The sequence below is a fragment of the Nyctereutes procyonoides genome, unplaced genomic scaffold, assembly GCF_905146905.1.
Source record: "Nyctereutes procyonoides isolate TBG_1078 unplaced genomic scaffold, NYPRO_anot_genome, whole genome shotgun sequence".
Taxonomy (NCBI): domain Eukaryota; kingdom Metazoa; phylum Chordata; class Mammalia; order Carnivora; family Canidae; genus Nyctereutes; species Nyctereutes procyonoides.
Window position 1 is genome coordinate 50,329,586 of NW_026575046.1, and position 72,089 is coordinate 50,401,674.

The following is a 72,089-nucleotide window of genomic DNA, read 5'->3' on the forward strand; positions in this document are numbered from 1 at the left end:
AAGGTTGAGCTGCAGAGAAAGGCCTAAGGACCCAGAGAAGCTTCCTTTGGCAGGCTTATTGGATCTGGATGGGATAGAAGCTGTTTCTCTGGGTTGTTAGCTCCTATATAGCTGACTTCCCCACTGATTAAATAAACAATTTCCTAAATAGCATTTCAACTAGAATTACAATGTGCTTCAAGCCTTTCATTTGCATTTCACTGAATGCAAATGAAAGAAGCAGGATCAAGACACCTTATTGACCAGAGGGAAGGTTAGGGGAAAGTTCTATTTATTGCTCATCCCTTTCTCCATTAGCCGGTCCCTCCTCCAGGCCTGGACCTTTACTGGACTGAGGCAATCTTCCTCATCACAGTGATTGGCCCAGACACAGCAAGAACCAGCCCAAGTCAGTCAGGGCAAAGCTTTCCCCTAGCAACAGTAGCTGTCCCAGGCTGGGCAAGTGATCCAAGTTGGTCCAATCAGCGTGAAGCCTGGTATTTTTATTTAATAACTGGAAGAAAGAGTCTCTCTCCTTTTGTGGACAGTTTGGGATGTGCATGTGAAATCTGGAATACTAGCTATTTTACACTGTATTCTCTCTCTTTCTTTTAAAAAGAATATCAGTTAATAGAAGGACACAAATAAAAATGATGTCATTTTTCAAAGTTGCTCTAAAGCTCCTTTTCTGCTGTGTATCTTTGCAAGAGAATTTGGGCAGATGACATAATTTCTCTGTAACTTACTTTTATTAAAATGCAGTCCAGTCCATTTTAAAACTCCAACATAATGTCTGATTCAAAATTACCTCCCGCCCCAGCCCATGACAGCTCTGTGATGTGAGAACCATCAGATGAGGATAGGGGCAAAGTCTGTTCTTTGACTTGTCCCCACTCTCTGCATGAAGCCATGGGTGAGCAGGTGTTCTGCCTCTGGGACACCTCATTCTTTGGACCTAACCTTTCTGGGACTGGGATGGGGACAGGGGTGATAGAAGAGGAAAGGTAAATTCATATTCCACCAGTTCCCACCTGACTAGGATTAAGGAGGCCACCTTGATCTCATTAACCGGTCTGTTTTTCTGTGTCAGCTAATGGAGTCTTCTGCTAACATGCTGGGGTCTATATGTATGGTGAGTATTATTCTCTCTTTTTTTTAATAAATTTATTTTTTATTGGTGTTCAATTTACCAACATACAGAATAACACCCAGTGCTCATCCCGTCAAGTGCCCCCCTCAGTGCCCGTCACCCATTCATCTGTACCCCCCACCCTCCTCCCCTTCCACCACCCCTAGTTCGTTTCCCAGAGTTAGGAGCCTTTATGTTCTGTCTCCCTTTCTGACTTTCTTTTTTTTTTTTTTTAGTTTTTTTTTTAATTTTTATTTATTTACGATAGTCACAGAGAGACAGAGAGAGAGAGAGAGGCAGAGACACAGGCAGATGGAGAAGCAGGCTCCATGCACCGGGAGCCCGACGTGGGATTCGATCCTGGGTCTCCAGGATCACGCCCTGGGCCAAAGGCAGGCGCTAAACCGCTGCGCCACCCAGGGATCCCTCTGTCTTCCTTTCTGATATTTCCCACACATTTCTTCTACCTTCCCTTATATTCCCTTTCATGATTGTTTATATTCCCCAAATGAATGAGAACATATAATGTTTGTCCTTCTCCGATTGACTTACTTCACTCAGCATAATACCCTCCAGGTCCATCCACATTGAAGCAAATGGTGGGTATTTGTCGTTTCTAATGGCTGAGGAATATTCCATTGTATACATAGACCACATCTTCTTTATCCATTCATCCTTTGATGGACACCGAGGCTCCTTCCACAGTTTGGCTATTGTGGACATTGCTGCTATAAACATCGGGGTGCAGGTGTCCCGGCGTTTCATTGCATCTGAATCTTCGGGGTAAATCCCTAACAGTGCAATTGCTGGGTCATAGGGCAGGTCTAGTTTTAACTCTTTGAGGAACCTCCACACAGTTTTCCAGAGTGGCTGCACCAGTTCACATTCCCACCAACAGTGTAAGAGGGTTCCCTTTTCTCCACATCCTCTCCAACATCTGTGGTTTCCTGCCTTGTTAATTTTCCCCATTCTCACTGGTGTAAGGTGGTATCTCATTGTGGTTTTGATTTGTATTTCCCTGATGGCAAGTGATGCGGAACATTTTCTCATGTCATGTTGGCCATGTCTATGTCTTCCTCTGTGAGATTTCTCTTCATGTCTTTTGCCCATTTCATGATTGGATTGTTTGCTTCTTTGGTGTTGAGTTTAAGAAGTTCTTTATAGATCTTGGAAACTAGCCCTTTATCTGATACGTCATTTGCAAATATCTTCTCCCATTCTGTAGGTTGTCTTGTAGTTTTGTTGACTGTATCCTTTGCTGTGCAAAAGCTTCTTATCTTGATGAAGTCCCAATAGTTCATTTTTGCTTTTGTTTCTTTTGCCTTCGTGGATGTATCTTGCAAGAAGTTACTGTGGCCAAGTTCAAAAAGGGTGTTGCCTGTGTTGTCCTCTAGGATTTTGATGGAATCTTGTCTCACATTTAGATCTTTCATCCATTTTGAGTTTATCTTTGTGTATGGTGCAAGAGAGTGGTCTAGTTTCATTCTTCTGCATGTGGATGTCCAGTTTTCCCAGCACCATTTATTGAAGAGACTGTCTTTCTTCCAGTGGATAGTCTTTCCTCCTTTATCGAATATTAGTTGACCATAAAGTTGAGGGTCCACTTCTGGGTTCTCTATTCTGTTCCATTGATCTATGTGTCTGTTTTTGTGCCAGTACCACACTGTCTTGATGACCACAGCTTTGTAGTACAACCTGAAATCTGGCATTGTGATGCCCCCAGGTATGGTTTTCTTTTTTAAAATTCCCCTGGCTATTCGGGGTCTTTTCTGATTTCATACAAATCTTAAAATAATTTGTTCCAACTCTCTGAAGAAAGTCCATGGTATTTTGATAGGGATTGCATTAAACGTGTAAATTGCCCTGCGTAACACTGACATTTTCACAATATTAATTCTGCCAATCCATGAGCATGGAATATTTTTCCATCTCTTTGTGTCTTCCTCAATTTCTTCCAGAAGTGTTCTATAGTTTTTAGGGTATAGATCCTTTACCTCTTTGGTTAGGTTTATCCTAGGTATCTTATGCTTTTGGGTGCAATTGTAAATGGGATTGGCTCCTTAATTTCTCTTTCTTCAGTCTCATTGTTAGTGTATAGAAATGCCACTGATTTCTGGGCATTGATTTTGTATCCTGCCATGCTACCAAATTGCTGTATGAGTTCTAGCAATCTTGGAGTGGAGGCTTTTGGGTTTTCTAAGTAGAGTATCATGTCATCGGCGAAGAGGGAGAGTTTGACTTCTTCTTTGCCAATTTGAATGCCTTTAATGTCTTTTTGTTGTCTGATTGCTGAGGCTAGGACTTCCAGTACTATGTTGAATAACAGTGGTGAGAGTGGACATCCCTGTCTTGTTCCTGATCTTAGGGGAAAGGCTCCCAGTGCTTCCCCACTGAGAATGATATTTGCTGTGGGCTTTTCATAGATGGCTTTTAAGATGTTGAGGAATGTTCCCTCTATCCCTACACTCTGAAGAGTTTTGATCAGGAATGGATGCTGTATTTTGTCAAATGCTTTCTCTGCATCTAATGAGAGGATCATATGATTCTTGTTCTTTCTCTTGCTGATATGATGAATCACATTGATTGTTTTACAAGTGTTGAACCAGCCTTGTGTCCCGGGGATAAATCCTACTTGGTAATGGTGAATAATTTTCTTGATGTATTGTTGGATCCTATTGGCTAGTATCTTGTTGAGAATTTTTGCATCCATGTTCATCAGGGATATTGGTCTGTAATTCTCCTTTTTGGTGGGGTCTTTGTCTGGTTTTGGAATTAAGGTGATGCTGGCCTCAAAGAACGAATTTGGAAGTACTCCATCTCTTTCTATCTTTCCAAACAGCTTTAGTAGAATAGGTATGGTTTCTTCTTTAAACATTTGATGGAATTCCCCTGGGAAGCCATCTGGCCCTGGACTTTTGTGTCTTGTATATTCAGTTGAGTTTGGATGTAAAGTTCTGTAGATATCTGTGAAATCCATCTGGTCCAGTGTATCATTTAAAGCTCTCATTTCTTTGGAGATGTTGTGCTTAGAAGACCTATCGAGGGTAGAAAGAGCTAGATTTAAGTCACCAAGTATAAGTGTACTATTATCTAAGCATTTCTTCACTTTGGTTATTAATTGATTTAAATATTTGGCAGCTCCCACATTCAGGGCATATATATTGAGGATTGTTAAGTCCACTTGTTGGATAGATCCTTTAAGTATGATATAGTGTCCTTCTACATCTCTCACTACAGTCTTCAGGGTAAATTTTAGTTTATCTGATATAAGGATGGCTACCACTGCTTTCTTTTGAGGACCATTTGAATGGTAAATGGTTCTCCAACCTTTTATTTTCAGGTTGTGGGTGTCCTTCTGTCTAAAATGAGTCTCTTGTAGACAGCAAATAGATGGGTCCTGCTTTTTTATCCAGTCTGAAACCCTGCGCCTTTTGATGGGGTCATTAAGCCCATTCATGTTCAGAGTTACAATTGAAAGATATGAGTTTAGTGTCATCATGATATCTATTCAGTCCTTGTTTTTGTGGATTGTTCCACTGAACTTCTTCTTAAAGGGGAATTTTAAGAGTCCCCCTTAAAATTTCTTGCAGAGCTGGTTTGGAGGTCACATATTCTTTCAGTTCCTGCCTGTCTTGGAAGCTCTTTATCTCTCCTTCCGTTTTGAATGAGAGCCTTGCTGGATCAAGTATTCTTGGTTGCATGTTCTTCTCATTTAGGACCCTGAATATATCCTGCCAGCCCTTTCTGGCCTGCCAGGTCTCTGTGGAGAGGTCTGCTCTTACCCTAATACTCCTCCCCATAAAAGTCAGGTATTTCTTGTCTCTTGCTGCTTTAAGGATCTTCTCTTTATCTTTGGAATTTGCAAGCTTAACTAATAAATGTTGAGGTGTTGGACGGTATTTATTGATTTTGGGGGGGGGATCTCTCTATTTCCTGGATCTGAATGCCTGTTTCCCTTCCCAGATTAGGAAAGTTTTCAGCTAGGATTTGTTCAAATACATATTCTGGCCCTCTGTCCCTTTCGGCGCCCTCGGGAACCCCAATTAAACATAGGTTTTTCTTCCTCAGGCTGTCGTTTATTTCCCTTAATCTGTCTTCATGGTCTTTTAATTGTTTGTCTCTTTTTTCCTCAGTTTCCCTCTTTGCCATCAACTTGTCTTCTATGTCACTCACTCGTTCTTCCACCTCGTTAACCCTCGTTGTTAGGACTTCTAGTTTGGATTGCATCTCATTCAATTGATTTTTAATTTCTGCCTGATTGGATTTAAATTCTGCAGTCATGAAGTCTCTTGAGTCCTTTATGCTTTTTTCTAGAGCCACCAGTAGCTTTATAATAGTGCTTCTGAATTGGCTTTCTGACATTGAATTGTAATCCAGATTTTGTAACTCTGTGGGAGAGAGGACTGTTTCTGATTCTTTCTTTTGAGGTGAGGTTTTCCTTCTAGTCATTTTGCTCAGTGCAGAGTGGCCAAAAACAAGTTGTATTGGGAAAAGGAGAAAAAGAGAGGAGAGAAAGAAGGAAAGAAAAGAGAAAAAGAAAAAAGAGAAGAAAAATAGAAAGAAAAAGAAAGAAAGGAAAAAAAGGATGGGGAAGCAAACAGAAATCAAAAAGAAAAAAAAACCACGGGGGAGTATCTTCTGATTCTGTATACTTTAAGTCCCTTGACTTCCCTTGGAACTGGTCCGTCTAGCTGGTCTTCTGGGGGAGGGGCCTGCTGTGCTGATTTTCAGGTGTTAGCACTTGGGGGAGCTGCTCTGCCCCCTGCCTGGTGCAGGGCTCAGTGGGGGTTGTTTACCCCGTGAGGCCCCAGGAGGAACAACCCCAGTGGCAGCGGCCAGCCCTGGAGCCCTGGAGTCAGCTCCCGCAGTACCCCAGAGCTCTCCGTCTGCAGGGCCTGGAGGCTCCGGGGCGGGCCGCTGATCTGCTCAGCTCCGGGCAGGAGCGTCCTCGCTGTCCTGGGCCCTCCCGGCCTCTGCCTGTCCCGGGGGGAGGCCGGATCCTGGGCTGTGTCCCGGCGCCCTGTGCTCCGGAGCCTGCGCTGTTGGATTTGCGCTCTCGTCCCGCAGCTCCCTCCGCGGAGCCGCCGCCCGAGCCCCTCCGAGCTGCTCCGGGTCCCGCCGTGCGCGCTGCAGCCCTTAGGGAGCTCGGCGCACTCCCCCGGGGCGCAGGTGTCTGTTAGTGTCCCAGGGAGCCCGAGGGCATCCCCGCCCTCCTGGGTCCTGCTCTAACTCCCTGCAAGGCATTTCCGCCCGGGAAGGTTGGTGCAGCTCCTGCTTCTCCGGGACGGAGCTCTCCTGTCCTGGGGACACTCGCCCCGGCCTCAGCCCGGCTCCTCGCGGGGCCCCTCCCCCTTGGAGGCCTTTTGTTTCTTTATTTCTTTTTCCTCGTCTTCCTACCTGATAGAAGCGCGAACTCTTCTCACTGTAGCATTCCAGCTGGTCTCTCTTTAAATCTCAGGCCGAATTCGTAGATTTTCAGGATGATTTGAAGGTTATCTAGGTAATTTGGTGGGGACAGGTGCCTTGGGGACCCTACTCTTCCGCCATCTTGCCCCTCCCTTCGAGTATATTTTCTTGGCACGGTTTTGTGTACCCCAGCCTCCATCTTTGATGAATTAAAGACTCAAAATCAAGTATTATGGTGCAGGCTCTGTGGAAAACAGTATAGAGGGTCCTCAAAAAAATTAAAAATAGAACTATCCTATGATCCAGCAATCCCACTTTGAGTAATATCCAAAGGAAATGCAATCAGGATCTTGAAGAGATATTTGCACCCCCACATTCATTGCAGCTTTATTTACAGTAGCTAAGATGCGGAAATAACCTAGTGTCCACCAAAAGATGAACGGATAAGGAAAGAAACAGATGAAAGAATAAAGAATGGATAAACAGATAAATGGATGCACACAAACACACAGCACTTAACCATGCAAAAGGAGGAAATCTTGCCATTTGTGACAACATGATTGGACCTTGAAGGCATCATGCTAAATAAAATAAATCAGAGTGACGCAAATTCTTTACGATCTCACTTATATGTGGAATTAAAAAAAAATCAAACTCATAGAAACAGAGAGCAGATTGGTAGTTTCCAGGAGCAGGAAGTGGGAGGTGGGATAACTGGGTTAAAGAGGTCAAACAGGAAAAATTTCCAATTATAAATAAGTCTTGGGGATATAATGTATAGTGTGGAGACTATAGTTAAAAATACTACATTATAGGAACAGAATAGAGAACCCAGAAGTGGACCCTCAACTTTATGGTCAACTAATATTCGATAAAGGAGGAAAGACTATCCACTGGAAGAAAGACAGTCTCTTCAATAAATGGTGCTGGGAAAACTGGACATCCACATGCAGAAGAATGAAACTAGACCACTGTCTTACACCATACACAAAGATAAACTCAAAATGGATGAAAGATCTAAATGTGAGACAAGATTCCATCAAAATCCTAGAGGACAACACAGGCAACACCCTTTTTGAACTTGGCCACAGTAACTTCTTGCAAGATACATCCACGAAGGCAAAAGAAACAAAAGCAAAAATGAACTATTGGGACTTCATCAAGATAAGAAGCTTTTGCACAGCAAAGGATACAGTCAACAAAACTACAAGACAACCTACAGAATGGGAGAAGATATTTGCAAATGACGTATCAGATAAAGGGCTAGTTTCCAAGATCTATAAAGAACTTCTTAAACTCAACACCAAAGAAGCAAACAATCCAATCATGAAATGGGCAAAAGACATGAAGAGAAATCTCACAGAGGAAGACATAGACATGGCCAACATGACATGAGAAAATGTTCCGCATCACTTGCCATCAGGGAAATACAAATCAAAACCACAATGAGATACCACCTTACACCAGTGAGAATGGGGAAAATTAACAAGGCAGGAAACCACAGATGTTGGAGAGGATGTGGAGAAAAGGGAACCCTCTTACACTGTTGGTGGGAATGTGAACTGGTGCAGCCACTCTGGAAAACTGTGTGGAGGTTCCTCAAAGAGTTAAAACTAGACCTGCCCTATGACCCAGCAATTGCACTGTTAGGGATTTACCCCGAAGATTCAGATGCAATGAAACGCCGGGACACCTGCACCCCGATGTTTATAGCAGCAATGTCCACAATAGCCAAACTGTGGAAGGAGCCTCGGTGTCCATCAAAGGATGAATGGATAAAGAAGATGTGGTCTATGTATACAATGGAATATTCCTCAGCCATTAGAAACGACAAATACCCACCATTTGCTTCAATGTGGATGGACCTGGAGGGTATTATGCTGAGTGAAGTAAGTCAATCGGAGAAGGACAAACATTATATGTTCTCATTCATTTGGGGAATATAAACAATCATGAAAGGGAATATAAGGGAAGGTAGAAGAAATGTGTGGGAAATATCAGAAAGGGAGACAGAACATGAAGACTCCTAACTCTGGGAAACGAACTAGGGGTGGTGGAAGGGGAGGAGGGCGGGGGGTGGGGGTGAATGGGTGACAGGCACTGAGGGGGGCACTTGACGGGATGAGCACTGGGTGTTATTCTGTAAGTTGGCAAATTGAAGACCAATAAAAAATTAATTTATTAAAAAAATACTACATTATAAAAAAATACTACATTATATTTGAAAGTTGCTAAGAGGTAGATCTTGAAAGTTCTCATCACAAGAGAAAAGCTGTAATTATGTGAGGTGATAGGTGCTAACTAAACTTATTGTGGTGATCATTTTGAAATATATACATACTTCAAATCATATATATACATATATCAAATCATTACAGTGTATACCTTAGACTTATACAATGTTATATGTCAATTACATCTCAGTAAAATGGAGTAAAACCATCTCACGGAGCAAGTAATTAAAGTACAAGATGAGAATTTAGAAAAATTCATAACGGTGAATTGAGGAAGGACTCTCCAAACATTATATCAAAATCAGAAGCCATGAAGGAAAAGATTAATGGATGTGGTTAGATTGAAAATCGTAGTTTATGATACAATATTAGGAGCCAGGTTAAAATGAAATGCATAAATGGGGATAGAGCAGAGGTTGACACCATACACAACAGATAATGAATTAATGTTCTTAGTATTTCAAATGTTCTTACCAATCACAAGAAATCAATAAACAGTCTGATCAAGTTTGATCAGAAAAGCAGGCAAGTCACGAAAATGAAAACCCAACAAAGAATAAATAAATACATTCAACTTCATTCACAAAGAAAAACAAAACCGTCCACAATTAGATACTATTTCACATCCTTCGAGGTGTGGATAGAAACTTCACATCGATGTTTCTTTTTGTTTTTTTTCCCCTCAAATGGCTAGCCAGCAGCCCTAACCCTACTTATTGAATAATTGCACCCTAGTGAATTGGCTCCTTTGTCATACGGCGTTTTATTTTACCTCTTTTCACAGAAGGGCTGCCCCTTCCCAGGTATAGAAGAGAGAAAAATGGGTTCTAAGTGAAGAGATCCACATTTGCAAATGTGCAAAAAGAGCCCCATCTGTTCTGGAAAGAGCTGGAGCTTCATGAGGCAGCAGTGGAGGGAGCATGTGACAGGAGCTGGGCCAGAGTTAAGCCCAGGAGTGTGATATGGGGCCACCTGCTGGATTCTTGAAGGCCAGGCATTGGCTTCTAAGGCTTTCTCCCTCAGGAAGGTCATGAAAAGTCTTTGGACGCTGGGGACAGACCTTTTCCCAACAGCAGGGGTGGGGGAGCTGCTGACAAGTTGCCACACAAGATGAAGAGTCAGTTTGAAACAGCAGCCAACACATGACTTTTCTAGTGAAGTAAAACCTTTCTTACTCTTTCCTCCTCTCCTAGGTCCCATTCTAGAGGCGTGAGGTCTTGCTTGGCAGAAGCAGACAAGATGAAAGAAACCCATCTTTTTATTCCCATTGCCCATGGCTAGCCTGCCAGAGGCGAAGGGGGCAAGTGCAATTGCTACATCAGACCAGGCATTTAAACTACTATAATAATATTGTTTGGGCAAGCAGATTGATTTAAGAAATTTTATGATCTTTGAATGACCAGATCGAGTCTTGGAGCCTGTCCTAAATTTCCTCCAGGAGCAGGTAAAGAACTTGCCTCCAAGGATAAATGTAAATGGACACCGCAAACTCAGTTTGCCTTCTGCTGTTATCCTCTAAATCAAGCTTGCTTAACAAATCCGTGGCTGTTAGTAATAAGTGACCATGTGTCTACTATGGTGAGACACCAAGTGATCTGCATTTGTGATCTCATTTAATCCTCACAGTACCCTGCGATATGTGCAATTGGATCCTCATTTTGCAGATCAGCGTCCAGAGGTTCAGAGCAGTTAAGTACCATGCCCAGCTCGCATTTGCCAGATTGGGGATTTAAATTCAGATCATATTGACTGCGCTTTTGACATTGTCCTTTTATCGAATCAGCCCTGCTCCACCGGAATGGGACAGAAAGGATTAACCCACAAGTGCTCTCGGGGCCCTATCTGCCCCCTACTCCTGCCACAAAAGAGAGCAGTGGCTTCCTCCCCTCTTCCGACTTTGCCTCATGACTTCAACTTCTATTTTTTTAAAAAAAGATTTTATTTATTCTTGACAGACACACACACAGAGAAGCTGAGACACAGGCAGAGGGAGAAGCAGGCTCCCTAAGGGGAGCTCCATGTGGGACTCAATCCCAGGACCCCGGGATCGCACCCTGAGCCAAAGGCAGATGCTCAATCACTGAGCCACCCAGGTGCTCCTAACTTCTATCAAATAGAAAAGAAAACAGAACAGGGATGAGGAGGAAAGGGGGCAAGAGAGACAAACAATAGAGTGGGAAGGGGCAGAAGGAGGTGCTTTCTGCAGCCACTGGGGCCTGGAAGCCAGGGAGCAGGCTGTGGAATGTGGGAGGGGACAGGGGACTCTGGAAGGTGCCACTACCCTGGGCAAACACAAGAAAGGACTTGGGTTACAAGGACAGGAATTTTGGTTGCTTGACGATGCCTGTGGGACTGAGAACCCATTTGGAAACAGGGCACTTGGGTCCCAGTTTCATTAACATTCCCTCAGCAAGAAGTAGGCTCCGGTGAGCAAATGATCACATCCCTTCACAGCCGAACCCAACTTGACACCTCGCTAAGAGTTTAGCAGAAATGCTTTCTTTTATTCCTTACGTGATCACACAAACCTGGAAGACAAATTACGTTCTACTTATTTTGTTGGTTAATTAATACTGCACTATCAAAGAGACTCCAGGGACGCCTGGGTGGCTCAGTGGTTGAGCATCTGCCTTCGGCTCAAGTTGTGACCCCAGGACACAATCCCAGGATCCCAGGATTGAGTCTCACATTGGGCTTCCCCCAGGGACCCTGCTTCTCCCTCTGCCTGTGTCTCTGCCTCTCTTTCTGTGTCTCTCGTGAATAAATACTTTTTTTTTTAAAAGAAGAGATTCCCTAGAAAATGAGTAACCTCATTTTCTGCCGTTATCCTCCAAATCAAGCTTGCTTAACTAATCCGTGGCTGTTAGGAATAAGTGACCATGTGTCTACTATGGTGAGACACCAAGTGATCTGCATTTGTGATCTCATTTAATCCTCGCATTTAGCAGGATTTAGCAGAAAATGAGTAACCTCATTTTCTAAGGAATCTCTTCTTTTTTCTTTCTTTTTTTTTTAAGATTTATTTATTCATGACAGAGAGAGAGAGAGAGAGAGAGAGAGAGAGAGAGAGAGAGAGAGAGGCAGAGAGAGAAGCAGGTTCCATGCAGGGAGCCTGATGTGGGACTCGATCCCAGGCCTTCAGGATCACACCCCGGGCCGAAGGTGGCACCAAACCACTGAGTCACCCGGGCTGCCCTCTCTTCTTTTTTCTACCCAAGAATAAGAAAGTATTCTTCCTAAGGAAAGGGGGTGGGTGGCTCGGCAAAACCATTGGTAGCTTTTCCACAGTGTCCTGGGGGCGTTTTTCCTACAGAATGATGGTAATACTAACCGACTTATTTACTGAGCCCCCCTTGGTGTGGTAAGTGCATTATCTCATTCAATTGGCCCTGGAACTTTCTGAGGGAGCTACTGCTCACTTTCTCTCCCGACAGACCAGACGAGAAATTGGAGACTTTGAGACGGTGCGTGTATTTGTTTCCTGGGGTTGCCATAACAAAATACCACAAGTTGGGTGGCTTTAGGAACAGAAATGTATTGTCTTGTGGTTCTGGAGTCTGAAAGTCTGAAAGAGAGACGTTGACAGGGCTGTGAGAGAGAAGCCGGTGCGTTCCTCTCTCCCAGCCTCTGGTAGCCCAGACAGTGCTCACCCTGTCTTCACCCAATCTTCCCTCTCTGAATGTCTATGTCCAAATACCCCCTTTTTATGCCAATCATATTGAATTAGGGCCCATCCTAAAACCTTAACTTGATCTCAACTTACCACCTGCAAAGACCTGATTTTGAAATATGCTTACATTCGGAGACCCCGGAGGTTAGGACGCTAGCATCCTTTTCAGGGGCACAATTCAAACACACAATAGTAAGTAACCAGCTCCAGGCACCAGGACAATAGGTCACAGTGGTAATGAACAACGTTGAATTCAAACTGTGGCTCCCACAGCCCATCACGTATTTGATCTCTTGGATATGACTTCATTTAGTCTATTTCTACCTCAGTTTCTCCATCTGTTAAGCAGAAATAACGCTACTGATTCATACGATTGTTGCCAGACTCAGGTAAGATGGAGAGCATGCAGTGCGAGGCGCAGAGTCAGTATCTAATGTTTTCTTCCCTCTTCTTCCACTTGGAAATCTCTGGGCTTTCACTGCCTCAGCCTCCCCTCTTCAAGGAGGAGGCAAGGCAGAGGCTCTGGAAGAAACCGCTCACTTCGTGTAGACTGGGCCGCAGTGACCAGTTCTCCCGCAATGCTGATTCTCTTGCAAGGCTGCTTCATTTTCCAAAGGGCTGAAATTATAAAGCTAATTTCCATACTGATTTATAAAATGAATCCAGAATTTAGGAGAGGTGAAGGAGGTGAACTTAATAATAACTATCAGGTGGGTGAGAGGTAATTTTATGGAGGCAAGAGGCCAAACCTTTTCCATTTATTGGGAATAGGATTAAGAGAAGTGGGCTTGTACATCCCCAAGAGAAATTTAAATAATACAGGCCCTGCTCATAGAGCGGAGAGCAGGGCTGGCCTTGGGCGCCCGTGGGAATGGCATCAAATTGGCTATTCTGTTATCTCACCTCTCCTCTTAGCTGTCGCCAGGGACTGTTTTCAGGCTTCCCCACTAGCATTGCCAACTTTGAGCAGAGTGAAATAGACTGTCTCTTCCAATTAAGAGCCATTCAGCTGTTTGCTCACAAATACTTATTGAGCACCCACAGTGTTAGGGCGGGCTAGCCACTGTGATGAACAGTTCCAAAAGCTCAGCAGCCTAACCCAATGAAAGTCGACTTCTTGATTAACAGATGTCCAACATGAGTGTTCTTGGGGAAGTGGTTTTCCAAGGCAGCTCTTCTCCATGTAGCAAACTCAGCACCCAGGATTCTCCCACCTTTTGGCTGAGCCTCCCTTTAGGCCCTCGGGGCTCTCTCCATCCAGGCACAGGTGAGAAGGCCTGGAGGACCAGGCTTGGGGGCTGGAGTGGACCGGGCCTGGAGGTGGTGACCCCCCTCTGAGATCCCACTGGCGGGAAACCAGTGCCACAGCCTGGCCTACCTACAAAGAAGGCTGGGAATGCAATCTGCTTGGGAAGGAAAGGAAAAGGCAAAACATGAACCAGTTGCTGCAGCAAAAGTGTTACGGGAAATAGTCGCCCTCTCCTCTGTATTTTCTGTAGCACTTTGGACATTTATTAAACAAGTGTTCATTTACATATTTGCCGAACCAAGGCACGTGTGGGCAACGAGGCAAAGGAAGTGACCTCAACATAGTCCATATGAGCTGAGCTCTGTTACTGACTTACATATGACATGGCATTTGCCCTTCCCTGTGTTCGTTCTAGTCACCTTAGGTGTCACACCTACTCCACCATAGCTGCTACACCCTTGTCCCCCTATCCTCTCAACGTGCATCTTCCACCTGCCTAAGTGCTTGCTCACAGCTCAGCAAACCAAGGCCTTGAGAGTTAGCACTCAGCCCAAGCCCGATGGGAGTTGGAGTTGCCTAGTGCCTAGCCCACCCTGGGGCGGGATGATGCTGAGTTAGATCTATCTGGCATCCTGGAGTCTCTCTGGCTCCATCAAGCACCAGAAACCTGCAGTGCTGGACAGTAACACCCTCTTCGATGGGTGTTATGTGCTTCTGGGATTCATGGGATTCTCATCTCACTTGCTTTTCAGGAGAAGTCTCTCTCACCTCCTCAGCATAATTCATATACATGGGAATGAAAACTGAACCAAGAGCAGTGATAAGGTCCCCTCCAAAGGAGAGAGGGTAGAGGAAAGAGAGCAGTGTCAAGAATGGATGTTAGGAAGTGTGTTTGGTGGGGCAGGCTGCAGAGGGGAGAGGAACCAGTCAAGCAGCAAATGGTCAGAGAGGAGAGAATGGCCTAGACTGGAGGCAGAAGCTGCAAGTGAAGAATAACCAGGTGCTCAAGATCTTCATCAGTTCTTAGGTTTTTCATTTCCCTCTTCCAGCTGAATAACCGTGGCTCATGTCATTCCTTTTAAGTTGGATACTCTGTCAACTTTGTTTAGCTTGGCTCAGCTTTTAGCTTTGTTCTTTTTCATGACAACATCTCTGGAAATATTTATTTGATACGCAATTTGATTTAAAAATTAGATTAAACTCTATAAAAAATGATCTCCCATCTGGAAGCATAATCAAACTAATATTTGAGCCAGAATTCATTCCTCTTTTCTATAGCAGAAATGAGCATCCAACATGTGTGCTGCCTGCCTGCCTGCTTGTGAATTTCCACTTAACCATTATGCAATCTTTTTTATTTTTTCTTTTCTAAAAATGAATCCGTGCTTCTGAAAAAAAAGTATAATAGTCATCTTCAGCAATTATAAAATTTTCCCCAGATTAAGACATTCGTTTCCACATCTGGCAAGGAGAAAACAGCAAGAAGTCACACATGCCTTGATGGTGGGGACATTGCAGTCTTGTAGCCATAGATTTGTGAGTTTTGTTTTCATATCAATGGCATGTGATCTGTATGGGCAACCTTAGGTATCTGGCTGACTAGATGGGGTACTGAGGCATGGACCTTTCAGAACAGTAGCTGCTAAACAATGGCATTGTTCTTTGACTTTAGAATACATTACATAATACTTCAGAATATTTTTTTCAGGTAATTTTAGAATTTAAGAACTGGGAAAAATTCTTAATGTTCTCCTGCCTCTTCATTTGGATTCATTGGTTTATTTTTAGACCTAGGTTAGCATAATAGTTAAAAGCAATCACTGTAGGTTAAGACAGACCTGGGTGCTAATTCTTACTCTGCCACTAACTAATTGTGTTAGTGGACAAACCATTCAAGCTCTGAGTTTTCTGAGCTATAAAATGGGAATACTGAAAATGTTTATGTCAAGGTTATTATGAGAATTAAGCATGAAGCAGAATGCCCAGGACAAGGGTGTATTTGGAAAAGCTAGCCATTATTGTTATTGTTAGAAAAATAATGTTTCTGGGGGACTTAGCTCTTGATATTAAATGTAGTAACAGTCATCTTGTTCTAGTGACAAGGACATTTACATAACGTTTCCATTTCTGACAACCATGGAAGGATCAATCTACTGGCTCAGAAGTGGAGTCTTTTGAATGAAGATTATTCACAGGGCCAACAGTCTAAATCGAGGCTCCTCCCCTCAACCATGTTGGGTTTATATAAAAAAGATAGCGACTGTGGGCTTTCCCTACATAAACAAAGGATCTAGAATGAATCATAAAGAAAACCCACTTCAGTCTTTCCCTAGGATTGATTCTAAGGAATACAAACTTTTGATCCATTCACAACAGTTAGCAGAGATATGTTTCCTATCTATCCAGAACCAATTTTTGATTTATTTCCGGGAGCCCAGGAAAACTACAGTATTCCATATAAGTGACTCTTAACCATAGAGAACAAACTGAGGGTTGATGGAGGGGGGTGGGTGGGGAATGGGCTAGATGGGTGATGAGGATTAAGGAGGGCACTTGTGATGAGCACTGGGTGTTGATGTGAGTGATAAGTCACTGAATTCTACTCCTGAAAGCAACATTGCGCTGGATGTGAACAAAATTTAAATAAAAAATATTCCATAAAATCTTCCTCAATAGTTATTCGTGTGTGTGTGTGTGTGTGTGTGTGTGTGTGTGTGTGTGTGTTGAAGGGTGATGGGAGGTGGAAGGCCTTCTACTTTTTACCTGACAGCTTTGTTCAACATTGCAATGCAAATATTCCGGGGAAATGAATACTTTGCACCATCCTTTAAAACTAAATAGTTCAAGTCTGGTTTTGATATCAAGGTCCCATCTATTAGAGAGTGTAATCTTTAGAAGTATGGTCTCCATTTTTTTTTCTTGAAAACACCAATCTATTAAAACATTTTATATCATTTTATGTTTATATCATATTTATATATTTATATCATATATAAACATTTTATATTAAAACATTTTACATATCTTTAATAATTATTTCTAATTATTATTCACAAATTATATTCTTATACTTCTACACTAATATGTTATAAAAACATATATATGAAATATAAAATTTTAAAGCGTACTAATCAAAATAAGTTGAATCAAAATTTTCATATTTTCTTCTTTTTCTTCTATACAAAATGTATCTTGAATATGGCCAAGAGAGGTGTTTACCCCAATGCTGTAAGAGGAGACAGCACCGGAAGAAAATAATAGCATACACTGCGATAGGTACCATATAGAGAAGCAGAGAAGAGGAACCGATAGTTCTTCCCTGGAAGACAGGCATAAATAACAGACAGTTGGTGACCATTGAGTTGGACCTTGAACGATGAACAGTTTTCCAGATGGACAATAAGGGGAAGAGAAATTATAGGCAGAAAAGCAGAGAAAATAAAACTGTACAAGGGCTCAGAAGTATGCCAAAGAAAAGGTAGCTGGGAGAAGACAGAGGGTCTGTTATATTTGGATCACAGTGCTCCTGGGGCAAAAAGCATGGAATGTAGGCCTGGAGAGGAACTATGGCACCATCTTAAGGTTGGCCTTGAATGCCAAGCCAAGGAGGGAAAGTCTTATCTTGTGGAAAAGACAAGATTAAAGGCTTCTCTGGGTGCAATGTTGAAGGTGGGTGGGACACTTATGATAGTTCAGAAGATGCTGACAGGCATAGAAACTCAGGAGAATGGTAGTAATAATGGAGAGGGGCTGGTTTTGAAAGCTTGAAGTGAAAGAGTTAGGATTCTATAAGTTTGGAGTGGAGAGGGAGCTAAGGATAATAGATAAGTGTCTGGATAGCTTGCAAAGCCATTTTCAGGCCCTCTTAGGAGTAGCTTTTGGTTCTGTTGAGAACTCCCTGGGACAACAATGTTAACCACCTGCTTAATAACTGTTATTAGCTTCCCATTTATAGTACATCACATTAATGATTCCAGTTCTTCACTTATGTCTGTATTTACACCCTTTAACCAGTGACTGCTCAGTTCTTTCTAGGAAAGAAGCAGTCTGTTTTCTTACCCTTGATCTGAGTTTGACCACATGACTTGATTTGGTCAATAAAATAAAATGGAGGTGATAGTACAGCCTAGGATACTTTGCCTACTTGTGCTTGTGTCATCATCCTAACATGGACTTTCCTGGGCTAGCACATGGGTCCTAGGATGATGAGATTCATGGATCAGAGCCTCCCCAGCCAAGATGCTCCAGCCAAGTTCATCCTAGAGCACAAGCCCCCACTGATGTGTGAGTACCTGAGAGCACAGCCAAGATCAACCAAGCTCAGCCAAGATTGACTGAAAACAGATCAGATGAATGAGCACAGCCGTGAACACCTGAATGCAACTTATATCAGTCATTCCCAGCTGCTCCATCATCATGTGACTAATAATTGACCCTTTTAAGCCACTGCGATGTGGGTTGATTTGTTAGGCAGCAATAGCTAACCATTAATCCATTGTTCCTCAGATCAAGCTTCTAACTGTTCAACATGACCTACAATGCTCCATTGGATGCCTCCTTTTGAGCTTTATTTCTTACCTCTTCTCCTTAGTTTCCTAAGCTCTAGCCACATGGTCTTTCAATTCTCCAACATGTCATGCTCTCCCTGTTCCAGGATTTTGTGTGTCCCTTTGTTTGGAATGGTCTACATCCCCTGCCCTCTTAACCTGGTATGTCCAGTTAATTTCTATTCATTGTTCTAAATTCAGTTCAAAATTTATTTCCCAGGGAAGACGTCTCTAATCTTCATGCAAGAGTTAGCTTCTCCCTTCTCAGCACTCAGGACTTTATCACAGCCTTTATCCTAATCATACCTTAATGATTGTCTATGTAAACCATGGTAAGCTCTGTGAGGCTGAGAGCTATGCTCATGTTTGCTGTCTAACAAGTGCTAGGAGCTTTAAAAAAGAAAGGGTTGGGGGAGATATGGATGAATGAGTAAATGAATGAATGGTATAGTGGATAGAGTTCTCATCTCTGTCTATGAACTAGAGAGTCTATCTGTGAAGTCCCTCAAATAATAAACTCAGAAACACATTCAGTTGTTTCTCACATCTGCTAAGGAGGAAAGGAGACAGGAAATCCGCCTGAGTGGATACACTCGCCAAAAAAACTTCACAGCTGTCACATGTTTCTGCCATCCAAGCAGGGACCAAAGGAACCACGAGGAAAGGGAACCAGTGCCAACTTCTGGGGGAACTTTAAGAACCGAATTTGGCTGAAGATTCTCACAAGCCTCTCTGCCTGCACCTGCGGTTGCTTGTAGGCACAAAATGTTTTGCTCAAATAATTCCACCCACAATTAACCAAATAAGCGCTCTGGGTGCTGTGCTGTATTTAACTCAAAGTCTTTCAAATCCTATGTTTTGCTATGACTTCTCTTTCTCTCAGAATTATTGCTGTCAGGATATCATTTTGAATTGAGAAACTTTTGCAATTTCAGTGAACCTGAAGAAGGCTCCAGGAATTGGGTGATTATTTTATCAGCTTCTTCCATGCTCACCATGGGCTGTCAGAGGAAGTGCTCTGAACTTGAGTCTCAGTATATTCCTTCTTCCATCCATGTATTCCTTCATTCTTTCTCTAACAAATAGGACCAAGAGCCTGATCTATGCCAGGAACTGCATAATGTAGGGCTATAAATACTAAATAATCAGGATTTTGTGGGAAAAAAACCCACGACATTAGAAACTCAAAAGCTCCTGGTTATTCATTAGGTATCCAAAATTCCTTTCCATGGCCTCAAAACCTACATTTTCCAGCCCCTTCCTACCTTTCAGATCTGTTTTCTAGCATTTTATCCCCTCTACCGTTTCTACTTTTAAGACACCCCGATCTCCTTTCTGGTGCTCAAATGTGCCAACTTTGTGCAATTTATGTCCATTCTGTATGAGACACATACCCCTCTCACCAGACACATCAGACACTCCCACCACATTAGACACCTCACCAAAGCTCAGATGTCCTCAGAAAGGCCCTACGCAAGTGCCGCACATCCACCTGTAACTATTCTCTATTGCCACATCAAATATCTACCCCTACAATTACATCCTTTGTTTCTTCACTCCATTTATTATTGAAGTCATTTTATATTGCTTATTTGCTGTCTTTTTATTGTCTGTCTCCCTTGCTGGAATGTAAGTATCCAGTAAACAAAGATCTTGATTGTCTATTCACTGCTGGGGTCCTGGTGCCTCAAGTGGGGCCTTGAACACAGTGAATCTCGATGAATGTGCACTGAATCAATTTCCTCCCAAAGAACCAATGGTCCATTCTGTCGATACTTCTGTATTGTATAAAGAGATGCGTATAAGACCTACACAGGTGAGCCCAGCTTGGATGGAGGTCGGGTTGGGTGGTGGTGACTGAGTTTTTTCTAAGTGCACAGACTGAGCTGAAATCATAATAGTCAAAAGTACAGAATGATTGTGTGCTCCTAAAATGTATTTTAATAAGTTCAATCTCTAGTGATAAGAGACACAAATTTTCATGATAATAGTGGCCTGCTCTGTAGGCAATTATATATGTACATATTTTTAATGATACAAAACCACTCATATCTACTGGTGAGAGTGAATTAATTTAGAATTTCTGACTATGTATTTTGGATAAGTATCAGAAGTCTTAATAGTGTCCACCCCTTATGCTAAGGAAGTCAAGATGAATGTGTACAAAGATTAAGTTATAAGGTATCTTCAACAGAAAATGGAAATAACCCAAAGGTCCAAACCTCTTCAGTTCAGGATTTAGCGAAGTGAATGGTGGTACATCTATGTAATAAAATGCAGGATATACACTAAGTCCATAGATCAAGAGAAGTATATATACTACATTGAAAAATGTTCATTTTAACTGTACTAATTTTTAAAAGCAAGCTACAGTGTGTGCCATAGATATTAACTTTTTGTAAAAGCAAAAAGGTTAATAGACTTGAATAGAAAACATGCTGGAAAAATACACATTAAAATTTAATAACAGGTTCATTGTGTGGTGGCATATGGGTGATTTCATTTTGCTGTTATTTCCCTGTGTTTGGCAAATTTTTACTTTATGCATGCATTCTATTTGAGATTTAAAAAATGACACTGAATGTTACAAAATAGTTGGGATATCTAAAATGACTCCAAGGTTCTGTTCACTCGGTAAAACAATTAGTCAAACTGCCGTAGACCTTGGTGATATGAAGACCAAAGGATTGTTTGGGTAAAGTAGTTCATAGTCTGTCTTTACGATGGTGAACGCAGCTGACAGAAAACTGATGATGTCCAATCTCTTCATCACTATGGATTCCCTTACAACTTAATTTATATGCTAAGTGTTTACTCAGTCCCATCTGTTTCAGGGCCTGTATTTCAGGGATGCTGGCGTGGGAAGTCAGAGTGCATACCTCATGAAGCTCATGGCCTGTGGAAGATTCTGACTGGTTAAGAGTCTGTTACAATCCCCTGTACCAATTTCTGAGATAGGGTAAGTAGAGAGAGTTGTCAGGATACAGAAAAGGGGCCCTTAATTTTGCCTGGGAATGCAGGGAGTGTTTCCTGGAGGAGAGGACCTATAGGCCAGAGTCAGAAAGACAAATAGGAATGAGTGGAGATAGAGGATACTGAAGAAGTATTCCAGGTAGAAGAATAACACTGGGGAAGATCCCTAGAGGCAAGACACTCTAGGCTTGTTCAAGGATCTAAAAGCAGTGCTATATGGTCAGAATCTAGAACATGACCTAAGAGTGACATGAGCCAGGCTGGAGAAGGTCTCCTGGGACCAGACAATGCAGGCTTCAGGAACCATCATGGGGATTTGACCTTTCTCCTAAGAACAACAAGGAACCATGAAAGGGATGTACACAGGGGACCGACCTGGCCAGATTTATGTTTTAGAAAATCCCTCAGGCCATAGCAAGAGTTGGAGTGGGAGTAGGAATCTATGAGAAGGATATTAATGAAATAAGGCAGCGAGATTGGAGACAAATGGATGAATTTACAAAATATGTAGTGCATAGACTAGACTAATGGAAGATGAAAGAAACGAGGGCAAAATGGAAAAGAGTTACCCCAAGGAAATAGGTGATCTGAGTGTGCAGGGCAGGTGGTATAGAAATAACTGGAGAGTGACAGGTTCAGGGTGAATTGATGCACCTGTCGACATCCAGATAAGTTGTCAGAGACTCAGGAGAGAGCCAGCCTGGAGATATCAACTGTGGAGGCATCAGCATTGAGAGTCATTGAAGCCAGAGGAATGCACAACGTGAGGCACAAAGAAACAGAGTCCACGCTGAAGAGTAACTAGAACAATACTGAGGAATCTCAACACTTAAGGGAGAGATGGAATGAGCCCTCGTGAAGAAGAATGAGATGGAGTGGCCTGAGAGTTTGGAAGGATACTCAGAGTGTGTATTGCCATGAGAGTTGAACCAGTGGAAGACTTCAAAGTCATCACTGTCGACAGTGGAAAGGTCAGGTATGGGAGAACAGAGGAGCACCCATGGGGTTTAACTGTTGCTAAGGATGTTGTTAATCCTCTTGATGAGATTGGCCAGTGCAGGGTAGTGGGTACAGTGCTGGGTTGCAGTGAACCCAAGAAGGAGACAGAGGTGAGGGAAGGAGGGCACAAGGGTAAGCATCTTGTGCATAGAGTGGGTGGATGGAGGGGAGGAAAGGCAAACATCATGAACAAAGAGGACATCAGAGGTAAAATCAAGCCATTGGGTTGGTAGTGCCCATGAGAATGTTGGAATCATTTTGATACCAGGGTTTGGGGACCAGAGGGTAGGGGAGAAGGAGAATGGAACCAGGACCCTGAGTCTTTAGTGAGGGATGAGAATGATGTGCTAATAGACAGAAGACCAGCGGTGAGGAAAAGTAAAGGACCACAGAGCAAAGCGGTGTGAGGTCAGAGCAATAAAAGTTTCATGTGAGGTTGAGGAGTGGCAATCTAGAAGTAGGGGTAGTATGAGGAAATGCTCAGCCCAGGTCCTACTTGTGGAATGGCTGTCTGGGGAAATGATGGCTTTAGGAGAGAGCCTAGTCTCCACTAAAGAAAAAGATGGAGCAGAGATTCACGTAAGAGGTTGAGGGTGTGTGTGGGAGGTTATTCTCTGAAAAAAAAAAAGAGTCTTGGAAACATCTGAGAATAATTTGGGAAGGAGGAGAGCAGTGGGGGTTGGTTTCTGGACAGAAGTGTGGTATAGAATGGGACAATGACAGTAACAACAATGACATTAATAAAACAACATCTAATATCCATTCAATACACAGAATTCATTCAACAAGTATTTATGGAGCATCTGTGTTCTAAACACTGCTCTTACAGTGGTGCAGAAGGCAGATGGTGTGCTCTTCCCCCTGGAACTTAACTTCTAGAAAGGGAGAAAGACAGTACACAGACCCCACACGTGTCTGTGTGTGTGTGTTTGTGTGTGTATGTATTACTTTCAGCAGAGATAAGTGCTATGAAGAAATGCAACAATGAAACAAGGTAAAGATGTTAGAGATTAAAGGACACTGATGCTTTCGATCTGAGAGGCTTCTTAGAGAAGGACTCTGAGGAGGTGGCATTTGAGCACAAATCTGAATGCAGGGAAAGATGCAAAAGGCAAATCTGAAGGGCAGTGGATCCCAGGGAGTGGACATGCAAGCACAAAATCCTTGAGACAATACATGTTCACCATGTTCAGGGAAGAGCATGGAGGCTGATATGGCTGGAGCATAATGAACAAGGAGTGGGCTGGGTAACAGGAAATGGAAATGACCAGTGCTGGCTTCTGGAAAAGAATCACTGAAAACCACATGCTGATTCAACAGAGCTGAATTTATTCTTACCCAAAGAAGGAAGAAGACAACCTCCACAGGGTCTTAGTGGTGTCTCAGACACGGAAAGAGAAAGTTAGGATATATAAGAGAAGTTTGAAGTCTGCTTTAGGGCAAGTCTTTCAGGGAAGGAACATGGTTAGGAGCAGCTAAGGATCATGATATAACAGTTTAACATTGGTGGATGATGCTGCAAGGATACTCAAGGATTTTGAGGCAGGGGATTGAGAGTCTAAAGTTGTAAACTACTGTTTGATGCTCTTTATTGGAGAGTTGATGGATCTTTCAGGAAGTTTGCAGAATGAACAATACAGTTACTTGCCAACCTTTATCTTCCAAGGCAAGAGTTTTCTGGACTAGTAAAATCATGTTGATGAAGAAACAGCAAGTACAGTCATACTAATGTAGACGGTAAGTGTGGGTGTGTAGGCTGTTTTAGTTCCAAGAGCTCATGTAGGGTTCTGCAGGCCATGGTAAAGACCCCGGATTTGGTTCTGGGCATGATAGTGTGCATCATCCCAAAACCTAGTGACTAAACCTACAACCATTGATTGAACTGACTCTGCAAGTTGGTGATTTAGGTTGGGCTTCGCTGTTTGCTTCACCTTTGGTTGGGCTAGGCTAATTGATGCATCTGCGCTCCACAAGGCAACTTTGCTTCTGGAGGTTTGCTGGATATCAGCTAGGCAACAGGGGCAACTGGACCTCATGTCCTCTTATCACCTAGCATGCTTGGGCTTGTTCATGCGGAGGCTCAGATTTCTAAGAATAGCAAGCTAGGGCAAGTCCCCAAATACAGCTCTTTCCATGTCTGTCTCACATCATATTTGTGTGGTCCCGTTGGCCAAAGCTAATGAATTGGCAAGGCTGAGAGTCAATCTACTCAAGGACAGGTCCCTAACCAAGGAAAGGGTCTATCCAGCAGCATAGATACAGGGAAATGTGGACATACTTGAAGCCATTTTTATAACAAATTATGATAGGAGACTTGAAGCAGGAGAATGACACAAAATGCTTTATGGGGGTCTCTGCCTCTTGTTTGAAGAGACAGTAAGGGAACAAGACATGAGGCAGAGATATTGTCCACAGTGAAGGATTTCTTTTTTAAAGGTTTTATTTATTTATTCATGAGAAACACAGAGAGGAGAGAGAGAGAGGCAGAGACACAGGCAGAGGGAGAAGCAGGCTCCATGCAGGGAGCCCGACGCGGGGCTCGATCCCGGGTCTCCAGGATCACGCCCTGGGCCAAAGGCAGGAGCCAAACCACTGAGCCATTCGGGCTGCCCCACAGTGAAGGATTTAACAGTTTGGGGATCAGTGGAGATCATGAAAGATTTCCCCAACAAGAAGACTTTGATTTAGACCTTGAAGAATAGGTAATATTAGGTAGGCAAAGGGTTTTGTGGACTATGGGTTATTTCTGGAGACATGAGCATTATGAAGCAAAACCTTGGGCTAATCACTTCCCTTCTTTGGGCCTCAATTTTCCATCTATATAATGGGGCACCCTCTGATCTTTATAGTTCTGCGATTATGTGATACTTGGGGCCCAAAGGCAGGAACAACACTATTTTTTCAACAATAGACATTGAGCATTGAGAAGCCAAGAGTAGCTTAGCTGGGTGGTTGCAGTGAAACTACGGGTGGGAGATGTAGTCTTCTGAAGGCTTGGCTGGGGCCAGGGGATCTGCTCCCTCACATGACAGGTGGCAGGAGGATTTATTTCCTTGCCCTGTGGGCCACCCACAACATGGTGGCTTGCTTTCCCAGGCAAGTGATATGCTGGCACCTGGACAGGAATGACCAGAGGTCTGGGCTCAGCTGGGCCTCGGTCTCTAGAAGCATAGCTATGTGGTAGCACAGGACTACAGATTGCCAAGAAATTTCTAGCACCTTTCCTCCACAGAACTTGCCTCTGAGTAACTTCAGGCTCCTTTCACTGGTCTGAACTGGTTTTGGAGTGGCACTGTCTTTTTCCCACAAAGTTAACAGTGTTTGAACCCATTTCTAATTTCTCTGTCTTGATCTGCCTGGCCTTACCATACCTCACCCAAGGTAATATAGTTACAACACACACACTATCCTCTAAATTGTGTGTTTGTTACTGTGACAGCGGCTGCTATTACCAACCAACCCCTAATCTCTGTGGCTTGATACAATAGTTTATTTCTTGCTCAGTGTACCTGATTAGCAAAGACTTCACCACATGATGCTTCAGAGACCCAAGCTTTTTCCATCCTGTGGCTTGACCATGTCTAAGGATTTTGGATTTCTCTGCTGACTTTTCCAGGCCAGGCTGGAAAGTAGCATGCTTCACTTTTACTCACATCCTCTTAGCCCAAACTCAGTTACATGGCCTCACCTAATTGCCAGGGGGTTAAGAAGTATAGTGTAATGAGTGCCTATGAGAAAAAGGGAAGAAGTTTTATGAATAGTTATTCAAAAAATCATTAATTCATTACATCATTTAATCTTTGTAACCACTCCAGGAGTATTATTATATTATATATTATATATTATACTATTATTTGTCTATGTTTTATAACTAGGAAAACAGGATCAGAGAGTTTAAGTAATTTTCCCAAAGACACACAGCTTAAGGAAGCTTGGATTTGACTTCAAGTAGTCTGGCCATAGGTATTCATTTTAATCATTAAATGATATTGCTGAAAACCACTGAGTGAATTGAAATTTGTTTTTTCCTTTTTAGAGAATCAAGCTTAAGTGCCAAGCTCACAGATACAAATTCTACTGAACCTTCTAAGCAAGATCACAGTATCTTACAATATCCAGGAAAGCTATTTGCGTCTTCATCAATATGAAATGTTACTCCCTGGACTTGTACAGTACACAACCCATAAGGCCTCACACAGCAGTCCTGCCTCTAAAAGTGCCAGATAAGCTCAATGAACATTTCCTGTATGTCTGCTTTTTGCTCAGCACCAGGCTGTATGCTTACATGCAAGGTATTTCATAACAGAGACTCCCTAAATATGTGTTTGACTAATTGGCTATGCATTATACTGAGCTTATTGTCATGGGATTTTCTGGGCAGCCACATTCTACCCCAGTGGAAAAGGATTTGCTCTTTTGAGACCTTGCCATCTCTCAGAAACCCACCAAACTCCCTTCGGTACTCACATCTGCACTCTTGCCTCCACTGCGGGCTGGAACAAAGACAAATCCCCTCCACCTCTCAGTCTAACGGAGCGTGCTGTGCACAAAAGAGTTTGACAATGCCATATTGCCACTTTTCCTTCTTCTGTTTGGATAATTGCATTGTCAAGAATTACTTATCATACATTTAGCACTTAATACCTATTTATTATGAGTTCATGTAACTGCTATTTAAAGAATAATCCGTGCTAACTCCCTTCTACCCCCATTGGATGCCACTCTGATTCTGTAATTGCTGGTTTCTACGATATTATGCCACAAAACCTGAAAGTATAATTGGTTGTTTCATTCCAGACAATACGTTTTCAAGATGCTTAAAGCTTAACTGGCAGATCTGAAGTGGGAGCAAAGGCAGTCAGGCGAGCATGCTAACAGCAGGCCAGACTTGCAGAGTAATTTATGCAGGAGCCATGCGGGACTACAGAGGGTAAAATTGTTTTAAATAAATGAAAAGGAGGAGGAACAAGATTCTTTTGTACAGACCCTTTGTTTTAAGTTTTCAGCTGTTGGCAGAGCTTTTCGCTGCAGTTAATCAGCCTCAAATATAGGAAGAATGTAAAGCAGTAATGTGAAAAATGAGAGTGTCTCTCAGCAAAGAGTGGATTCCAGGGCTGAGGACTACTTGTGGCATTGAGGGTAGTCCCTTGGAGAGACGGTAGGATCCCCCCAAAAAGCTGGTTTTTGCAGGCTTGCCTTCACCCGCCCTGTTATTAGCTCTCTGGGGTCTCCTTTCCTGGAGGTTCCTTCCCCATTCCTACCAAGAGATGACTGTGTTCTTTAAAACCAAAGTGTTGAAGCTACCTCATAACTCAGGTAAGCAACTACTTACTTACCTATCCTCCCTCCTTCCTCCTTCCCTCCCTCTCTCCCTTCTTTCCTTCTTTTCATTGACATCTACTCTATGCCAGTTCACTAAGGCACTCATGGAGAGAAAGAAAAAAAAAAAAAAGCTACAGCAGAATGGGCTGAGATCAAAGCTAGAGGGAAGCTGGGCCCCAGCAAGACCCTGCCCTGAGACCCCCACAGGGTTGTGCAGCCGGGCTCAGGGACAGGGCTGTACCCCAGCTGATTTCTGCCCACACACTTCTCTGACAGTGTCACATAAGAACATCAGTCCTGCTGGCCGGGATAGCCCTAGGCAGAATCCAACTCAGCTGACTTTTAGAATTCTGTGACCTACTTCATTGCCCTGGGGAGGTGTTACAGTTGCTCTGGGGAATGCGTGATTCATTCTGTTGATCAATAAATTGATAAATCAGCAATTACATATTGAACTTCTGTGCCAGACAGTGACAAATGCTAAGAAGGGCACAAAAGACATCAGTGTTCTACTCCCCTGCAGTTTAGGTCCTGATGCAGATTAAAAAAATATCTGTGCCTTAGTTTTGTCATATTTTTTAAATATTTTATTTATTTATTCATGAGAAACAAAGAGAGAGAGAGGTAGAGACCCAGGCAGAGGGAGAAGCAAGCTCCCTGTGGAGCCCTGATGCAGGACTCAATCCCGGGACCCTGGGATTACAACCTGAGCCAAAGGCAGGTGCTCAACTACTGAGCCATCCAGGTGCCCAGTATTGTCATCTTTAAATTGGAGAATAAGATGGCTTCTCCCTCACTGAGGAGTTAAAAAAGAGAACAAGTATGAAGTGCAAAGCATAATACCCTCCAAACACAAGGGGAACAACAAATTTTAGCTCTTCTAATTATTATTATTCAGCTGAAAATATAGCTAACCAAAATAAGGAAAACCACAGGAATTGCCACAGGGCCACAGACGATGAGGGATCCCTGTCCTTATATCTATCAAGACCTCATGCATGAGATCACATCACACCCAGACAGGGGCTGCTCCCAAGGGTGACACTCAGGTAGGAATCTGAGGCAGGAAGTCATTAGGAAGCAGTGAGCAGAGGAAAAGATCAATGACCAAGGTCTGGAGTCAGACTTGGTGGTCAGGGCGCACTTGGAAGTTGAGAGGCTGAAAGGGCTGGAACTGGCCCACCAAGCTGCAAAGCATTTCTGTAAATGATGCTCAAATGGGGCAGGGACTGTGAGGCAGTTTGGAGGCAGAATCTGTAGATTTTAAGCCTAGGCTGGGATTTCTCTTTCCCTTTTCCCTGGAGAAGCTATACAGGATAAGAGTAGAATTCTAAGCAGCTCAGTGAAACTGGAAGGGGTTTTTTGTTTGTCTGTTTTACCTTTTTTTTTTTTTTTAATCTGCCATCTTAAAACAGATGAAGCAAATATACAAAAACAAAAATTCTAGGTTAAAAGCTAAAAGACCCAAGGAAGAAAGCAGAGTGAAAAGATTGCATCTAAAAGCCTAATTTTTATATTGCATATAAAGCATAGCTCTGAGTTCCCTGGCAGCCATGGAGAAGAGGGAAACACAGTGGGTTACACAGTTCTCATCATCTAGTAGCAGAACTGGTCTAGCTGCATACTTTGAAGCAAGGAAGCTCTACAGGGCTTTTCATGGGAGCAGATCTTAGGTGTTGTAAAATGAGAAATGAGTACGATCATAAAATAGAGAGGTAAGACTAAGGAACCATGTTTCAGAGAGGCAGAGTGAGTGGTAAACCAGCCAACAAACCAAGCAAAGGGCAGAGAGCTAAAAAGGATGTGTGGGATGCCCCACTGTGGCACCAGACCCCACTAGAGCTTTCGTTGATGGGCAGCTGTGGGGCCCATGTAGCATCAGCAGAGACAGGAGTGAGGGTGAGCATGAGAGCTGGTCTAGTGAATGCTCTTTTCTGCATGGTGATGATGGGCTGGTACTCAAAGGAGTAGAATGCCAATGAAAAGGAAACTTTTAGTACAGCAGAGAAATCAACTTTTTCTGGCCCTGAGCTCTGAGATGAATTTTTCAGGAGGCCTTTTATAAAAGGAATATCAAGTGACAAAATGGGTGATACGTTTACTCATTAATTTGTTCAAATCCAATTTGTTATGTGACTTCTCATTGAGTTCAGTCTAGCCATGACAGCTTTTCCAGAAAATTTCGGTTAGATCCTCAGATAGCTGCTGTGTCACCATTTTCCCATAGAGGCTATGCTTCGGGGTGGTGACCACCACATTAGAGCACCCCATCTTCTTTCCCCCCAGTCCCACCCTTCCCTGTGCTGCATAGAAAACTAGCTACCAGGAGATCTGATGAGGTCACAGTCCCCCACTTTCTGGACAAGCAATTTCATTCAGTCATCATCTGCTGAGTATTTACAGTTTGTCAGGCCCTAAATTGAGACACTAAGATGAGTCCCTACCTTTAGAGAGGCCACAGAATCATGCACGGAACAAGAGAAATGAATGCCCAATATCACTGTCAGTGAAGCCAATGCTAAAAAGTGCAATGGAAATGCAGGAAAGGCTCTGCCGTGTGTGAGTGGTTGCGTGTGCACGCATGGGTGTGATTCACCTGGGCGCAGGCCAGGGTGCTGCAGCTGGACAGGGCATGTGTCTGGTGACGATAATGCCAGCCACCATTTACCCACCACCCTTTATCCACCACTATCAGGAGCTTTGCTGACAGCTCACAAGTGCAGGTTAATTTTTATATCAACTCCATGTGGTAGCAACTGTCATTGTCATTGCCACCATTTGATGGATCTGGGACTTAGAGAGATTAAGAAACTTGCCCCAGGGTACACATCTGGTGAGTCAGTGGTGGAGCCGGAATTCTAACCCACTCATGGCTGGTTCCAGAGTCAGCGTGCCATCCACCATGGAATGCCGCTTTCCGCTCTAGTGTGTTATCCTGATGGGACCATCGTGCTGCTGGTGAGGATGGATGAATAAATAAATAAATAAATAAATAAATAAATAAATAAATAAATAAATAAACAAACAAACAAACAAATAAATAAATAAATAAATAGGAAAGCTGAGATACCTGTATAAAATCTTATCAACTGGCACAAGTGATCATGTTAGAGAAAGTCTGGCCGTTAGAAAAATGCTCTGGCAAATGCCAAGGCTCAGATGTGAGCTGCTCCTGAGAGTTGAGGAGAGATGGTTCTACTTACTGTTTTGCAGAGAAAGGATGGAAAGGATGGAAAAAGTGGAGGAGACAGTAAAAAAAGGGACCAGCAAGGTGGGAAGTAGCTGGGAGCAGGCCAGGTAAGGTGGCAGCAAAATCTCCAGACTGGGGAGGGGCAGGGGTGGCTGGAGGGCACTTTGGGAATGGTGTTCCATCAGGTTTCTTAGACTCCCTCCGCCGCCCCAGATTTGAGATTTACTGTGCTCCAGAATGTGAGGACAGCTTTTTGGTGACATTTAAAGGAAGGCAGTGTGTTTTATGTCTGCGTCATACGGCCTGGGTACAGCAGTTACATGTGAGAGTTTGAAGCCCACGTGGAAGGGATATAGCCGGGATAGAAGACCAGAGATCCCAGAGACCCTGGACTTCCCCCAAGTGTGGAATGGGAGAGGGGCTGGGGTTCAAAGCAATTGTTCTTTGATCAAAGGAGAGAGCAGCTTTTGCTGATACTCTGTGTGTGTGTGTGTGTGTGTGTGTGTGTGTGTAGGGAGAGAGCAAAAAAAATTGAACTTACAGTTGGTTCTCACACTGATTAAGCTACTTAGAGTTCCGGGAGCACATTTGGCCTTTAGACCAGAGGGAAGCAAGATTCATGGTGTCCTGGAAACCCTAGGAAAGAAGTTTCTCAGTCTACCTCTCATATGCCTACTGGACCCACTGGTTTTCCCAGTGGCAGAGACAGCTGGAGCTGGATCCACACATCAGTCTCCTGGTGGCCAGGGCAGCCAGAGCAGGGTGAGATGTGGAGGGCTTCTTTCACAGGAAAACACAACCTGTGTACTGCATCAAGGTTAGAAACCAAAAGCATTTCAAAATTCAGACAATTTACATAATGGGCCGGGTGGGAACAGGAGATGCTCTGGGCTACCTGAATTGAGACAAAAAACATCAGAGTGAAGTTAACCATCTCTCCCACGTATATAAGGAGTCAGTGTTGAAGCACATCAAGGAGGAAGGAATTATGAGCCCAGCCTCAGTTTCAGCCTCCCCTGGAAAGTGCTTTCTGCAGCTCTCAGCTTCTGGGCAAGTGGATTTATTAGAACCAGAACTGTCATTTGCCAAACAAATTTTGACTCAGAGAAATGAGCATAAAATAAAGTTTTTAGCAGTTCTCAAATCTCCAAGAGGTTCTTTTCTCGGTAGCTTTCATTTGTGTGCACACCATGGGGAGATGTGTGGGCTCACTGATGTTTTTATCACCTGCAGACAGACGTCCTGAGCTTCTGAAGACAAGCCTTGTTCTCTGCACCCTCCTCCCCAGCTGTGTACTTTCAGGAGGCTCCAAGAACCAGGGAATGCCACACTCCAAAGATCTCCTGCCCTTGAAAACCTACACAATTCGGCAATCCACAAAGAGTTAGTTGGTAAAGGACACTCCGTTGAAAGCAACTGTTTGTCATGTGTTTACTATGCCAGACACTAAGTACTAAGGTACTAAGTCCAAGAAGTGCATTGATTTTACTTACTCCTCAAACGCCACCTTGAATGAAATATAACCTCAGGAGGACGGAGAAGTAAATTTACTTGGTCCAGTTATAAGGACAGGATTCCAACCTCAGCTGCCTATCCAGAACCTGGACTGCCCTCCTGTGTTCCTCTGAAAATGTATTTTATTTTTTCAATGACTTTTTTTTTATTGGAGTTCAATTTGCCAACATATAGCATAACACCCAGTGCTCATCCCATCAAGTGCCCCCCTCAGTGCCCACCACCCAGTCACCCCCACCCCCCGCCCACCTCCCTTTCCACCACCCCTTGTTCGTTTCCCAGAGTTAAGAGTCTCTCATGTTCTGTCTCCCTTTCTGATATTTCCCACTCATTTTCTCTCCTTTCCCCTTTATTCCCTTTCACTATTTTTTATATTCCCCAAATAAATGAGACTATATAATGTTTGTCCTTCTCCAATTGACTTACTTCACTCACCATAATACCTTCCTTCCCTCCACGTCAAAGCAAATGGTGGGTATTTGTCGTTTCTAATGGCTGAGTAATATTCCATTGTATACATAAACCACATCTTCTTTATCCATTCATCTTTCGATGGACACCGAGGATCCTTCCACAGTTTGGCTATTGTGGCCATTGCTGCTATAAACATCGGGGTGCAGGTGTCCCGGCGTTTCACTGCATCTGTATCTTTGGGGTAAATCCCCAGCAGTGCAATTGCTGGGTCGTAGGGCAGGTCTAGTTTTAACTCTTTGAGGAACCTCCACACAGTTTTCCAGAGTGGCTGCACCAGTTCACATTCCCACCAACAGTGTAAGAGGGTTCCCTTTCTCCGCATCCTCTCCAACATTTGTGGTTTCCTGCCTTGTTAATTTTCCCCATTCTCACTGGTGTGAGGTGGCATCTCATTGTGGTTTTGATTTGTATTTCCCTGATGGCAAGTGATGCAGAGCATTTTCTCATGTGCATGTTGGCCATGTCTATGTCTTCCTCTGTGAGAGATTTCTCTTCATGTCTTTTGCCCATTTCATGATTGGATTGTTTGCTTCTTTGGTGTTGAGTTTAAGAAGTTCTTTATAGATCTTGGAAACTAGCCCTTTATCTGATACGTCATTTGCAAATATCTTCTCCCATTCTGTAGGTTGTCTTTTAGTTTTGTTCACTGTTTCTTTTGCTGTGCAAAAGCTTCTTCTCTTAATGAGGTCCCAATAATTCATTTTTGCTTTTGTTTCTCTTGCCTTCATGGATGTATTTTGCAAGAAGTTACTGTGGCCAGTTCTCCTCTAGGATTTTGATGGAATCTTGTCTCACATTTAGATCTGAAAATGTATTTTATTTGTATAGGTCAGAAAAATTATCTTGTTGCTGAAGGGCCACTGACAAGTATTAAAATCTATTATTGGTTATAAAATAATCTTGGGTACTGCTGTTTTGTTCTTTGGAATTTAAATCTTGATAAACTGCTACCTTGCCTCCCTCGCCCCATCCCTCCCTTTCTCCTTTTCACTGATAAAATGAAGGGGTCTAAACATTGAAGAGTCACTCTTTACTTCATTGAGTGGAGATGGCTTGATGTCACTCAGGAAGGATGGCAAGTCCAGGCATGGCTCACTCCCCAACAACACCCCTCTGGTCAGGGTGCTGCTCTGTTTACCATATGCCAATGAGCATCAGCAGCTTGGGCTCCCTGAACCCAGGGACTGGTCCTTACATCATGAGTGCCTTCACTTACGCATGTGAAAAGGTTCCCTGTATTCACCTGGAAGCAGGTGGTTAGCAGCAGCACATTATACAGCACAGGCCACATTTGTGATAATTAGAGCACAACTGGCCAAGTCATTTGTGTTCCACCTAGTCCTGGCGTCTCCAAGGGTTGTGTTTCCAATCCAGTTCTTTTGCTTGACAGCGAGAGCCCAAAGGATCATGGAGTCCAGCTGGGTCTTGGCCCATCTTGCCATTTTGCAGCTGTTCCTCTGATTTTGCAGGTTGAAATGGAAAAGGAGTTACAACTTGCATAGAGCAATGAACGGAAGGTGTGGCTGGGACAATCACAGTCAGTGAGCCAGTTCTTGAGATTCTCACGAAAAAAGGGACGATTTCCCTCCTCTGCTCTCTCTATCCCTGCGGAACTGAAGGCCGATCTGTTTGGTGGCGAGTAGAGATCAGCTGGTGCCTGGTAAGAAAATTGTTGTCTATTAATATAGCTGTCAAATTATTGCTAAAAATACTTTAAGTTCTCCTCAGTGTTGTTTCAGAGCTGTGGTTGCTAGAAGCTTGTAATTAACACCTGAGGCGGATGCAATGGCTTTTCTGCACCATATGTGCCTCGGGGCTTAAATGGAGGAAGGCTCCTGAATGTGGCTGGCTTCCATTTGCTGATGAGGCATTTGGTTATTTGTTCAGGATGGGGGTGGGGACTTCTCCTAAATCCATCACCAACTATGAGATTTTATCACCACCCTTTGAGGTATAGAGCTGGGAGACAGCTGTCCCCTCCCAGGCAGGGCTGATGGGGAAAATGTGTGGTCCTATACATAGGATGTATGCATACTCTCCTAGAGACTTGTAATATCATATCTATACTCTTCTGGAGAATTTTCAGGGTGTAATTTATGGAATTTCCACATGTAGACCCCAAGAAGGAAGCACCTCAGTCACTTTAGATAGTAAGTAGCAAAGACAAGTCTAAGTTGTCTGGCTCCTGAGCTGCTTTCTTCATTATGATACCATGCAGGTCATCGTAAGACATTATAGACACTTTAATGGAGAAATGTACACAGGTCACGAGCCTCTGGGAAAGATGACCTGGAGTCTCTTAATATGCTCCCTGAGCTGTCTGAAGATTTATTTTTTTTTAAGATTTTATTTATTTATTCATGAGAGACACAGAGAGAGAGGCAGAGACACAGGAAGAGGGAGAAGCAGGCTCCACGCAGGGAGCTGGATGTGGGACTTGATCCTGGGTCCCCAGATCAAGCCCTGGGCTGAAGGCAGCGCTAAACTGCTGAGTCACCCCGGCTGCCCTGAAGATTTTTTTATCATAGAGCACTACTGATCAAAAAGCAAAAACAAAACCAGAAAATGAGTACTTCCTTTATCTTATGCTTGTTACACCACACACTGTATGCTTGTACCATTGTATTAAGGTATTTTCTATTTTAAAACACAAACAAAATGGAAAAGAATGCAATAAAAATGAATTACCAATAGACATTCTAAAATGCCCCCTGGACATCCCTGAGGAGAGTGCACTCCCTTCCTTTTTGCATCCACTGTACCAAAGGGCAGGGCATATGTTTATGTTGCTAATCCTTGTATTCCTAGAGTCTGTTAGAGTCCCCAGGATATAGTAGGTCTCAGTGAACATTTTTGGACAGATGGATGGATGGATGGTCTATAAAAGGTTTTTCTCTTTTTTCCCCTCCCCTCCTCCTCCTCTCCTTCCTTCCTTCCTTCCTTCCTTCCTTCCTTCCTTCCTTCCTTCTTCCTTCCTTCCTTCCTTCCTTCCTTCCTTCCTTCCTTCCTTCCTTCCTTTATTACTAACTATCAAACTGCAACATTTGCAGAAATAGCTCTTGGAAATACAGTTCTGACAGTGATCGCTACTCTTGGTGCTTTCATGGTCATTTGTAGACACATACAGAGCAGTTAACATTTTTAATTCCTCCAAGTGCTCGTTCCTGTTCTCAAATGAGGCTGAACAAGGCAATTCTCTCTGCCTCCTTGCCTCAGCCTCACGCAGAGATGGGCAGAGGATGGAGATAGTAGGTGGCTGGGCAGTGAAGCTCTGGCTCTGAGGTCAGTTGGACCAGGCTCAAACTTCAAGTCTGGCATCTGTTAGTGGGGGAGCCTCAAACAAGTCATTTTACACCTCCAAACCTCATTTTCTCTTTTGTAAAAAAAGAAAATAGAATCTACCACGATGAGTTTTTAGGATTTATGACTATAACCTATGTGAAGCTGTGTGTCTCACAGGAGCAACAGTTCAGTATTAGCTAATTGAGTGTTTACAGTGACAACACAGAACATAACTCCCATGAATCACGAAGACTGACTATATGTATCTCTTATATAGTAAAGCAGTATATAGATAGATTTTGTGAGTTTTTAAACCTTTGTCTTTTGACTGAAGTATGTGGTTCATTTATATTTAATGTAATTAGTGATACATATTTCATTGGTTTAAGTGCATGTTTATCCATACCTTGGCTTCTCTGAACTTGCTGTACATTCACTATGGGCCAAGCAGCAGTTATGATGTAGTGGCCACTGCCTGTGCATTCACATTCACATCTTTAGAATGACCACAGCTCTGAAGAAAAACTCTGGGGCAACTGTGGAGTCCTCTTTTTATGAAATGCTATGTCATCCCAGTACTCAACAGCACAGAGTTGGGTGTGGGGGAAAATACAGACATCTACAACTCTGAGTTAAAAAAAAAAAAAAAAAGTTTAAAAAATCTTCCGAATGAGAATGATTTAGGAAGATCTTAGCCCATTTATTTAACTTATAGTGCCCTTCTCCTGTATGCACAAGTGATATATGATTAAAAAGAAATCTGAAAAAGTTCTTTCAATAGTCAGAAATAAAAAGTCTAAGTGTTAAGAAAGCACTGGAGCAGTTTTAACAGCCAATGCTTTTTCTTTATTAAAGGTAGATAAAGTAATGATGCTTCTTACAAGTAATACCTCTTAGAGTCTATAAAACACAGCTCCTTAGATACTTTACACTATCTTACATTAAGATTTCTTCTCCCCTGTTCTCTTTTAATCTTTCTTTTTGCCTTTATTTTGGGATCACTCTACAAGTCTGGAAGTAATTTGCTTGGTCTTTTTTTTTCTCTGAGTATAATTGACACACAATGTAACATTAATTTCAGTGATTCAGCATTTCTGTACATTACAGTATGCTCACAAGTGTAGGTGCCATCTGCCACCACACAGTGCTATTACAATACCATTGGCTATATTCCCTACGCTGTGCCTTTTATTCCCACGACTTATTCATGCCTTAACTAGAAGCTTGTATCTCCCCTTCTTCTTCACCCATTTTGCCCAACCCCCAAACCCCTTCCCCTCTGAACACCACCAGTTTGTTCTCTGTATTTATAGGCCTGATTCTGCTTTTGGTTGGTTCATTTATTCATTTGTCTTCTAAATTCCACATATGAATACACTCTGCTTTTAATCTTTAGTGTTTACCTGAAAAATTACATCAAATATAATTAACTTATCAAAGTTGAAATTTATCAAAACCATTACTTCCCCCCCCAGAAAATATGAAAACCTTAATGTTAACTCCATTTACCCATTTAAATGTTATTGCAGTTTGATGTTTTAATTCAACTTTTAAGTGTTAACACTTTTAGACACTACTACAATTATTTCATGTAACTTGTTAATTTCCATATGCAGAACACTCTCCTTGATCTTTAGTTCCTTCTTATTTCCCAGACCTTTCATCTCGAGTGACTTTGTGCCTGAAGCAACTCATTCTTTAGTATTTCCTTCAATGAGGTTCTGCTCATGATCAATTCTCTCTCCCTTTTTCTTTTCCATTTTTTTTAACCTTTTTATTTTTGCTGTGCTTAGAATTTTAGACTGGCAGTTATTTTCTTTCAGCACATTTACAATATGATTCTAGAGTTTGGTGATCCATATTTGCTATTGGGAAGTCAGCTGGAAAGGCATCCATTGTTCCCTGAAAAATCATTTGTCTTTTTGTCTGTCTTCAAGATTTTTCCCTTTGACTCTGCATTTGAGAAGCTTCACAACAGTGTCCAGATGTAGGTTTCTTTTTAATATATTTTGCTTGGGATCTCCTAGACTTCTTGAATCTGTGCATAGATGATTTTTATCAGTTCTGGAAAATTCTTACCCTCTCTCTTTTCATGTATTCTCTCTGTTCTTCTGTCTCTCATCTCTTCTGAATCTCTGAACAAATGCAGTAGTTTCTCAGTGTACTCCCTTTATTTATTGCCCTCTCTTCTCTGTTTTCCTTTTTTTTTTTTTTCATTTCCATACTGTATTTCAGATCATTGGTTCCCTAATCCTCTCTTCTGCTGGGTCCAATCTGTTGACATAATGCCCAGTATTTATTTCTAGTTACTATATTTTTTAAGTTATTGAAGCTATAGTTGTTTTTATTTTCATATCTGCTACATCATTTTTATTGTTTTCTATCCCCTGAGCTTATTTTTAAGTTTAACATTTATTTCTTTAAATTTAGTAAATGCAGTTGTTTTAAAATCTGAGTCTGTGCAAGTCTACTTCACTGTATCTTGCTTCTCATTTGTAAATCTTGTTTACTTGTATGCCTTGTTATCTCCAATGGCTATTTGTTCATTGCCCAAGAACAGTTATCTGTTGAGAGTTCCCAGTGATCTAGACTTGTCTTGCTTATCTCAGGTGCTGGGGACACTATCAGTTGGGAATGGCTTATGCCAAGTTCACAGCTTAAAGTTACCAGGCCCACCTAGAGGATGCCTTCCCAGGATGCAAATCTGTAATAGAGCTGGTCTCCAACCACACTATCTCAGAATATTTCCCCCTTTTCTTTTCTTCCCCTCCCACTTTGTTCAGTGCCAATGCAGTCTCTGAATTTTACCTTGGTGTGAATTTAGATCTGATTTTCCTTATCTGATGGTAGAATATTTGGAGGACTTATTTCATTGTGGAGAAAATGTCCTCTCAATAGTCACACTTTGTCCACAGTTTCTGACTCTCTTGTCCTTCCCAACCTCTTTAAAGGATCCCAAGTGTAGAAGAATGACAAATGCTCTCAGGAATAAGTGATTGATGCTATTAAATTCTCTTACCTCTCTTGTTATAGTTAGCCTACAAGAAAGACAACCCTGTTGTCTCTTTAGCCCCCCAATGCTTCAAAGGTCGTGTGTTTTTTTAGACATCATGCAGTATTTTTTTAAATTATTTTTCAATAAGAGGATTGATCCAAAGACTCTAGTTTGCCACTATTGGAAACCAGAAATCTGCACATCACAGTTTTACTAAGGTAAACATTTCAAAATGAAAAATAAAAGCAGACTGTCATATAGAAATTTCTGGCCTGGCATACCACGTCTTGCAGACATTCCATCTTCCCTCCAGAAAAGAAGACATCTGTATTTCACAGGTTGCTTTTGAGGATGAAATTTGATAACTGAGCATGTGAAATTGCCAACTGAGTGCCATAGCTACTCAAAAAAAGTTCATTAAATCTGTAACCTAAGCAAAGCCTCAGAATTTAATCCCCTCTTCTGGCCCACTATTAGCAATCACTATGAAGCAATCACTAGAAGCAATCACTATGGGGTTAAAAAAATGACTTGTCACATGGTCAAACAAATCATTAGAAACATTCCCACCCCTTGTCCTGTGGGGGATTTCAATCAGAAAGGATCAGGTGGGCTCTCTGAGCTCTCCCAGAATGGCAGGCCCAGAGGAAAAGTCAAGCTGAAGTGCTTAGGGGATTAAAATAAATAAAATGCTTCACTAGAGATTAGAATTCAAGTATCAGTTTGATTTAATGATTCCAGAAGGTTAATGCACATCCCAGGCAGGCAGCCAGTTGCACTCAGCTGGTTTGGAGCCAGCAGGATTATAGTGAGGGTGAGGGTGTCTCTTTGGCAATTTTGACTTATTTGAGGAACTGAAAGGAGCCAGTGAGGAAGAGGAGAGAGGAGGAAATGAGGTCAGACAGGTAGGCAGAATCCAGATCACAGAGAGGACTTTGGGTTTTCGGTTTTGGTTTTGTTTTTTTTTTTTTGTATATTTTTTTAATTGAAGTTCGATTTGCCAACATATAGCATAACACCCAGTGCTCATCCCGTCCCGTGCCCCGCTCAGTGCCCGTCACCCAGTCACCCCATCCCCCTGCCCACCTCCCTTTCCACCACCCCTTGTTCGTTTCCCAGAGTTAGGAGTCTCTCATGTCGTCACCCTCACTGATATTTCCCACTCATTTCTCTCCCTTCCCCTATAGTCCCTTTCGCTATTTCTTATATTCCCTGTATGAGTGAAACCATATAATGTTTGTCCTTCTCCGATTGACTTACTTCACTCAGCATAATACACTCCAGTTCACAGAGGGAACTTTGGAGAACATAGAAGGGAATTTAAATTTGGTTCTAAATTAAATGGAATACTATTAAAATATTTTAAGCAATTAGGCTGTACATAGCATCTTTAGGTTCAACAGAAAAAATGCAAATGAGCCAAATGTTCATCAACAGGTGATTGGATAAATAAACTGTAGTATATCTGTCCAGAGAAATACCACTCAGTAATAAAAAGAGATGAAGTATTGATACGCAGGACTGTGTGGATGGGTCTCAGGATGGTATGTTGAAAGAAGCTGAACATCAAGAGCACCGTCTCAATGATTCCATACAGCAAAACAATCTCTAGTGACAAAAGCAGATCAGGGCTTCCTGGGGCTGAGAAGGGAGAGGCTTGACTACAAGGGGACGAAAGAACTTTCTGGGGAGATAGAAATGCTCCAGATCTCGATGATGGTGATGGAGACACCATAGAAATTTGTCAGAAGTCGTAGGAACACTTAAAATGCATGCATTTTACTCAGTGTAAACCCCATCTTAGGAAAGTCAATTTTAAAAAATCACCAGTAAGGAAGATATAAGTGATGCAGACCACCTTCTGAACCTGGCCAAGGGTTCAAGGGTAAGGAGAAAAAGGAATACACAGATATTCAAGTCACAGGGTCCTTTAACAATTAAATTCTCAATTGGATATTGAGGTTCTCAGTTTCTAAAGCAAGAAGGGAGATGAAGAGGCTACGTGTTTCTCTCTTCAGAACGATGCTGTCCAGGAGCACTCTGGGATGGATGCTCCTGCCCTCACCTCAACATAGGATGCTGTGCCTCTGGGAGGTGGTAAATGTCCTGTGCTGAGTGACCATCGTGACTAAGCAGAGCTAAGCATTAAACTCAGGTTTGTGAGACTCCTTGCTCTTGGCACTGTTCCAGTGACTAGACATTATGAGATGGCAACAAGCTCTAGTTCTAACAAACAGGTCAGTAAGAGCCGAGTCGACGTGCTTCTGGTTGGATACGGAGGGGTCACAGAGAACAAATGACCCAATTGGGTGACTCACTGCCCTAACCTGGTTTCTCGACCTTGGCACTATTGACATTTGGGAAAGGAGAATTCTTCACTCTTGAGGGAGCCATTCTTTTACATTGTAGGAAGTTTTGCAGCATTTCTTTTTTTTTTAATTTTTATTTATTTATGATAGTCACACAGAGAGAGAGAAAGAGGCAGAGACATAGGCAGAGGGAGAAGCAGGCTCCATGCACCGGGAGCCCAACGTGGGATTAGATCCCGGGTCTCCAGGATCATGCCCTGGGCCAAAGGCAGGTGCTAAACCGCTGCACCACCCAGGGATCCCAGCATTTCTGACCTCTACCCACTGGATGCCAGCAGCACTCACGCCTCCCCCCACCTGCCTCCATTGTGACAGCCAAAAATGTCTCCAAATATTGTACAAAGCTCCCCAAGGCAAAATCATCCCTAGTTGAGAACCACTGCCCTAAATCCCTCAATGGTCCCCCATTATCTACAGGATGTTGTCTCCACTCTCACATGCTTTGAAGCTCCTGTGATCTCCCCCTTGCCCCTACAGCCTCACCGACCTCCGCTCCCTTCTTCACATTGTATGGCCCAACAACATCCTACTGACCTCATTCTCTAAACGTTTTTGCCTCTATGCCTTTGTCCACACTGTACCTTCTTCTTGGAACCCCCTCTCCTTGCTTCACTACCTTTTCCCAGTTAATTTTTACTTAATGCTCACAGTTCATCTCAAGAATGACTTCCTTTTGGGGCACCTGGGTGGGTCAGTGGTTGACTGTCTGCCTTCAGTTCAGGTCATGATCCCAGGGTCCTGGGATTGAGTCCCGCATCGGGCTCCCTGTGGGGAGCCTGCTTCCCCTCTGCCTATGTCTCTGCCATTCTTTTTGTGTCTCTCATGAATAAATAAATAAAACCTTAAAAAAAAAAGAATGACTTCCTTTTTGATGCTTGCTTTTTATTGTAAATCCTCTTGCACTGCTTGCTTTCCTAACCATGAATAAATATTTGATTGGAACAATAACAACAACAAATTGTTTTTTTTTTTAAGATTTTACTTATTTATTCATGAGAGACACAGAGAGAGAGAGAGAGAGAGAGAGTCACAGGCAGAGGGAGAAGCAGGCTCCATGCAGGGAGCCCCACATGGGACTGGATCCCAGGTCTCCAGGATCATGCCCTGGGCTGAAGGCGGCACTAAACTGCTGAGCCACCCAGGCTGCCCAACAAATTGTTTTTAATAAGGCTTATAGACTCTCCTCAAACTGAGTAAATTCTCCTGCTTCTAGTCCTTGAAAGAATTTTTTTTTTCCATTCCATTTGTCAAGCCAGGAGTAACTGTTTATCTCTTGGCCTACCCCATCAATCAATGAGCAATTCAGGATGAGGGGACTGACCATTATTACCCATGGGTTCCTCACCCTTGCACAGATCTTGAACTGGAGAGAATCTTGGGGAAGGCCTTACCTGCAGGATGACCACACACAAAAAAGTCTCAGGCCACATAGACATCTGTGTGTGACAAAGGTGAATGTATAAGCTTTGTCTTAGCAGGTGACTCTCCCCCCAAATATAGGGGGTGGGTCTGGTGAGCTGTCTGGGTTTTGTCCTGCCTCTTGCTTACAAGGGACATTGGATAACTTTATTGGGTAGGGACAAAACAGAAGTTTATTAAGAAATCATGTTATGAATAAGTTTAAAACAAGCCATTAGACATTACTGCATTCCTCTTTGTATTTAAGAAAGATACACTCAGTCTTTCAAGGTAGTGATATTAATTAATTTGGTATAGAATTGGTAAGATTAAAAACTAAATACTGAACTTAAATTCAAGGCAAAGAATAATTGGTTATACATTGTTTTCAGTGAGATAATATTGAACAGCTTCTCTTCTTTTAATAGTTATTGACCAATACAGAGGTTTTGTAATTAAGCATCACTTGAGTAGTTTTAACATTTGGTTCTATCTAATACCTAAATATTCTCGTATTAATAATTCTTTTATATTACATATGTTTAACTTACATTTAATTTTCTTTATTTTATGGTGAGATACTGTTAGTGGGAATAGTGGAGGCCAGAACTCCAAAAATCTGATCTTCCGTAAATGCTATGAGAATATGGCAAAAATTGTCAAAGATTGACATTTTCAGAACTCTTGAAATTAACCAAATGTTTGCAACAATCTCAAAAGTGTTTATTCAATAAAAACCATTCACTCTTGTTAAAAAAAGAGAGAAAGAAAGAAAGAAAGAAAGAAAGAAAGAAAGAAAGAAAGAAATCATAATCATGTTATGGTCAGAATAAATCCCCAGCAGAAACTAAGAGGAGATTAGTTTTCTCACTGGGGCTTACACAGCTAATGGACTTGGACATAAACTTCCTGCACATCATAGGAAAAGTGCCCCTAGCCAAGAGAGGTGAAAGAGGAGACACAGAGCAAAGGACAGATAGGCTGCACTTGGCAGAGTGGGTGGGCAGGTCAAGGGGGCAATCTCCACCATCCTGAGAAAATGCTTTGGAAGCCCTGGGGACTCTGAGCACTCATGGGTGACCCAGGGCAGGCAGCTGCTGGAGACAAGAGGAGACAGATCAGCAGGTCACTGTAGATCCACCTCAGGGCCTCGCTGGGGGAGGGCACAGATCAGCCACCCACGGTTTCTTCTACTGTGGGGTTGCATTCGGCTGTGTGACCAGTGGGTTTCCTATTATCCTCTGACCTTTCCATCATGCAGACAGCAGCTAGGAAGTGTTTCTCACTGGGGACCTACTGGCATTTGGAGAAGGATAAGTTTTTGTTGTGAGGGACCATCTTACACATTGCAAGACGTTCAGTCCCCTTGGCCTCTGGTCGCTAAAAGCTAACAATGCCCTTCCCCCAGTCATTGTAATGACCCCTAAAGTTCTCTCTCCCTCTGTATCCAAATGCCTCCTACAGCAGCTGAGCCCTTCTAAACTGAGGTCTTTTATGCTACCTGCTGAAAGAAAGCACCATTATAGCTCAGCATAGGAGAACAAAAAGTCTTGCATTTGATTTTTTGAGTTGCAAGAACTTGTCCTTAAAGCTTTCAAAGCCTAAAAGCTCAATGACTTGGGTTACATTTCTCTGATAGACCAGGAGTCAGCCAATCTGACCCAAACCTGAAGACCAAATTCAGCCTGCTACCTATTTTTGTAAATAAAGTTTTATTGGCACACAACCACATACATTCATGTATTTTCCTTGGCTGCTTTTATGCTACGATGGTAAAGTTGAGCAGCCACAACAGAAACCATATGGCCCACAGAGCTAAAAACATGTACTACTGCTCTTTAGGGAATAAAATATATGACCTTGTCATAGACAATGGTTTTGGAAAATTATGTTGCCTGACAGAAGTAGAAAGATGGGTGAGGTGATCTAGAGAGGATGCGTACCCAGTGTTTGGGTCCAGAACAGAGCCCTGTGGCATTCCAAATAAGCTTCAGAGGCCTGGAAATGGGAGAACAAGCCAGCCAAGAGACATAGAAGGAGCAGCCAGGGAATTAGGTGAATAATAGGAGAGTAAGGTACCCTTGACATGTGTGTTCATGGAGTATTCAAAAGGTGAGAAAACAGAATTGGAGATGTGGACCACACTATACAGAAATGGAACCCACAAATATAGTCCCACATCACACAAGAGTGACAGGTAGGGCCAAATCCTCAAGCCCAAGTCCTTAAACTAATGTGCCCAACTAGGAGAAGGAAAAAGGAACTAGCTTTCCTGTGATCCTTTTGTAAAGTAGACATGATTATCATCCCATTTTATAGGTGGGAACTATGAGATTCAGAGAAGAGAAGTTACGTGACTCCCCTCTAAATGGTGGGTCTCCTTGGGGCTTGTTCCTAAGTTCTTTTCTCACTAGCTCCAAGGATTTAAATAACACGTTAAGATGATAACTCCCAAAGTTATACCTTTAATCTCAACTTCTGTCCTGACTATAGACTCACCTTTCCTACTGCTTACTCATCATCTGTAGCAGGATGTCTCCCAACTGCTAAATCCAAAACCAACTCCCAGAGCCCCTCCCCACCAACGCCTTTCTCTCCAACTGGTTTTTCCTTGGGACTTCTCACTCTTGGAAAAATAGCACCACATTCATTCAGCTGTTCATCAATTTAGAATCTTGTTTCTAGCCCTCAAAACTCATTTATCACTGAGACCAATTTTTTCCTACATCTAAGTTTCTTTGGAATCTACTCATATTGTTCCATCTTTCCTGCCACCCCCATGCACCTCAGGTGCCCTAACCTCTCCCTTGGGTGACCACGGTCACTCTACTTCCTAGGAGGCCTGCCAGGTTTCACTCTCATCCTCCTCCAGTCTACCAGCCGCCATGGCGATCTTCCTAAAAACATATAAAACAGAGCATGTCGTTCCTTTGCCTAAAGACTCTTCAATTCATTCCAAAGATGAAAATGCAGAGTCTCGCATAGCAGGGCAGGCTGTTGTCTGAGGTTTTGGTACTCAGCTAACTTTTGCCAGTTTCCTGGGGTTACCTGTACTCCAAGACCACCAGCCCTTGGCCAGACTCCTATTACGTAGAGCCACATCTTCAGGTAGTGCCCCTCCCATCTGGCCAACCCTGATGGCAGCTCATGGGTCAATGCTGGTTAGGTCACTACTGCCGGCCAGTAAGCTGAAAGGGCACTGGGTCCTGCTGTTCAGCTCTGTGTGCTATGCTCTAGCACCCTAGCATCTCCCCCACCCATCCATGCATGTTGTCCCCAGAGCCAGGTCTGACAGCTGCCCCAGCTCCCCTCTTCTGCTATTCTGGGCCAGCTAGAACAGTGCCAAACTATGCAGCTAAGGCAAACACCTTTGGGGATTGCTGTCTGCCCCTCACAGCAGCAGCCAGAGGAATTCCTGGCCAGGAACATGCCTCTCCCAGCAATTTGCAAGAAGGTCTTTTGCAATTTATATCTCCAGCTCTGCTGAAGAAAATGGGAATGGATGGGCTCACTGAGCAGAAAATGCCAGAAGGCATTCCAGAGCCCAGAATCCCAAATGCAGCCTGTCTGCAAGGGGATGGAACACACAGGCGATGCTGGTAGGAAATTCTTGCCCTGCGTCAGGCTACACAGGCTCAAAGGGTTGTTTATAAACACTAGAGTATGTATTTTCAAGGCAGCTATTGAGTGCCTCTATAATCAGAATAGAGCGATGGGAGAGATCATGCAGACATTCTCACCACCCTAATCCCAGCATTGACACTTACTGTCTCTGTGGCCTTTGCTCAGCATGCAGGAACTGTTTTTCTGGACCTACGATGTGCCAGGCACAATGCAAGGCACCAGGGATATGATGGGGGATGACATTGCTAGAGAAAATCTTGCTGTGCTACAGGAAGTTGATAGGAACTAAGTCCCAAATAAACAGGCTGTGATAATGTAATGAGGCCAGCACAGAAAGGAGCGAGTCTGGATAAACCCATAGGAGGCGACCAGTCCTTGGGGAAGATGTTCAGGAAATGGCTCTCTGAAGAAGCTGGAAGGAAGAAGGGATTCTAAGATATCAGAAAGATCTTGAGTTTTGGAACTAGAAAGGCTGACGTCGGAGGCTTAATTCTTCTTCTTACCAAATGTGTGCAGTGAGGTGAGTCATATCACCTCTCTGAGCCTGGTTTTCTCAACTATAAAATGAAGGTATAAGAATGACTAGTGCAGAGAAAGCATTCAGCATAGAGTATGGCTCTCATCATTGGCAGTGACTTCTATATCAGGCAGAGGACTGACCCTCGGGAAGAACTGGTGAAGGTGACCGGAGCCAGGCGCCTGGAAATGATAGGGTGATGGCGAGTGAGGGCGTTTTCCTGGGATCACTTCAGATCCACCAGCTCCCAGACTCTTTGGTAACACCTTGCCTGGGAGGAAAGGGGGCAACTGGGGATCCCTGGGTGGCTCAGCGGTTTAGCGCCTGCCTTTGGCCCAGGGTGTGATCCTGGAGTCCCGGGATGGAGTCTCACATCAGGCTCCCTGAATGGGGCCTGCTTCTCCTTCTGCCTGTGTCTCTGCCTCTCTCTCTCTCTCTCTCTCTCTCTCTGTGTGTGTGTGTGTGTGTGTCTCCATGAATAAATAAATAAAATCTTTAAAAAAAAAAAAAGAAAGGGGGCAACTTGGATGCCCTGGAGGTTCAGCTGAGCCCTGGATTAGTCTCCTTTCTGGAGTGTGGTAGATGAGTTGGGGTAGCCTGGAAAGATGCTAACATCAGCCTGAGTCTACAGTAAGGGACCACATGAGCTGTGGGGAATAAGCACTAGGGACCCACATTTAGGGATCCTAGTTAATTTATATTGTTATTAATTCTTTTAATACTCAAGACAGCACTTTTAGATGCTGAAACGTTTATTCAGAACTACGTTAGGGGAACTCACATTCATTCATTCACTCATTCATTAAGATAAACTCACTACATGTCTACTCTGTGGTAGGTCTATGGTGGAGGCTGGAAACACAGACATGATGAGGCGTAGCCCCAGCTATTGGAGAGCAGCTGGGGATAAGAAGGGAGCTATTGGATGGTGACCAAAAGCACACTACTCAGACACACTGTCCTGTGCTTGCTTGGCCACTTCTCCAACATAAAGCCATGTGATCTGATCTATCACCTCATCTCATGGTTTCCTCATGGGATTGTTGTGAGCATTGAATGTAAGTGTTTAAATGATGCCTGAGCAATATTAAGTTCTTAATAATGTTGGTAATGATGGTGGTGGTGATGGTGGTAATGATGGTGATGATGGTGATGGTAGTGGTGGTGGTAGTGGTGAGGATGACAATGTGATGATGATGGTGGTGGTGGTGGTGATGATAAGAGCAGAGGGGAATAAGTAGAAATTCTGGGGATAGAGCAGTTAAGGCAGGCATACCAGAGAAGTCCTTTTAGTCTCATCTTTCTCAGAGGATGAATAAGGGACCCTCAAGCACATGGGCAGGAAAGAGCAGTCCTCAAAGAGATCAGTGTATGTGCAGGTGTGGAGGCATAGCATGGCTGTAATAACTAGCTGGGAAAAGACACCTCACTTAATCACATAATCGTTTTGCTGCACAAAGGGAGGATCAGGCTTTAAATTGAGACCTTTCAGGTTGTACAACATTCACTGAGTCTCCCACCAAGAAACAGATTTCCAGGAGATTTGCTCCCACATAGCTCGAAGCTCACCTTCTATCCTCCTTTTGGACTGGAAAGTTGGACCAACCTCCAGCAAATATTTATGTTGAAATATTTGGAGACTGCACAAGACTTGCAGATATTTTCATCATTTTTTTTCACGGTTTACACAGCGTGCCACCTGCCTCCTGAAAAGGAAAAAGAGATGTTAAAGAAAGTGTGTTGGAATGAGCAAAGGGAAGTCACATAGGGTTTTTATCTGGCAAAGGCTTGCTGCTGAGGTCATGGAAAGGGAGCCCATGCTGAACTGGGAGACTGCATTGTAGGTGTACTAATAGCACTTCAGGCAACTTGGTCTGCTTGGCAAACTTCTGAGCACTTCCACATTCACTATCTTCTATAAGCCTCTCAAAATCCAGCTGGGAGGGGCTATGGTGATCCTGTTACAAATAGAGAAACAGAGGCTGAAACAGGTGATGGGATCTACTCCAGGGCACAAAGCAGGATGTGGCAAAGTGGCAGACTCATCTCTGAGACTAAGGGAAAAGAAGCTTTACAAAATTCTGACTTTAAAATGAGTTCAATGATTTTTGAGGTTTTAATATATTCTTTTATGGGAAGTTTACATCAGTTCCTATTCCCGAACATGGAAGGAAGACTGCAACTGACTTGTTCTCTTGCTCCACTCAAGGTAGGTGCAAGCCAGCCAGCCATCTGTAGGTGCCTCTCATGTATGCTATCTTGTTCCTTAGCTCTATCTTTCTAACTGCACCTGCCAGCTGGCTGATTGCAGGGAAGCCTTGGGGCCACAGAATAGCAAAGACAAGATTCTCGCAGCCTGTATCCCCAACTGGGAGAAAATGGCTTACCCTGCATCAGACTGGGGTGTAATACATTTTTTTAGTATATATAAACATAGTTTTATTTTTTATTTTATATTAAACTCTTGAGATTTTGCACTTGATTTATTACTACAGCATAACATAGCCTATCCTCACTGGTACATTGACTCTTGTCCAGCATTTCCACCCTTTTCCCTAGGAAAATTCTTTACAACAGGAGAATCCAGAGCCTCATTGTCTTTTGGTCTCCGGCACATTTGCTGTGCATGGCTTCATCTGGGTGTTAGTGGAAGGCTTGTCCCATCCAAGCTTTGAATGGGAGGTTAAAGAGGCCTCTACAGTCCAGTTTCTGCATCCTCCATGACTACCATCAGCTTCTCCTGAATGTTCCAGGAAGAGTACACCTGATTAATTTCTTCAGGACAAAACACAGTGTACTTTCACATGAAAAAAGCAGACTTCTCCAGTGTATGTGATTCTGAGCCTCTTTCTCGAAAAGGAGCAACCCTGGCATCATTACACTAAAACACACCTTTTCTTTAGAAGCACCTGGAGAAGGCAAGAGAAAATTTAAACAAGCTCTCTCAGGAATATATTATAATTCTCTCACCTTACAGATAAGGATAAAAAGCCCAGAGAGGGGAAGAGACTTGCCTAAGGCCACACAGCTATTACCCAGAGACAGCAGGAGTAGAATCAAGATCCTAATGCTTCTAACCCACTTCCCTTTATTCTACACCCCATAGGATGCATTCCAGGATGGAGGCAAATGGTCCATTCTCACCCTGGTAGGACAAGACAGCAAATCCATATTTATTTTCCTATTGAGAGTGCTGCTACGAACAGCATGACATTTGGAGTCATATGGGGTAGGTTTGGAATCAAAGCCTGTTCTGAAAATTATAAGCCCTGTGACCTTGAATAGGTCACATCCCTTTTCTGAGCCCCATTTTCTTCATTTGAAAATGAGGGTAATACCGCCTAGCTGGATTTGATAATTCCTGAAAAGTGTCTGATCCATAGTAGGAGCTCAAAAGTTGGGACTTCTTCCACTCTTTCATTACATGCAAGGCCCTATGCTAAGGAATACAGGCAACTATAAGGAAAGACCTCTAAAAAGAAAGAAAGACGAAAGAAAGAAAGAAAGAAAGAAAGAAAGAAAGAAAGAAAGGAAAGAAAGAAAGAAAAGAAAAGAGAAAAGAAAAGAAAAGAAAAGAAAAGAAAAGAAAAGAAAAGAAAAAAAAGAAAAGATCTCTTCTCAAGGCATGGAGACAATGTTATTGGCCACATTGGCAGCAAGCATTGAGAGGCAGAGCAGCATTACAGACCTCCGGGGTCACACTGCCTGGTTTCAGAGCTTGGTTGTGACTTTGGGCATGCTACTTACATATTCAGCGCCTCTGCTTCCTCATCTGTCAAATGAGGATGACGATAGTACCTACTCTATAAGGTCATCGGAAAGACTAAAAGAGTTAACATGTTTAAATCACTTAGCACGATGCCTGGCATAGAATGAGCCCTTTGACAATATTAATTTTATCAGATTCTATTACACACTTACTCTGTCAAGCATTGTCTCTTTTAATTCTGGGAAGGGACATCATCCCTATTTTGCACATGAAGAATCTCTAAATCATTGTCCAAAATCATACATCCAGAAGGAAGCACAGGCTGGCCTTGAACCTGGATCAGCCTGACCACCAAGTCTGTGATCTTGGTCATTCTGTTATGTTGCTTTCCTTCAGACAATGACCCAGGCTGGATGCACTAGGATACATACAAATTCATTGAACATGCTCCCCAGACAGTGTCATGGTGGGGTCCAGAGGCCAAGAAATATTATGGAGTTGGGAAAATGTTGAGAATGTTGAGTGCTTTGTGGGTGAAGCCCAGAGATGGCAGGTCGTGAGGACCTTGGATGCCTTGTTGAGAGTTTGCACTTCAAACTGAAGGCAATGGAAAGACCAGAAAGCTTTCTAAGTAGAACAGACCTGGACAAATAGTGTGTGTGGAACTTTAAAGAAGAGAGCAGCTAATTGCCTCATAGCAGGTAGCAGAGTATTTGGATTCAAAGCAAGGAAGAAGGGCCTGAGAGCCAACAGTAAGTGGGGACCAGGGTTGAAAATGCCTTGTCAGTACTGAAAGTGAGGGCCAGAGCAGTGTAGCAGAGATTAAAATGAATGCCAGGCTGGGCATGGTGCAGGCTACTGCTGCTCTTATCTTGAACACTGCAATCTCTATCCGCACATGCGTCTTGGATGGAGCACCTCAAAGAGGGAGTCTGAAATCCTTTGAAGCCACAAAGAAGGGAAGAGAAAGAAGAAGCATATAGGAATTAAATCTCTACTAAGAGGGACACCTGGGTGACTCAGTGGTTGAGTGTCTGCCTTTGGCTCAGGGCGTGATCCCAGGATCTGGGATCAAGTCCCATAGTGGGCTCCTTGCATGGAGCCTGCTTCTCCCTCTGCCTGGGTCTCTGCCTCTTTCTCTCTCTCTCTGTGTCTCTCATGAATAAATAAATAAATAAATAAATAAATAAATAAATAAATAAATAAACAAATAAATAAAATCTTTTTAAAAAAATCTCTACTAAGAATTTTTGTTTTATGTGCTAAAGTCCTTTAAGATAAGGAAAAAAACCAAAGTCTCTTCTTTGGGCCTGTTTACCTTTATAAATGTTTCTATGAAAATTGAGGTTCTTAAAAAAAAAAAAAGAAAAGAAAAGAAAAGAAAATTGAGGTTCTTAACAGCCTTAGGTTCATCCAGTCCCAGAAAGAGGTTTCAATGGGCGCTGTTATTGTTTTGGCTATGTTAGTGGCATGTCAGGAGTCAGACACCCATGTGACAGCCCAGTTGCCTGGTAGATTCCATTGCTGGCTTCTATTTGTGCCTTGCATTGGTGAGAGAAGGGCTGGGAGTTCTGCCCCATAGAGCTCCAAACCAGGGCCCTGGCTGGACTAGGTGGATGTTTCCCTGCAAGAAGCAAGGCCAGAGGACCAAGGAGAAACCAACATCATGGTTTGGGAGGGCAGCTAGATGTGGAAATAAGCAGCAGATACGAGCAGGGAGATGGCCACCAATGGGCATCAACCAACACTCAGAGCCAGGAAGGCTGAGCAGAGATAATAAAGCACAGATTGAAGAGGACTAGGTCAGAGATTCAAAACAGGTGCCATGGGTAGTGTCCATCAGAGGCCCATCTTCAAGGGGTGTCTCAACTAAATGACTATATCAGCCAACTACTACTGTGTGAAAAACTACTTCCAAACTCAGTGACTTAAAACGATTACTTATTTTGTTTCAAGTACCTGTGGGTGAGCTGGAGATCAGCATATTTAGGTTGGACTTGGCTGTGGTGACTCTGTTCCAACTGTCTTTCATCTGTCTTGGGACCAAGAAGCATATTCTTCTCATGGCAGTGGCAGAGATGGAAAAGAACATACCCCAGGGTGCAAATACACTTCCAAATCCTGATTGTGTCACTTCCACTAACAATCCATTGTCCAGAGAAGGTATGACCTGGCCAATCCCTATGTCACAGGGGTAAAGAAGGACCTTTTCCTTGTGTGGGAGACTCGACAGTAACGTGGCAGATGGCATGGACACAGGGAGGGTAAGGAATCAAGGTCAATCCACCACAGTGATCTTGGATAGGACCTACAGGTCTAGATACCTGGGAGACTTCTCATAAAAGGACTACTGAGATGCATATATTACATGACTTAGCTACCTGGCCCATAACCCTTGTATATCTATCTATCTATCTATCTATCTATCTATCTATCTATCTATCTATCATCTATCTAGTTTACTCTTTTTTTGGTTTGTTTGTCTTTTTCCCAATCTACCTTAGTTATTTCACTCATCTGTGAATAAAATGCTTATTTCCTTGGAATCTGAATAACAGCCTCTGCTAACCCACATGTTTGTGCTGTTTTCGTGTCATTGACAATATATTCTGCACATAAATGGACTAAGGATTAAGGAAGCCAGCACCCATCCTTTTAGCTAAAGGGTGTGGAGATCAGAAAAGCATTTCATTTGACAGCATCCCAATCACCTATCCTGACTCTGGTGAATGCTGCCCTCAACAGATTCTCAGAGGGGAGCCTCTCATTCACGCATGTACCTGCTCAAAGACCATTCTCTGAGCACCTTTTCTGTTACAGGTACTTTATAGGGGCAGGAGAATCTAGGCTGCAGATTCAAAATAGGTAGGCCCAAAATAAACCATAATAAATACGCATGCAGTGATCTCAGATTCTGATAAGCGTCATGAATTTTAGAAATTGGAAAACTAAATAGAGAGAATGTGTTCCTAGCAGGGCATGGGGCAGGCTAGTTGGGATGGAGTCAGGGCCAGGCCCTGCAGGTAATATATGAACTGAGGCCCGAGGAAGGTGAAAGGAGCCTGCTGTGAGCAGAGTGCTTTAGAAGAGTATTTTAGGCAAAAGACCAGTGAGTGACAGACCATTCTGAGGCCTAGATGGGGCCACACCATGGTAAGAAGTCCAGATATCCTCCTGCCCACAATGGGATGCTTTTAGAAGGTATCACCATGGTTGCTTACTTCCCAGGCCACTCTCCCTGGCTCACAGGTAGCTGCCTCATCTCTGCATCCCGGCACAATCTTTCTTCCATATATGCCTGTTCCTGGTGTCTCTTCCCCTGCTTATAAGGACACTAGTCACATGGGATTAGGGCCCTACCCTTATGACTTCATTAAACTTTAACAATCCCTTTAAAGGCCCTATCTCTAAATACAGTCACTGTGGACACTAGGGCTTCAACATATACACTTGGGGGTGGGGGACACAGTTCAGTCCATAACAGGTAAGGAGACCACATCCTTCATCTTCTCTGTACCCTCAGTTTCTTTTTTTACAGAAGGAAGTGAATGAGATGTTTGATTTCCAACTTTTTAGCACAGATCCCTTTTATAAGGGAGAGATAATTCAGTTACTGATATAAAAGAAAAACCAGGAGAGTGAATGTCAAGGAATTCAAGACAGAAGAGAATTTCCAGGAGAGGGGGGGCCACGGGGTGCAATGCTTCCAAGCCCACCTTCGGTTTCTTTTGGGGAAGCAGAGTTGGCGTAGGGTGGAAGGATGATGGCAGGGCATCACTGACTAAGTTGAGCTGATGGCCAAGAGTTGAGGTTCCTCAGCTTCTAGGAATGCTCCTCAGGGAGTGGCAGGAACCCCTATGGGTGGGGAAGTGATTTTCAGTGGTGTGCTCAGAGGGCTGGGGTGGGGGTGGTCAATGCAGCCTGACTAGGCAAGGGGAAGGGTCTCTTTGACATCTCTCTGATTTAACAGTATGAAGACAGATTTCAAAGATTGGGGATAGGGAATCTGGAAGCAACACTCTTCTTTTTAAAAAAAGATTTTATTTATTCATTTATTTGAGAGAGAGAGAGAGCACAATCAAGGAGAGGGGCAGCAGGAGAAGCAGAAGCAGACTCCCGGCTGAGCAGGGAGCCTGATGTGGGGCTCAGTCCCAGGACCCTGAGATCATGATCTGAACTGAAGACAGATGCTTAACTGACTGAGCCACCCAAGAATCCCTGGAGCCAATATTCTTAATTGTATTTTCTTTTCCAGTTGCTTCGGATAGCAAGTGAGGCAGAAATGTCTCACTGACCACTTAATCTGTGCCTCTTTCCCATGGCACAGAGTTGTTGCTGGAAAGTGATTGTCTAAGCAGTGCCTACATTTCCAGCCCACTCGGATCTGGGAAGGACCATGCAATTAGTACTGACCAGAGCGAAATACAAGAGGAAGCAAAGTATGTCATTTGGGGGTTAAGGTAGCCACTTTTCTGCTGTGCTTTCACCATGAACTCTCTTTCCTTCCAGTGATGGCCTTGGGTCCCAAGTATTGAGATGGTGGTTTCACAAGAGGGGTAATGCCTTATCAGAAACATGGACTTTCATGAGTATTTTGGACTTTCATGAGTATTTTTAAAACATCAAGTACAAATAAACTTTTATTGTGCATAGCCCCCTGAGGCCTTAGAGATTATCTGTCCTGCAGCTAGTATTAGGGGTGAGATGCCGACAAACATAACAAGTAATGCTCACTTGCCAGTTTCAAAAGAGCGTAGGTTTCCTTAAAAAATAAGTATATTTAAATAAGAAAATGAATATATTTAGAGAATACTGCTAAGTAAACAGTAATAGTGCAAACATACACACACAACATGAAACATGGTTCTTAAGCTTAGGAAGCACTGGTCCATTGCAACCTTGAACGATCTCATGTCAGCTTGGAGGCAATGGAGCAGAACGAAGGACAAGAGAATTTTGAGAAGGAAAGTAAATAGTGTGAAATGCCACTAAATGTTCCCGGTTCTGTAGGAGAAATTGCTGGTGACATAAGTTCAGAAGATGTGTCAGCACTACAGGCAGAGATGATTCTGAGGTAAAGTAGTGCCACCCCACAGCCTACACAAGTCACAGAGCAACTGTCTCTAAGGAAGATGGGACCCACAGAAGTGGCCACCTGGGTCCCCATGGTGCTGGTATCTTTTTTTTTTTTTTTAACGAGGTAGCCATTATTTACTAATCAGGAGGTTTTACCTAAAACTCAGAATTCCTGATTTCTCTTGAAAAATGGAAAGATCTGGCATGCTGGGCCGAGATTCCCTGTGGCCAGGCTTTAGCTGGAGCTGAGTAGCAGATGTCCCCTCAGACAGATCCTATCTCCACAGTCCCCACCACTCCTTATTGCCTTCCTGACCCAGAGCTCACATCACAGTGACAATTTATCACTTGCACTGATGTTTTGCCTTTGGAAGAGGACTATTTCTCTTTTTCCATGCCTCTACTAGAAGAGAAAACAAACCGCTGAGAAAAAAGAACCATGTGTTTCAAGAAAAACTGAAGAACATCGTTTGGTAGAAGTTAAAAATATTCTTATGAGTTTCATATGCAAATAAAGTGAGCCTATATAGAAAGAATACAACTGAAGACACCATAAAAATATGGTTATAACTCTATCCTCTATCTAATAATTTGAAAAGATGTGTGATGAAAAGTTTAATGAACTGAAAAGGAGGTAAAATTACTGCCAGCTTTGGTTTTGAGTACCAATAAAATAGGCAATAACACCATGAAAGTAAATTGATACATTTGATCCCCACCACTCATTTGGGGGCCTTGCCTAGCCCATGGACAATTGCTTTGTGACCCTTGGTCATTAACAAGCACAGTAGATCTTCAGCAGCTCTGGGGAAATGGAACTCAGAGAGAGTAGGGTGCTGCTGAGGGGGGCCATGGGCTTGTCTCCCAGAGCGCTGTGCCTGTGTTTTGTCATTTCCTGCCCAGTGTAAGTGTCGAGCTCAGCAGCACAGGAGGCAAGCTGCCCTCAGGGTCCTGTATACAAATGCAGAATGGCAAATCCCTCCTGGATGCTCCCTCGCAGTGAAGGTGGAGATCCCGGGAAAATAGATTTATAAGAGGGGAAGAAAGGTTAAGAAAGGGATATCAAAAGAGAAAGGTAGGAGGAAAGTAGAAGAAAATAGGAATGTGTCTGAGCTCTATAATCTAATCATGACACCAAATGCCAAAAGAGACCAATATCTGTAAACGGGTCTAATATGAATCCTAAAACATGATTTATCTAATATATAAAATAGACTAATGGGAAGAGATTTATTTATTTTGGGGGAGGAATTGAGGCAGAAGGAGAGGGAAAAAGAGAATCTCAAGCAGATTCTAGACCATGGGGCTCTATCGTATGACCCTGGGATCATGACCTGAGCCAAAATCAAGAGTTGGACGCTAACCGACTAAGCTACCCAGGCACCCGAGACCAGTGGTTCTAGAATCGAGGCAGAACCAAGGTCACATCCTGGTGCCATTATCTCTATTCCATTGACCTTTTGCAAGGGTTACCCTCCCTGTCAGAGCATCAGTTTTCTTCACCTGTAAAATGGGAGTAAAATTCCTTACTGTATAGAAGTGTGGTAATCTTGATGAGATCACATGCACAGGGGCCTGGTACAGTGCCTGGCATAGCAGCCACTCTGGGAAAGTTCTATTTCTCCCTTGGCTCAGTTTCATTGAAACCATTGATCCAGATGAGGTCCTTCCGGGCTGATACACCTGAGCTTGGAACTCTTCAGGCAACACTGGGGTAATGACAAAGTGTAGGACAGCCACACTGATGTGAGAAACTCTGAACTTGGACTGAAAAGCTGTATGCATTGCCTTCCATGGATATTATAGATTTTTGCAGGGCATGTTGGAAGTAACAAAGCACTTGGAGTCTGACTACCTGAACTTGCCGCTCTTGGAAGCCCAGGGCTCTGGAAAACTCTGAAAAATCTACCTTTTCCTGGGGATCTGCCAGTTGCCTGACATTTGCAAAGCATTTCATTGGCATGATCTCATTTAGTTCTCTGAACCACCCTGTGCAGCAACTGCCTCCTGAAGCTCACCCACCCCACCTCTCTCCTTCTCGGCAGGCACCCGAGCCCCAGAGATTCTCATGTATCTGTCACTACGATGCCATTGGAAGTGTTACCTGCCACCCCCCTTGAGCATACTCCCTGTCTAGAGTCGTCCTCTCTCTCACTGCTGATGAGCTTGTCACGAACTCTGAAGCCTGGCACAGGACCTGAGCCATGACGAGTGCCCAGTGCACCTGAGTGCCCTTCTCCTGTGACCTTCCTACCCCAGAGGAGGGATATCATCACAAAAAGTATGCCTTTTACAGAAGACTTGAATAGGCATTCTTCAAAGAAGATATACAAATGGCCAATAAACACATGAAAAAGTGCTCAATATCACTAATCCTTAGGGAAATGCAAATCAATAAGATACCACCTCAGGCACGCACTGGTGGCTATAAAAACAAAAACCCAAAAAAACAGAAAATAATACATTGGTGAGGATGTGAAGAAACTGGAACCGTGTACATTGCCAGCGGGAATGTAAGATGGTGCAGCTGCTGTGGAACTGCTATAGCAGTTCCTCAAAAAGTTAAAAATAGGATTCTATGATCCAGTAATTCCACTTCTGGGTATGTACCTGAAAGAATTGAAAGCAGGGAGTCAAAAACATAGTTGTACATCTCTAGTCAACAGCATTCTTCACAATGGCTAAAAAATGGAAGTAACCCAAGCATCTATCAGCAGATGGATGGATAAGCAAAATATGGCATATACACATGAATTTTATGCAGCCTTAAAAAAGGAAGGATGTTCTGACACCTGCTACAGAGTGGATGAACCTTGAGGGCATTTATGCTGAGTGAAATAAGCCAGTTAACAAAAGATAAATACGGTATGATACCACGTCTATGAGGTTCCTTGAGCAGTCCGAAACATAGAGACTGAAAAAAGAAAAGAAGTTTTGTGGGGCTGAGGATGGGGTAGGAATTGTTTAACTGGGGACAGAGTTTCAGTGGCATTAAGTATATTCATGTTGAAATGAATATTCAGCAACATGAATATAGTTAATGCCACTGAACTGGACACTTAAAATTGGCTAAGACGGTAAACTCTGCCATGTGTATTTTACCACAAAAAAAAAAAAAAGAAAGAAAAGAAAAGAAAAAGGAAAAAAAGGAGTATGCCTTTGAGACCTGCAAGCTTTTCCTCTGTGTTCTCTTTTGAGAGCCTTAGCTTATTTAGCATACCATTTTGGCAATTAAAGGTTACATTTAATCTGTCTTGTTGCATAGTCTTGTATCCCCCCGAAGCGGAGGAGGGAAAAATGCCTTGGTATGATTGTTTCATTATGTAACACTTCACACAACACCCCGGAGGAAATGGCTCCAGGAGAAAGATAAAAATACATTCTGAGATGTAAAAAAAAGAAAGAAAGAAAAACCCAACTCCTGCTGTCTCCTTTTTCTCCATTACTTCAAAAGCAGACGGGCAAAAGTGAGTAATTAAAGAAAGAAATCTGGTGTTATTTAAAGGGAACTTGAATAACAACCAAGTACCAACACCAATAGCGTGGCATAAGAGTTGATATGTTGGATTATGTCACCCAAGTGCCTAATATCCCAAATGACTTCCTCACATAGTCTAGACTCTGTGTTTAGGCGTGTGAAGGTTGTTTTTAGTTTTTTTCTCTTTTTTTTTTTGTGTGTGTGTGTGCCAGAAAGATTAAAAATGAGCTTGGCTCATCAACTGTCTTTCACCTTCATTCTCCACTGTGCAAATAGCCTTAGATGACACACAAAGTCAGGAAAAAGCTGATTTAGGGAAATGAGGGAGGGTCGGGCATATACACACATGGATGCGCACAGGTAGGTAGGTGGCTATGTGTGTATGAGAGGTAAACAGCCACCTGGGGAGGTATAGGCACCTTATGCCATTAGGATGAGCCTCAGAACCTGGATCACTGTCTATGACATTGGCTGCCAGATAAATAACACATAAAAAGACAATACTCTCAGAGGGTGCTTTCTCAGCTTTTCCTGGTTTGGCTTTTACTTTGCTTTCTTTAATATTCCCTCATCATAGATTTAATAGTGGTTATGTCCACATGTCAAAATGACTGGGGAGGACCTACTTTTAGAGAATGTACTCCAAGAAGACAGCGACTACCCTTGCCTGTGATATGTGTGTGTGCGCACATGCAAGGGTGTCCACCAAACACAATTTACTGTAATAGATCCAAAAAGGCTCAGGGCATGAATAAAACACTCCTCCTTGAAGGCGTTAACAACCTGGTGGAGTAGAAGATAGGCACATGAACAGGTCATTGGACTTCAGGGGTTGCTAACCCAGCTCCCAGAGAGACTGTACAGTTAGTGTGCCTGGATGAAACGAGCTGAGTGGGATGACCTGCAAATCAGAGTGCATGCTCCCCATCTGGGAGAAGAGGAACTTGGCTCTATGTGATTGTTGCCAAGCAATAAAGCAGCCCAGGATGGTTGGATCTTCTGGTTTCTAAACAGCAATCCAAATGTAGCTTTGCGTGTCAGAAATTTCCTAACCCTGACATTTTGCTAAATCATTCCACCTTAAAAAAAAAATCAGTGTGCAGGCCAAATAAGGTCCACAAATGAGGACCAGGCCCAGCCAGCACATCAAGTAATAACCTCTGAGATCTTAAAATGTGAAGAGCAATAAAGGAGGAGGAAAGCCTGGCAGACTGGGATGCCTGGATGGCTCAGCAGTTGAGTATTTGCCTTTGAATTGAGGCATGATCCTGGGGTCCAGGGATCAAGTCCTGCATCAGGCTCCCTGCGAGGAGCCTGTTTCTCCCTCTGCCTATGTCTCTACTTCTCTTTCTGTGTCTATCATGAATAAATAAATAAAATCTTAAAAAAAAAAAAGACTGGCAGACAAATCCCACAAGCTGAGGGAGGGGTTAGGAAGAAAGAGAACCTCACAGTGTAGATGACATCTGAACTGGAATCAGAAAAAAATGAATTTGTCAAGCAGAAAAGTAGAAGGAACAACATTTTTGGCACTAGGAACAACATGCACCAAAGTTCGGTGAGATAAAAGGAAAAAGTATTCATGTTTGAGGAAGAAACGATTGCTCATGTGATCTAGGCAGAGAGTGTGTGGGTTTGCTGGACCTAAGGCTGAAATGGTATGTTGAAGCCATATTGGATGAGTCTTGATGTCAGGTGAAAATATTATTTTTTGGGAAGTGGGGAGACATCCTGGATTTGTAATCAGAAGGGGATAAGATCACCAGCTTTTAAGAACCATCACTGATGGACCTCCTGAATATGGGTAGGAGGTAGAGACACTGGAGGAAGTGTAAGTGGGAGATGGGGTTGAGGGTTAGGTGGGGTTGAAAAGGAAGAAATGTGTTGAGAGAAAGTTGGGAGGTAGAAATGATGGAGCTTCTTTATTAGTTAGAATAGACTGGGTTTTGCTGCAGTGACAAACAATCCTCAAAGCCCCAGTAGCTTAAAAAACCCCAAAGGTTTCATTTTTACACTACAGCCCATCCCAGGTTTTTAGTGGATTCTGTTCTGCATCATATTCATTTAAAGACATAGGCTGATAGCATGTCTACTCTGTGGCATATGCCCAATCACAGTAACAGAGGCAGGAATATGGTGAAATGCACACTGGCTTTTAAATGCTTCTACCTAGAAAAGACACAGGTCACTTTTACTTACTTTCATTTAGCCTTGACAAGTGACATGATAGCCATGACAAACTCAAGAGGACAGGGAGGTATGATCTTATCTTGTGCCCTAAAGGTGGAAAACCAGGAACATTGGTATATAGCATTAATGACGTACAGATTTTATGACTGATTGTATATGAAATCAAGAAGAGCAAGGAGGAAACTCCCATTTCTGGCCACAACAGAGAAACTGACACTGGGTTTGACTTCCTGGCACTAACAGACGTAAAATTGTAGAAAACATACAAAGGGACTGTTTTTAGGCATTAGATGATAGTCAGTTGCAAGACTGATCCTTGGAAAAAGGAAAACATGCAAGATAAGCCCCATGTTTGCCTTAGCTTTTTGCCTGGGATCACTTTCTGGGCTACCCTGCATGGTTTGGAACCAAAAGAGCAAATCAGTCTCCCTGAACTTAGTTGGTAGAGATCAGAGTTCAGTGCTACAAAGTGACTGGAATTTGCAGGCCAGGGTACTAAAGGAAAGGAAGATTGGCAGAGGAAAGGCCCCAATAGTCTATGCATGGGTTCCTCTGGCCAAGGACTAGACTCCACATGCATAGCCAAGATTCCACATGGCTTATCAGAAAGTGGCTTGACTTGTCTCAGTAGAAAGACCTCATGTGCATCTCACACATTTGGAGGAGACCCTTAGAAGGAACATGTCTTAGAAGTAAAGACCAGGTCCTAAAGGAAGGACACCCACACCCTAGGACTTGGACAAAGTCAAAGAATAAAATCCACCTTGATAGAATCATCAGTATCTGCAAGTATTTCAACTGCATAACAAAGCAAACCCAGCATCATTTAAAAAAGAGTAACATAACCCAAACTCCCATATCAGCTACAAACAGTAAGCATTCCATGGACAAAGAAGAAGAAACCTGTGACTCATGATTGTGAAGAAAAATTAGTCAATAGAAATAGACACTAAGATGGCTCAGGTATCAGAATTAGCATACATGGGTGAGAGTAAAAAGACTGAAAACTTGGGGCAACTGGGTGGCTCAGTGGTTGAACATCTGCCTTTAGCTCAGGGTGTGATCCTGGCTCCTGGGATCAAGTCCTGCATCGGGCTCCCTGCAGGGAGCCTGCTTCTTCCTCTGCCCATGTCTCTGCCTCTCTCTGTGTGTCTCTCATGAATAAATAAATAAAATCTTAATTTAAAAAAAAAGATTGAAATTTTGATGAACAAAATTTTGATGACCTATAGGAAAATATCAAATGGTCTGACGAAGGAGTAATTGGAGACCCAGGGGACAGGAAGAAGAGACAATAGGCAGAAAAAATATTGCAAGAAGATTTCCAATTCACCAATTCCCAAATTTGGTAAAAACATGAACCTATGGATTCAAAAGTCTCCATAAACCTGAAGCAGTATAGCAACAGATAAAAGCACACCTAGGTGCATCATATCAAACTGATGAAGGCAAAAGGTAAAGAGAAAATTGTAAAAAAGCATCCAGAGGAAAAAAGACACATTACAAATAGGAGAACAGGAAATGAATGATGGCGGACATCTACTAGAAGCAACAGAAGACAGAAGACAACTGGATAGCATCTTAAGATGCTGAACGAATGAATCAGTTAACCCAGAATACTATATCCAATTAAAATATCTTTTAGAGTGAAGATGAGATGAAAACATTTTTAGATAAACAAACTCTCTTAGGGCTTCAGTATAATGAATCTATTTGCCTCCATAATTGAGATCAGTCAATGACAGAACTTCTCCTGTCTGAATGGATTTTAAGGAGAAATATGCCAATGAGAAATAACCACAGAATTCCACATATAGCTTTGAGAGACAGGGGTAAAGTAAGAAACTTGCTCTGTCCTCACGGACAGAAGAAGTGGGTGATGGAGAGGGCCATGAAAGAGGGCCATGTGAGTCTGAGCCCAGTTGAGTTTGTTCTTTGGAGTGACCATCCTGATGGAAATATTTCCCAAAACTTGACTTTATTCCCTTTCTGTGTGAAAGGAGGGGTGACATGAAGTGAGTGGAGATAGAGACCCTGCAATGGAGACATGTTTCCGGCATCATTAATATGAAACTACCTGAGATGAAGTGTGCCAGGATCCATGATCTCTTAGGTAGGCACTCAAGCAGTTTTGGTAGGGGATAAAATGAGCTGGGTGTGCATGTGCAGGGAGTGACAGAGGACAGAGACTGTTTCCTTCCAACCATTCTAGTGCTTCAACCCAGTAAATAGGCTTTTGTGATGTGAAGGCATCAAAGTACTGAGAGCTCCATACAAGAGATCATATGGAAAGATTGGAAAGAATCGAGATCAGATCTTTTGTAAATTCTTGGAGCCTTTCTGCAAGTCTAGGGAGAGACCTCTAGGGCAGGAGGGTGGTGGCGGGGATGCAGAGGAGGGGATATCCCTGGGTTTTTCCCTGTCTGCAGTGCAGGACTGAACAGATGTGTCTGTCTGTTGAATGTAGGTTCCATCTGCCCTAGCAATTGCTGCCACTACTACAAATGTCCAGATAGCTGGAAATGTGTCAGGGTAGAGAAGGGCAGGGGAAAAGTATATATTCTTAGGAAGAGCCACCTAAGCCCCCACATGGGAGGTGTGGGGTGGGGAGCAGGGTGCTCCACTTGGACACATGTCAAAGACATGTCGGGGGCAACTTCAAATGTTCCACGGGTCCTAGACATTGATACATCTGTTTTTTGCAGTGAGAGTCATAGAAATACTCCACTTAAAAGATGTTACCGCATGGATATCACACCCAAGGAACGCTTAGTAAATTTGTCTCCACTGATAGGCCCTACCTATTCAGACTTGAGTCCTCTTATGGGCACTTAGTCCTATGGCTTCATCAACATCCAATCAGAGTTTTTGATTGGCATGAGTCAGCTGCTTATCAAAAAGCCATCATTGATAGATTCACCGTGAATTAGTATGATTCCAGCCAGAAACAAATTGAGGCAGCCTGTGTGAACTCACTATGGGTGTACAAACAGTCCCCACTAGGACAGTGTCAAACACTGAAGATAGTTTTAGGACCTTCAGCAACCCTGCCGAGGACCCCAGGTCTCATACTAGTGATTGGAGCCATTAATCAGAGTACTTAATATACTGTAGATTATACTACTGCACGTGTTGGAATTATTTCCTCCCTACCTTTGAGTGACAAGTTAATCAACACAAGTTTCACTTCCAAGTAGCTCCACAGAATTGGCCAATTCTTCCGTCCTCCCTTTGGGACGTACCAACAGAGCAGACGTGATGTGCTCAGGTGTATGAGTGTGGGGACAGACGGTTGCTTAAAAAAAGCCACGTGGGTAAAGTCAGAAAGTCTATTAATTAAATAACAATTATAACCAAGAAATAAGAATTAATTAGATAGAGAAAAACCTAGTGTCGGCATAAATAGCTTTAAACTGCAAAATAATCTTACTCCCAATTTAATTGCTTGTGTAATTAGAGTTAATTGCAGAGTAGAGGTTTGGTTAACATAATAAAATGTTCTTTTAAAGAAATAGTGATTAGGTAGTTAGCCAGAGCATTTAGAACACTGTGGATTTCAGGGGATGGTGAAAGGCCAGGTTGCGGTCAGTTTGGGATGTGGCAGCAGACAGACCTTGTGGTCCTGAGGCCAGAATCTCAGATAGCAGAGGTAAGGCCAGCTGTGAACTACCCTCCTCATTGCCTCTGCTTTGCCTGCTTTGTTCTCTGGCTACATAAGCCAACCTGGTGACGGCTAATTTGTCATCATTATGTTTCGTCAGCATCCCCATTCATTAAGGATCTTACCGCTGTAGTATTTCACTGGCTGTTTCCAAGAGAGTGGAAGCCCACAACAGAACCACATAGAGACGTCAAGCAGATAAAGTTGCCTGAAGAGCATGAGCTGAAAGAGGAAGCAAAGAGGTCTTCACCACTGCGGTCCAGGCTTGAGGGGTGCCAGCTGGCAGGTAGGTATGGAAGGACTGATAGTCACGAGTCAGCCAGGTAACTGTGGTGTGGGAGTGACACATCCACATGTCTCCACCAACCCCTTTACCTGATCCTCAATTGGTGCATTGGGGATGTCAGTTAATGTCTTGAAGCCAGAGACCAGCAGGAATTCACCTGCAATGAAGCACCTTGAGTTTGTTACTCGACCTGTGAGGGAGAATGTATACCATAAGGAAACATGGGGCATTTTAGTAGGAGGATGTTAGAAAGGACTGATTCAAAGATTTAGGCTTGTGTTAGGAGATTTTGGAGGAGAATTTAAGGAAGTGAGGTTTTGTCCTGAAGTGATAGAGAAGCAATGGCCATTAGCCAGGAAACAGCGATGTTTGGGGCTTGGTGGTCTGGACAATGCTCATGTATTGCTCTTGTTCAGACATGATTACTGAGGGGTCTTGGTTTTGTTTTGAAAAGCCATCCTGGATGCAGAGCGGCCTTGTCTGATGGTGATGTTCTGAGAAACTGTTTATATGTTGCAAAGGAAAATGCCAAACTCCAGCTATGAGTGGCAGGCCAGGTACTGGATGCCCAAGTCCCCTTTGGACCCTAATAAGGGGTGGCCAGATACTGCAAATGTTGCACAAATCATACTTAACACTAAAAAAATTGTTCATAGTTTACTAAAACCTCAATTTTAAATGGGTGTCCTGAATGTTCACTTGCTAAATCTGGCCACCCTACTGCTAATAGTTTAGGATGCCTACTCTGCTGGAGGAGGAAGTGGTGCCATCCTAAAGCACTTTTGCATGGCCCTGTTGTTATGTTTGAAAGAATCAGAATTAAAGAGTCATGTGCAAAGCACTTTAAAACAGATTTTCAGGGACACCTAGGTGGCTCAGTCGTCTATCTCTTGGTTTCAGTTCAGGTCATGATCTCAGGGTCATGAGGCAGAGCCTGGCATTGGGCTCTGCTCAGCAGGGAGTCTGCTTGAGGTTTTCTCCCTCACTCTCCTCTGTCTCTAAAATAAATGAATCTTTAAAAAATAATAATAAAACAGATTTTCAACCTTTCCAAATTTGAGGACCTTTTTAAAAATTATATAGAAATATTGTAGTCTCTAACTTGATTGATAAGCTGTTTTGATTGGTAAAATGTATAATAAAAATTTTTGTGTATTTTGAGAACACTTTCATGGTAGGATATTATCTAGAAATGCTAACAATGTGTAACTGAGGCATTTTCCCTGACTCAAGAGGGATGGTAAGGTATAGCTCAAGCTAACTGCTCCACTTCTTCTTCTATCACCCTTCCTCTCCCCCCAAGACTCATGAGAGAAATGACTAGAGTTTCAAAAGCCTGGGGCTTGCCTTGTAAAATCATGACCCTAAAAATAGCCAGTGCCATGTCCCCATGAAACTGATTGTTCTCATTCTGAAAATGCAGTTAGTAATAACTGAAATTGTTGTTTGTTGGTTTGTTTTTCCTTCAAAGAAGCAATTTGTTCATCTTTGGGGAGAATGACCACCTAAGAATGGAAACTTGCCCTTTTTCATCTTAGAAATGTGGTTCTGAACTTTTTTTTTTTCAGACCACTTGATCCATGAAAAAGGATGGATGGGTTTGACATGGGCTCTGATTTGACCTGGACTAATGACTGATGGAGTCTTTCCTGTAAGGACCCAATTCAGTGCTTGCTTGCTGGCAAGCCCAGAGCAGATAGAGACCAAGGTTTGGGGCCATTCACAGGGCTAGTGGCCCTCTGCACAAATGTAAATGTTGCTTCCTAGGAGTGGATTAAATGCATTGTCTGAAAAATCCCTTTTACTCCTGCCAGCACCAGGATGCTGTACCTGGTACGGCATGAGTCACCGTCAGCATGAGAAGCAATGTGGCATAGTGACAAGGAGCATGGATGCTCAAGGAATGACAGACTTGTAGCCACCCTTTCTGTGTTATATACCAGACTGAGACTTTTAGCTTCAGTTTCTGCATCTGTAAAATGGGAACAATAGTCCCTATGTCACAGGGCAAAATTTTGAGTCAACTCATAAAGCTGATGTGAATGAAGCAGAAAATTGGATGAGATTTTCCTGCTGCCTTGGGCTTCAACAGATACCTCAATGCAGGGAATCATACAGTAGATGCCAGTACCACAGCATCTTAAAGCCAGGTGCTTGACCCCTTGCAGGGCTTGTTAACATATCATGACATGTAACTCATCACTCATCTCTAGAGTATAAAAGAAAAGAGCTGAGAAGGTGAAGAAGCCTGTACACAGACTTCTCTGGAAGGAAAGGTCAGAATGCTATGCCTCCCTCCTGACCAACTCTGTGCCACCATGGCTTCTCATCTCAAGCCAAGTAGTAGGCAGGTGAGAGGACTATTTGGCCAGCTTGTTGTTTTGTGACTCTTTGATTTTGAGAGTTGCAGAGACCTGTTCTAACTCTAGCCTGGTAAGTCTAAAAGTGGGGAAGTAGCCAGCCCCCCCCCTCCAGAAGGCAAGGTAGAGGGACCTGTGAGGAGTGAAATGCACCCTTGGCTTGGGGAAAATGGGAGAATTTGATGAGGGCTCCCATGGAGGGAAGCCCAACAAAAAGTTTGGGGTTCTGATAGTACCCCAGACTAGACTTTTTAAAACCTGGATAAAGAGACTGTTTATTAACAGAGAGAGACAGAAAAGTGATTGGCCCCATCAAACAGTCATCCAGAGGCAGAGAAGAGCTAGTCAAGAGTGTGTGTGGGCAGCAGTGGAAGGAAGCTGTGTTGCTGCTTTGTGCTTGTATCCTGTGGAGACAGCTTGAACAATAAAGCAGCTAACATAGCACAAAAGAGGTGAATGAGTGTCATGTGCTTAGCACAGTTCCAGGCACACAGTCAGGACTGTGATTATCACCATCACCATCATCACTATCATCATCATCACCATCACCATCCTTATCATCACTGTCATCATCACCATCAACATCAACATCACCACCATCACCACCATCACCACTACCACCACCATCATCATCAACAACACTATGGGAAGGGGAGCCTAGAGAACCCCCCTGGAAGAAGTTGAGATTTACTCCTTAGAGGCCCTGGCCTATGCTAACTGTTTCCTCTGTCAACCTTTCTCCCACCAAATTAATGGTTTGAATTTGTCTGAAGCCCTCCATGGGTCAATGACTTCCAACCAACCCAGCAGCTTGATGACAAAGGTAAGACTAGCCTGGACCCCTTGACTCCCAGTCTAGTGCTCCCTCCATGCCTCCACCCCACCCAGCATAGCAAAGGCCCCCTTGAGTAAAATAGCTTCTCCCCTGCCTAACAGTGAGTGTTAGAGGCTAGGGGTTCATTTTCAGTCTCTGCCCTGGATTATTGTCCATCTCTACTTCTATGTAGGGCAGACTTACCCAGTAGACACAGTGGGGTCCATGAAAGTGTTTTAATTTATTAATCAGAAGAGGAAAAAATTAACTTGGGCTGAAGAAAATGTTTCAATGTATGATACAAATATATTTTTCTTTATGCCAATAAAGTCATAAAATGTCATTTTTAATATTGTTTTTGGGACGCCTGGGTGGCTCAGTGGTTGAGTGCCTGCCTTTGGCTCAGGGTGTGATCCTGAAGTCCTGTGATTGAGTCCTGGGATTGAGTCCCACATCAGGCTCCCCTCATGGAGTCTGCTTCTCCCTCTGCCTGTGTCTCTACCTCTCTCTCTCTCTGTCTCTCGTGAATAAATAAATAAAATCTTTTAAAAATATATTGTTTTTAAGATGGAGGGGATACACAAAGGTAAAATTGCCCAGGGCCCAGCAAAGTCATAATGCACCTATCCCAGTGTACTCTGAAGACAAGAGGCTTTTGAAAATGTTACCACAGGCCGAGAGGAAGGTTAGTCATGTGGGAAGAGGAATCAAATTTGTGCTTATCCATCTGTGCCCCTAATTCTAAAATGCCTGAGATGGGTCTCAAAAAGGCTTAGAGAGCAGTGAAATGGAAAAGGCTAAAGAGCTAAGATAATAGGAAAATAAGAGAGAAAGTAAAATCAGGCCGAAGATTAGCTTCTTGGCGACAACAACAAGAACAACAACAACACACACACACACACACACACACACAAAGAAAGGAATTCTATTGTCTTATAAGAGGTAGGGTGTGTGGACAGTAAAAACACAGTGCATAGGGAAATCTCTCATACAGATATTGGACAGATTATTGGCTGTGGGGGTTGCTGTGACCCAGTAGCGGAAGGCAATTGCTTACCTTACCTCTGAGGAATGTCATCAAACCTTCTCAGAACAGCCTGCAAGGCTCTAGGAACCTGGTTCCTGCCTGTCTTTCTGACCTCATCTCCCACTGTGCTTGCACACCGAACATGGTTCAGCCTCCGAGCCTCTGTGCTTGCAATTCCTTCTACCTGAAAAGCTCTTCCCTTGAGCTTGTCCTTAGGTCTCCCTTTCGAGGTCAAATTTTCCAAGGGCCCTCCCCTGACCTTGTAGCCCCTACACTCTTCCTGCTGTCTGGTATTGCCTTGTTTTATTCCCTCCATAATATTTATTACAATCTGAAATTGCAAATCAGCCAGATGACTGTCATCTATCTCCACCACTGGCATGGAAGCTTCTTGAGACCTTTGCTGTCTTATTTTCTTCTGTAACTAGCTGTATCCTCCCTGGAATGTGGTAGTGACACAGTGAATAATTACTGAATGAATGAATTTAGGAAGATCATCCTGGTAGCCAGCAGGAACCCTGCTGTTCTGTGAATTGACAGTGCCATGATGGAGTGCAAGTTCGCAGGTGCATCTTTGGGGGTAGGAGCCGAGGCAAAGCAAAATTTTCTGTGTAATAATGCATATTAGAATTTACAGTCTCCAGGAATCCTGGGGGAGAGAGAGGAAGGGGGCATGACTATACTTTTCTTTTAATTACAGATAATAGTCTCTCTGTCAGATGAGAGAGAATGTTTTTCTACTGTGTCCTCTTAAGCAAACAAATAAACAAACAAACAAACCCCTCTTGTGCCCTGCTGTCCCCAGGCAGGAACTCCAATGGTGACTTATGTAGGAGGACTAAACCAAGTGGCCCCTGAATTTCTGTGTTCTCCATTAGATACTTCCTCTGATGGAAGCATAAACACTGTAAAATATTAAAAACACCATTGGGTCCTGCTCGGCGCATTTGTTCCAAAGCCATGTCCCGGCCAAGTTTAGGGCTTGATGAATCACCCTGAATGCGGCTATATTTAGGCCTCTGCATGCTAATGTTTCTATTTGTCGCTGAGCCCCAAGGAGCAATTTCAGAGAGCATCTCTAGTGTCCCAGTCTCCATGGAAACCGTTTTCCCCGCTTCAAGTGCCAGCCCCAGGAATGAGGAATGTCTGTGCCACTCACTTCCCTCTCTGCCACTGACACAGAATCTGAGTTTTGCTACATAAAACAAGCCCAGCCTGGTCCCTGGCCCTGCTCTGGGAAGGCCAGAACTAGCCTCAGGAGCATTTCTTCACCGCCCTCTTCTCATTCTCATTGCACACCTTTGTCTCCTATCCTCCTATCTTTACATCCTTCCTTAGTGAGCTTCCTAAGATTGAGATCATCGGGAGCACAGAATCTGCGCATTCCAAATAAAGGAACTTGACTGGGAAGAAAGAAGAAAGAAAGAAAGAAAGAAAGAAAGAAAGAAAGAAAGAAAGAAAGAAAGAAAGAAAGAAAGAAAGAAAGAGAGAGAAAGAGGATGGAAGGAAGGAAGGAAGGAAGGAAGGAAGGAAGGAAGGAAGGAAGGGACAAGAAAGGAAGGAATGCTAGACACTAAATTGGTAACTGACATCTGGGGAGGACAGTGCGGGTCCAGGGTAGGAGACTGGGGACGTTCACTCTAGCTGGCCTTCTTTTTCAGCAGCAGTCCTGCATCATTGCCACAATTCACGAAATCACAAGGGTTCGCAGCTATTGAATGTACCCCACCTCCGTGGCTGTGTGCACTACCTTCCATCCATCTCAACCATTCAACCTCATTTCAGCTAGATCGTTTGGAATCCTGAAGAAATCCTGGTAGCATGGGGACAGGATCAAAGCAGATCTTCAGAGCTGACAGCTTGCAATCTCTCATTTGTTTCCAAAACTTCATGCCACCACTCACTCCAACCTCAAGTCTAGCTACACCAAACTTATTGCCTATGTCCACACTCCTCATGTTGTATACATGACATGTGCAGCTTTTGGTATGTCAATTATATGCCAAAAAAGTTAAAAAGAAACGAAAATGTTTAATTTTTATTTTCGTCATTTTATTTTTATTTTTGTCAACATTATAATTGTGCATAGTTTAACTGGTCAAACAGCACCACAAGGTTTATGGTATAGGAAAAGAAAGTAAAATAAGAAACAAAAAGAACAGTACATTGTTCTCCCCTCTTTACTCTAGATTTCTGCCTCCCCAGAGAAAAATCATACAGTGGTGTTAAGTTCTTTCTCCTGGCACTTACCTCCAGGCTCTGGGCAATGCATTTCTGCTACTATTTCTTGTCCATGGACTTCTTCTCAGGGAAGATGAGAAGGATTTAGTTCTCTTACACACCCTTCACTTCAACATATGCCTTCTCTCCCCCCATCCTTCTAGTGACAAGCTCAGTTAGAACAAATATTCCATGTACACATTATTATGCCCTAAATTTTACTCACAGTGGAGCCCAGTATGATTGTATTTCTTTTCTACCTATTTGATGTCTCTGGAATTGTCTTTTTTTTTTCACGTGCTTTATTTTTTATAATGTCTATCAGTAACTCATACGAAAACTCTCTGACAGAAGTGCCAATCTCCTCTCAGTGTATTCAGGTACACCAGGGATCTT